Below are 65,396 nucleotides of genomic sequence, written 5' to 3'. Positions count from 1 at the left end.
CAGCCCCCCGGGGCTCCCATGGCGCATCCCCCCCCCCTCGATCCCTATGACCTGCCAGGACCCAGCTACTCCACGCCAGGCATGGGCAGCTTCAGCGCAGCACCGGCACCACCGGCACGGCCCAGCCGCGTGCGGCCCCGGCGCAGCCGCGAGGAGACGGTGAGTGTGGCATGGGACGGGATTGGGGGGGGAGGATGGGGACAGATGGGTCACCAGGCTCATGGTGCTGTCCCTTTGGCAGTTGACGCCAGAGGAGGAGGAGAAGCGCCGGGTGCGCCGGGAGAGGAACAAGTTGGCGGCAGCCAAGTGCCGGAACCGGCGCCGGGAGCTGACAGATCGGCTTCAGGCGGTGAGTGAGAGGGATGGGTGGGGTGGGTTGGAAGGGGGTGGTTGAGTTTGGTTGAATGGGGATGGGTTGAGTTTAGGTAGAAAGAGATGGGCTGGGTTGAGTTGGAAAGGGATGGGTTGAGCTGAGGCCATTGGAAGGGGATGGGTTGAGTTGAGGCCATTGGAAGGGGATGGGTTGAGTTGAGGCCATTGAAACATAATGGGTTGGGTTGAGGCCATTGGAAGAGGACACGTTGAGTTGAGGCCATTGGAAGAGGACACGTTGAGTTGAGGCCATTGGAAGAGGACACGTTGAGTTGAGGCCATTGGAAGAGGACACGTTGAGTTGAGGCCATTGGAAGAGGACACATGGAGTTGAGGCCATTGGAAGAGGACACATGGAGTTGAGGCCATTGGAAGAGGACACATGGAGTTGAGGCCATTGGAAGAGGACACATGGAGTTGAGGCCATTGGAAGAGGACACATGGAGTTGAGGCCATTGGAAGATAATGGGTTAGGTTGAGGCCTTTGGAAGAGGACGGGTTGAGTTGAGGCCTTTGGAAGAGGACGGGTTGAGTTGAGGCCATTGGAAGGAGACAGGTTGATGGCCGTTGGGACCATGGTGTCCCCAGGGAATTGGAAGAGGAAAGGTGAGTCAGGTTCGTTGGAAGAGGACAGGTCAATGGGGACTGATGAGCGCAGGAGCTGCTGTGTTGGAGGGGGACAAGGGTGTCCCCTGGGCAAGGGACGATGGAAGCAGGACAGCAATGTCCCTTGGAGCTGGGGATATCGGAGGGAGGCGGATCCAGGGATGCAGGCATGCGCAGGGGACATCAGAGGGGGCCAGAAGGACACCACCCATGGGTGCAGGTCCCTCAGAGCAGGACAGACGGACACCCATGGGTGCAGGAACAGAGGATGAGCACAGAGGGATTCACAGGGGTTCAGGTCCATCAGAGGGGGACAGAGGGACACCCATGGGTGCACGGACAGGATGAGCACTGATGGGTGCAGGGACAGGGGATGTGCACAGCGGGACACCTGGGGATGTGCACAGAGGGACACCTAGGGATGCAGGAACATGGGATGAGCACCCATGTGTACAGGGATGCAGGATGAGCACCCATGGGCACAGGGACAGGGGATGCACACAGAGGGATGCAGGGACATGGGATGAACACAGGTGGATGCCTAGGGATGCTGGATGAGTGTCCCATAGGTGCAAGGACACGGGGTGTGCACAGGTGGACACCTAGGGATGCAGGGACATGGGATGAGCACCTATGGGTACAGGGACACAGGATGAGCACAGATGGACACCTAGGGTTGCAGGGATGGGGGAAGAGCACCCATAGCTGCAGGGACACGGGATGAACACAGAGGGGTGCAGGGACATGGGATGAGCACAGAGGGTTACCCAGGGATGCAGGATGGAGACCCATGGGTGCAGGGACATGGGATGAGCACAGAGGGTTACCCAGGGGCGCAGGATGGAGACCCATGGGTGCAGGGACAAGGGATGAGCACAGAGGGATACCCAGGGGTGCAGAATGGACACCCATGGATGCAGGGACCCAGGATAAGCACCGAGGGATGCAGGGACATGGGATGGATGCAGGGTCCCAGGATGAGCACAGAGGGGTACCCATGGCTGCAGGGACATGGGATGGCTGCAGGGATACAGGATGAGCACAGAGGGATGCAGGGACCTGGGATGAGCACAGAGGGATACCCAGGGATGCAGGATGGGCACCCATGGATGCAGAAACACGGGATGGGTGCAGAGACAGGGGATGAGCACAGAGGGGTACCCATGGATGCAGAACGGAGCCCCACGGATGAAGGGACCTGGGATGAGCACAGAGGGGTACCCAGGGGTGCAGGATGAGCACAGAGGGATGCAGGGACCCGGAATGAGCACAGAGGGCTACACAGGGATGCAGGATGGACACCCATGGCTGCAGGGACCCGGGATGGATGCAGGGACCCGGGATGAGCACAGAGGGATGCAGGGACCCGGGATGAGCACAGAGGGCTACCCAGGGATGCAGGATGGACACCCATGGCTGCAGGGACCCGGGATGAGCACAGAGGGGTACTCATGGATGCAGGACGGAGCCCCACGGATTCAGGGACCCGGGATGAACACCGAGGGGTCCCCGGGGCGGCAGGGATGGAGCCGCAGGGCTCCCGCTCCCAGAGCTGCCTCCTCTGACGGCCCCCCCCGGCCCCCCGCAGGAGACGGACCAGCTGGAGGAGGAGAAGGCGGAGCTGGAGTCGGAGATCGCGGAGCTGCGCAAGGAGAAGGAGCGGCTGGAGCTGGTGCTGGCCGCGCACGCTCCCGCCTGCAAGCTGCCCTTCGGGGCCGCCGAGGTGAGCGCCCCCCGCAAGGAGGAGCCGGCGCCCGGCGCCCGGGGGGGCCCCTTCCCCGCCTGCTGCTGCTTCGCGCCGCCCCCGCCGCTTAACCCCAACCCCGCGTCTCCGTTTGTGTTCACCCACCCAGAGGGAGCCTCCTGCGGAGCCTCGCATCAGCGGAGCAGCGGCAGCGACCAATCCTCGGACTCCCTGAGCTCCCCCTCGCTCCTCGCGTTGTGAACCCCCCCCACATCCCCCCCCAACCAACTCCTCCTTCTCCCTGTACATCCATCTCCCCCCCCGATCTTGGGCTCGTCGAATGGGGGGGGGGAGGAAGATGGAGGGGTGCAAGGGTTTGGGATGGGTGCGGGATGGGTCCTGGATGCTTCTGGATGGATCCTGGATGAAATCTGAATGGGTCCTGGATGGATTCTGGATGGGTCCCGGACGGGTCCTGAATGGATTCTGGATGCTTTTGGATGGGTCCTGGATGGATTCTGGATGGGTCCTGGATGGTTATGGATGGGTTCCTTGATGGTTATGGATGGGTTCCTTGATGATGGCTCCTTGATGATGGTTCCTTGATGATGGTTCCTTGATGATGGTTCCTTGATGATGGTTCCTTGATGATGGTTCCTTGATGATGGTTCCTTGATGATGGTTCCTTGATGATGGTTCCTTGATGATGGTTCCTTGATGATGGTTCCTTGATGATGGTTCCTTGATGGCTTTGGGGTGGAGCCTTCAGGTTCCTGGATGCTTTTTTTAGGATGGCTTGGAACGGTTCTATGAGTTTTAGTTTTTCTTTTGGGGGATTGATGTTTTTTTGATGGTTTTTTGATTTTTTTTATGGTTTTTTGATTCTTTTTTGATGGTTTTTGATGGTTTTTTGATTCTTTTTTGATGGTTTCTGATGGGTTTTGATTTTTTTTGATGGCTTCTGATTTTCATCTTTTTGATGGGTTCTGAAATTTTTATTTGAGGGTTTTAAATTTTTTTTATATTTATTTTGGGTTTTTTAATGGTTTTTGGTGGTTTTGATTTTTTTGGGCAGTTTATGATGGGTTTGGACAGGTTTTGATTTCTTTTGGATGGTTTTTGGATGATGGTTTGCTTTTTTCCCCATTTTCTTTTTAATTTCCTTTTTGCCTTTTTGGATGGTTTTGGATGGTGTTTTGGATGGTTTTGGACGGTTTTGAGATGGTTTTGGATGGGTTTTGACACATTTTGGGTGCTCCCCCCCATTTCACTCCATTTCTCGGACGGGCTGGGCTCCCGGCGAGGTTCAAGGGCAGTTTTGCCCAGCCCTGGATGTGCTGGAGGTGCCCATCGGGTGCTTTGGGGGTGCCCAACCCCATCCCCCCCCATCCCAAGGGGTTCCTGCATCCTCTCTATTCCGTTAGGGATGGCTCCTGCCCCGTTTCCACCACTCTCAAGGTTCCCCATCACCTCCGAGGTGCCCCCCCAGCACCCCATGGGGGTCCCTGCAGCATCTCCATCCCTTTGGGGAAGTTCCCCCCTGCCCCACGAAGGTCCCTGCATCATTTCTGTTGCCATGGAGATGTAGGGGGTGTCCGTGGGGCATCTCCTTCCCCCTGCAGGTACCCACATCGCATCTCCCCCCGCTCTTTGGAGAGCCCCTGTGGCTCCTTCCTCACCCCAGAGCTCTTTGTGCTGCATCCCCACCGCCCCGTGGGGCTTCCTTGCGGCATCCCCAGCACCCCAGAGGTGCCCATGCTCCGTCCCCACCATTCCATGGGGTCACTGAAGGATCCCCATCACTTTGGGGGTACCCACCCCAACCTCCATCACCTTTAAAGGGGGGGGGGGGTGTCCATGGTATCCCCATCCCCTCTCTTGGGGGTCCCCAGCCCCATTGCTGCTGCTGGGCCCTCCCCTTTGCCCTCTCCAGGACCCCCAGCACTTGGGGGGGGGGGCTCCCGTCCTGCTTGTGTGTGTGTGTGTGTGTGTGTGTGTGCGTGTCCCCCCAACTGTGAAGCCTCTGCCCCATTGTCCCCTATGGCGTCCCCTGTGGTGACCGAGCTTCGCCGCTGCCTCTGTCCTTGTCCCCCCCCAAACTTGGGTCGCGTCGCACCGCGGGAGATGTTTAGTTTTTTATGGACGATGGGTTTATGGATCATTATGGATCATTATTATGGATCATTGTGGATCATTGTGGATCATTGTGGCTGTGCCTGGTCCTGGGGCCACCAACCCCAACCCCCCGCACCCCGGCCCCACCGCGTCCGCGCTTCACCCATCCCAACGTGGCCAATAAAGCAGCTTCGGATCGGCCCCACGGCTCCTGTGTGCCTTGGGCAGGGAGGGCAGGATGGGAGAGGGATGCTGGGGATTGGGGACGGGGACCGTCGGGGTACGGGGCATTGGGGACGTGGGGCTGTGGGGCAGAGGACCTGCGGACACGGCTCTCTCCCCATTGGCCCGCTCGCCTGCCAATCACCTGCGTGGGTGGGCGGGACCTTGGCCGTACAAGCTCCGCCCCCTGCTGAGCTGCGGGCGGCCGCGAGGGGGCGCGAACTGGGGGGCGCATTACCAGTTTAGGGGTCTCTATTCCCAGTCTAGGAGTGCCTATTCCCAATTGGAAGTGTCTCTTCCCACTTAGGGGTGTCTATTCCCAGTTTAGGGGTCCCTATTCCCACTTGAGCGTGTCTATTCCCAGTTTAGGGATGCCTATTCCCAGTTGGAAATGTCTATTCCCACTTCAGGGTGTCTATTCCCACTTAAGGGTGTCTATTCCAAGTTTAGGGGCCCCTATTCTCACTTGGGGGTGTCTATTCCCAGTTGGAAGTGTCTCTTCCCATTTTAGGGGTCCCTATTCCCAGTTTAGGGGTCTCTATTCCAAGTTTAGGGGTCCCTATTCCCCATTTAGGGTGCCTATTCCCAGGTGGAAGTGTCTATTCCCACTTAGGGATCCCTATTCCCATTTTAGGGGTCTCTATTCCCGGCTTATGGATGTCTATTCCTAGTTTAAGGGTGTCTATTCCCAGTTTAGGGGTGCTTATTCCCACTTGGGAGCATCTATTCCCACTTTAGGGCTCTCTATTCCCAGTTTAGGAGTCCCTATTCTCACTTTAGGGGTCTCTATTCCCAGTTTAGGGGTGCCCATTCCCACCCCCTGCCCTCAGGCCCGCCATGATTTGCACCCCTGCGTGTGTCCCCCCCCAAGGTCCCCCCATCCCTTCCCGACATTCCCGCCCGGCGCGTCCGCTTCCGTCCCCACGACCCTGACCCGTTATTTATAGCCCTCGCTGCTTCCTGGCGGGAGCCGGATCCGGCACAAGCCTATTTTGGGAATGGAAGAGGCTGGAAAACTGCCCCCCCCCACCCCATCCAGGACCGGGCTGAGACCTGGCACCAGCTCATGGCACCGATGGCGGCCAAGGGATGCGGTGGTGGAGCCGTGGGGTCCCTGCGCCGGTTGGGGTCGGGATCTGGGTCCGGGTCCATGTTCCCCCCCCTACCCCCCCGGGATGCCGGGAAGTGGGAGCGGGTGGATTCCCGGTCCAGCGTTGGCGCGCGGCCGCTTCCTTCCTTGTGCGAGGAGCCGCATCCTGCGTGGTGCTGGGGGTGCGGAGGGAGCCGGGTGGGGATGGGATGGGTGGGATGGGGATGGGATGGGGATGGGATGGATGGGATGGGGATGCGGCGGTGCCGGCAGCTGTCGATGCGCACCCATCGGAGCTGCCTCAGAGGCGCGGGCGCCGTCGGCGCAGCCGGGCCATGGGCGCGAGGCGCGGGAGCTGGAAGGGCAAACAGCGCCCGGCGCCGGGCACCGGCAGCTCGGCGAAGAACGCGCGGTGCCGCGATGGCGACGCCGGTGCCATCAGGGCCGGGGCCACAGCCCCCCCCCGCTCCAGGTCCCGCAGCACCCCCAGGATCTCGTGTCGGGCTGAGGGGCTCCGCAGCCCCCGCGCGTCCAGCACCGCCGCCACGTGCTCCCGCCTGTGGGTCACCAGGGGGGTCAATGGGCATCAATGGCAACCAATGGGTAACAATGGGCACCAAATGCACCCATGAGTCCCAATGGGCATCAGTAGCAACCAATGGCACCAGTGGGAACCAATGGGTACCAATGGGTATCAATGGGCACCCATGGGTACCAATGGCACCAATGGATACCAGTGGGCACCAATGGCATCAATGGGTACCAATGGCACCAATGGGCACCAGCAGGTACCAGTGGGTGCCAATGAGTACTGATGGCACCAACCCCACACCAATGGAGATGAGGATGTCCCAATGGGCTCCATCACTCACCGGACATCAGGGAAGTCTCTTGCCAGGACCCCGACCTCCATCTGCAGTGCGGCCGTGTCCTCCAGCACCAGCAGCTCCCGCAGCCGCGGCACCACCGAGTCCAGCCACGGTGACGCCGAGTCCTGCCGGCGGCCAGGGCTTGGTGATGGGCTCCTCTGATGGGAGCACCCAAAGGGGCACCCACAGAGCACCCATAGGGGCATCCGAAGGAGCACCCAAAGGGCAACCAAATAGCACACAAAAGGCAGCCAAAAGAGCACCCAAACAGCACCCAAAGGAGCACCCAAAGGGCATTCAAAGGGGCTTTCTGGGCCTTACCAGGCGGGTGAAGAGCTCACGGAGCTGCCTGGCCTCGTCGCTGAGGCGTGCGGCCACGCGGGCACGGGCCTTGGCCGAGGTGCAGACCACGCGCCCCGACAGCAGTGGCCGCACGTACGCCAGCAGCACCCGGCGGTGCAGGTCGCTCACCAACACCTGCAGCAGCACCCATGGGTGTCACCAGCGTCACCAGTGGATGGGCATCATGAGCGTGGCACCCATGAGCGTCATTCGAACCAGCACCCAATGACTGGTCACCATGAGTGCGGCACCCATGGATGTCATCCAAACCAGCACCCAATGGATGGGCACCGTGAGCATGGCACCCATGGGCATCGTCCCAGCCAGCGCCCAATGATTGGAAAACATGAGTGCGGCACCCATGGGTGTCACCCGAAGACCCAGCACTCACCTGGTAGGGCTCAGGGTGGAGCAGGCGAAGCTTCTGAGAGAAGCTGGTGATGAGCATCACGATGGAGTCGAAGGCGTCCGAGCTCGTCAGCCACTTGCGCTTCATCAGCTTGTTGAAGTAGGGCTGGGGAGGGGAGAGGGGCTGGCACCCAAGGGTGGCACCCAGGGAGCACCCAATGGGTGGGTGCCATGATGGGCACCAACAAATGGGCACCATGAGCACTGCACCGATGGGGATCACCCAACTCAACACCCATCAATGGGCACCATAAGCATTGTACTCATGGGCATCACCCAGCTCAACACCCATCAATGTGCACCATGAGCATCGCACCCATGGGCATCACCCAACTCAACACCCATCAAGGGGTACCATGAGCATTGCACCCATGGGCATCACCCAGCTCAACACCCATCGCTGGGCACCCATTGCTCTCCACCTCCCACCCATCCCCTCCCAGCACCTTGAGGTCCTCGAAGAGGCGCTGGGTGAGGACGTGGTTGCAGCTCCGGGTCACCTTGTCCAGGGCGCCCTGGGCCTGGCGCCGCAGCTCCTCGCCCTCAGGGTGCCCGAACTGTGCCAGGCGCTCGGCGAAGCTCCTGGGGGGGGGGTCAATGGGTGCTGTGGGACGTTGACCCCCCACCCCCCAGCACCCCCATGGCCATGGGGCGGCCTCACCTGAACGTGGGGCAGCAGTTGACCAAGGCGATGGCGCGGCCGGCGGTGCCGTCGGGTGGGCACGGGTCATTGGGTGCCTCCAGGAACCGCTCCACCTTCCGCTGGAAGCTGAAGCACCCGCATGGGTCACCCATGGGTGCTATGGGACCCAATGCAATGGGCACCCAATGCAATGGGGACCCTGTCCCCATGTCCCACCTATGCAGGAAGGTCACCAGCACGCCCAGCAGACTCTGCGCCATCTCCCTGCCGAACTCGGGGGTGATCTGGGGGGCTCGATCCACATGCGCCCGCAGCAGCTGTGGGGACACGGCGACCACATCCCCATGGGGTCCCAACCACCCATCACCATCACCATAGGGTCCCTATTGGGCCCCCATCCACCCATCACCATAGGGTCCTCACCACCCACCACCATGGGCTCCCCCTGGGGTCCCCAACCACCCATCACCATCACCATAGGGTCCTCACCACCCACCACCATGAGGTCCCTATGGGGTCCCCAACCACCCATCACCACCATGCGGTGCAGTGGGGCCCATGGGTGCCCCATGGGTGCCCATACCCCGGTGACGCGCGTGGCCAGCCCTTCCTGCAGCTCCTGGCTAGTGACCTCCTCGGCCCACGAGTCCTCGCTGAGCTGCAGCTCCTGGGCCAGCGCTGCCTCCACCTTCGCCTGCCCATGGACACCAGCAATGGGGCAATGGCAATGGGGCAATGGCAATGGGGCACCAGCAATGGGGGACCGGCAATGGGGATACCAGCAATGGGAATAACTGGCAATGGGGACACTGACAATGGGGCACTGGCAAAGGGGACATCGGCAATGAGGATACTGGCAATGGGGCACCGGCAATGCGGCACCATCAATGGGGCACCATCAATGGGGACACTGGCAATGGGACACTGGCAATGGGGCACTGGCAATGGGGCACCGGCAATGGGGATACCGGCAATGGGGCACCGGCAATGGGGACACTGCAGCTGCCCCGGTGCCTGCCCCGGTGCCACCGGAGCTGGGTCCCACCTTGACGGCGCTGATGCAGCTGCTCTCGAGGCTGCGCTGGGTCTCAGGGGGCAGAGGGGGCCCCAGTCCCTGTAGCAGAGGCCCCACCTCAGGATTCCCCAGCACCTCCCTATGGAAGGGGGGGATATGGGGGGTCATTGGGGGGGTCATGGGGGGGTCATTGGGGTTCTATTGGGGTTCTATTGGGGTGACATCTGGGTGCCATTGGAGTGACATCTGGGTGCCATTGGAGTGGTCATTAGGGTCCTACTGTGGTCCTGTTGGGGTCCTATTGGGGTCCCATTAGGGTGACATTAGTCATTGAGGTCCTATTGGGGTGGTCATTAGGGTCCTATTGGGGTGCCATTGGGGCAGTCATTAGGGTCCTATGGGAGTCTCAGTGCTATGGAGGCTCTCACCAGGGGTAGAGGCCACTATAGGGGTCTCAGTGCTATGGGGGTCTCTGTGCTATAGGTGTGTCTGCTATGGGGTCTCTATAGGGGACACTGGTATGGGATCCCTATAGGGATCAGTGTTATGGGCTCCCTATAGGGGTCAGTGTTATGGGGTCCCTATAGGGGTCAGTGCTCTGGGTTTTCTATAGGGGTCAGTGTTATGGGGTCTCTATGGGGTCCCTTGTGCTATGGGGTCCCTATGGGGTCAGTGCTATGGGGTCCCTCACCGGGGGTAGGCGCCGCTGTTCCACTCCAGGAGCACGTAGAGCTCCGTGACTCCGAGCGCCCGCTGAGCCGCGGCCCCGAGCCGCTGCGCCAGGGCCCGGTGGTACCCGCGCGCGTACACGGCGGCGGCCTCGTAGGCTGCCGGGAACGCGGGGGCCACGTGAGCGCGCACGGAGCTCAGGTCCCGCAGCACCCGCTCCGCCAGCGCCGCCAGCTCCGCTCCGAGCGCGGTCCCGGTCCCGGTCCCGGTCCCAGCCCCGGGCGGCGCCGCCTGCGCCAGGCGCTCCCCGGCCGCCCTCGCTGCCGCCTCCTGCCAGCGCTGCCGCAGCCGCCGGGGCCGCCCCGCTCCGCCGGGTCCCAGGCGCTGATCCGCGGCTTCCTCCTGCTGCAGGACCCGGATAACGGAGCGCAGCAACGGCAAAGGGCGAGCGGCGGCCACGGCCTCGGCCAGCACGGCCCAGAGCTGCGCCAGCAGCGCCCGGTACAGCAGGGCCACGTCCCGCGCCTGGCGGCCCGGGGGCGGTGCGGATGGGGATGGGGATGAGGGTGGGGATGAGGATGAGGATGGGGCCGCGCACTCGGCCTCCAGGGCGATGATTTGCTCATCAGCCGCCACCAGCTCCCGCCGCTGGATCAGCTCCAGGATCTCCAGCACTGGGGAACAGGACGGGACGCAGCGGTGCTGGACCCGAGCTGTGCCCCACACCGTGGCCCCATGGCCCCGCATCCCGGCGTCCTTGCGCCACCAGCCCCGTGTCTCATGGCCCCAGCCCCATGGCCCTGTGGTGTTCACACATCCCCATCCCGTTGTCCCTATACCCAAGTCCCCATCTCCACGTCCCCATCCCCATGTCCCATTCCCACCTCCCCATGTCCCATACCCACATTGCTTGTGTCCTCATGCCCAAACATCCCCATTCCCATTTCCCCATGTCCCTGTGATGTCCCCACATCCCCATCCCTTTGTCCCCATTCTCAAGTCCCGTATCCCCATGTCCCATCCCCATCTCCATCTCCACTCCCATGTCCCATCCTCACACTTCCCCATCCTCATGTCTCCATTCCCATATCCCATATCCCACATCCCATCCCCATGTTCCATTCCCACTTCCCCATGCGCCCATGTCCCATTTCCCCATCCCAACATCCCTCATGTCCTCATGTCCACACGTTCCCATTCCCATGTCCCTGTAATGTCCCCACATCCCCATCCCTTTGTCCCCATTCCCAAGTCCCATCCCCATCTCCATATCCCCATCCCCACATCCCTCCTGTCCTCCTGCCCACCCACCCCCATCCCCGTGCCTCCATCCCCATGTCCCACATCCCCTCCCCTTGTCCCCATCCCCACATCCCCCCTGCCCACCCGTCCCCATCCCCATCCCCACATCTCCTCCCCTCTTCCCCATCCCCATCCCCTTCCCTCACCCGACAGCGGCTCCTTCTCCTTTTCCTTCTCCTTGTCCTTGCCTCTCCCGTCCGTTCCCTGCCCGGCTCCGTCCCCATCTCCTGCTCCCGCCCCGTCCACGCCGGCCCCTCGCTGGCCCCACGGGGTGGGCACCGGGAGCCGCAGCCAGGACCCCCGCTTGGTGCCGCTGGGCTCCTCCTTGCGGCGCCGCCGGCCCAGGTCCTCGGAGCGGCGCCGGGCTCGGGCATCGCCGACGGGCCCCGGCCCCGGCCCCGGTCCAGGTCCCGGTCCCGGGGGGGGTCCGCGCCGGGAGCGCCCGAAGGGGCCGAGCCCCACGAGCAGCTCGAGCGTGGCGCGGCGTCGGAACCGGCTCTCGGGGCTGGCCGCGAACGGGTCTCCGGGCTCGGGGTCGTCCTCCCGGGGAGGCTTCCTCAGCAGCGGCATCGCCTTGGGAGGGGAATGGGACCGGGCTGGTACCGGGAGGCAACCGGGGGGAGTGGAACCGGGACCCCAGAGCGGGGCAGTAGCGCCCCTTGCCCGCCCCATGGGTGCAAAGCCCCGCGGCCCCTGCACACGTACCCCGGTGCTGGTGCTGTGCTGGTGATACCGGTTCAGTGGTGCTGGTGACACCGGTTCAGTGGTGCTGGTGATACCGGTTCAATGGTGCTGGTGATACCGGTCCTGGTGATACCGGTGCTGGTGCAATGGTGCTGCTGACAGTGGTTCAATGGTGCTGGTGACACCGATGTGATGGTGCTGGTGACCCCGGTGCGATGGTGCTGGTGACCCCGGTGCGATGGTGCTGGTGACCCCGGTGCGATGGTGCTGGTGATACTGGTTCAATGGTGCTGGTGACACAGCTGCTGCTGCGATGGTGTTGGTGACACTGGTGTGATGGTGCTGATGATACCAGTGCGATGGTACTGGTGACGCCGGTGCTGGTGACACCAATGCAATGGTGCTGGTGATACTGGTGCGATGGTGCTGGTGACACTGGTGCCGCGCTGGTGACACTGGTGCCGCGCTGGTGACCCCGGTGACGGTGGCCAGGGGTTTCCTGAGGAAGCGGCCGCCCATGGCCGGGGCAGGGTCAGTCCCGGTTCCGCTGGGTCACCGGGGACGGGGGGGACACGAGGGGGGGACACACGGGGGGGCGGATGGCACCGGGGGCACAGAGGGGACCTGGGGGACAGGGGCGCGGGGGGACCCCAAATGCCGCAGGGAGCAGACAATGGGGGCGCAGGGGACCCCGTTCCACGCCGTGTCTTGGGGGGGCCACCGGTGCCTCTGGGATGGGACCTTGGTGGCACCGGGGACCCCATGAGCCCCGCAGATGGGGCCCTAGGAGCGCTGTGGACCCCATGGATCAGGGCGAGGGGACCCCAGTGACACAGGGGGGACCCCCTCCGGTGTTATCCATAGGGGCACAAGGGACGCGCCGCGCCCCGGGGCGGGACGGAACCCCCGGGGACCCCTCACGTTGAATGGAAGGAGCCGGGGGCAAAAGGGGACCCCCCGCGCCCAAGGGCGGGACCCGACCGGCGGCACTAGGACCCGGGGGACCTCGGCCCCGGCCTCTCGGGGGTTAAGTCCCGCCTCCTTCTCTCCTCCCGCCTCCGATTAGCCAGCGCATCAACCAATGGAAAAGACGCTTTGCCACTGACCCCGCCCCCTAGTGGAGGGGCGGGACGGGCTGTCTCCATGCTTGGGCTCATCCAATAGGAAGCGTCGGCTTTGCGTTGTGATTGGCTCTCAGCGCCTGGTGGGCGGGGCGAGCACGCCTATGAAAGCGCTGCTGCTTTAAGGGGCGTGGCCAGCGCGCCGTTAGGCCCCGCCCACCACCGGTTCCGGTTCCGGTGCGGCCCATGGCCGCCGCCGCCCGCTGAGGGCCCGGCCCGGCCCGGCCCGGCCCCGCCGGTCACGATGTCCTCGCGGTCGGCGCTGGCGGCGGGGAACGAGCGGAACCCGGACGCGGTGAGGGCAGGGCCGGCACCGGAGGGGGGCACCGGGAGGGGCCCGGTCGGTACCGAGCCGGGGGGGGGCGGTTGGTACCGGAACGATGAACCGGGGGCACGGGGAGGGCTCGGTTTATACCGGGGAAAGGGGGGGCACCGGGAGGGGCTCGGTCGGTACCGGAAGGGTTCGGTTTATTCTGGGGTGGGTACTGGGAGGGAGCGGTTTACAGCGGGGGTACCGGGAGGGGTGGGTCCGTACCGGGGGGGGGCGTTGGTTTATTCCAGGGGAGGGCCTTGATCGGTACCGGGAGGGGCTGGGGGCACTGGGGGGGGGGGGGGGGGGGATCGGTTTATAACGGGGTGGGCACCGGGAGGGGTTGGTTTATAAAGGGGGGGCCACCGGGAGGCGTCCGGAGGTACTGGGAGGGGTCGGGACCGGCTCTTTGTGGGGGGGAGTCCCCGGGTATCCGGATACCCTTGGGAGGGGTCGAGACCGGCTCTTTGGGCGGGGGGGTGGTCCCGGGTATCCGGATACCCTCGGGCTCTGCCGGGACGCGGCTCCGGAGCCGGTTGGACCGGATGGATCCCAAACCGCGGGTCAGTTGAGGGGGGGTGTGTGTGTGTGTGATCCGGGTCACTGAGAGGTGGTGGTGATGGTGATGGGGAGGGGGGGGTTTGGACGGTTCCATTCGGGCTCCCCCCCCCCCCCCCCCCCCTTCCCCTTAGCTCGGCAGCAGCCGCTCGGAGAAGGGCTCGGGCTGGTCCAGCCGCTCGCTCGGCGCCCGCTGCCGCAATTCCATCGCGGCGTGCCCGGAGGAGCAGCCCCACGTCGGGAATTACCGGCTCCTCCGCACCATCGGCAAGGGCAACTTCGCCAAAGTGAAGCTGGCGCGGCACATCCTGACCGGCAGGGAGGTGGGAATGGAGCCATGGGGGGGGCGGGTGTTGGGGGTCATCCTCCCCTCATCATTTCCCCCCCCCTTTCTCCACAGGTGGCCATTAAAATCATCGACAAGACCCAGCTGAACCCCACCAGCCTGCAGAAGGTGGGGGGGGGCACCCATGGTGGGGGGGCTTGGTGTCCCCCCCTCAGTAACACATTTAACCCCACCCCCCCACCCCATTATAGCTCTTTCGGGAAGTTCGTATCATGAAGGGGCTGAACCACCCCAACATTGGTGAGTTGGGGTTGGGGGGGCACCCATGGGTGGGGGGCACCCATGGGTGCTGATGGTTTTCCCCCCCTCCACCCCATAGTGAAGCTGTTTGAGGTCATTGAGACAGAGAAGACGCTGTACCTGGTGATGGAATATGCCAGCGCTGGTGAGAAACCCCCCCCAGTGGGTGCTGGTCCCCCCTTCAGTGGGTGCCGGACCCTCTACTATGGGTCTGGACCCCCTTCAATGGGTGCTGGACCCCCTTCTATGCGTGCTGGCCCCCCCGCATTGGTCCCTGGGGGCACCCTAGGGTGCTGGGGGGGAGCTGGAGGGGGGTCTAATGAGGGGCAATGGCCACCTTTGCTGGGGGCACCCAGCACCCATGGGGGGTCAGGAGGGCCGCAGCACCCATGGGTGTCCCTGCAGGTGAAGTGTTTGACTACCTCGTGTCCCATGGGAGGATGAAGGAGAAGGAGGCGAGAGCCAAGTTCAGACAGGTCGGGGGGGCACCATGGGGACACGATGGTGGGGACATGGGTGCCACCTCCCCACTGACACCCCCTTGTCCCCCCCAGATCGTCTCAGCCGTGCACTACTGCCACCAGAAGAACATTGTCCACAGGGACCTGAAGGTGGGAGCCCGGACCTTTCCTGGTGTCCCTGTCCCCATCTCCATCCCATTCTCTCCCCACTGTGTCCCCATCCCATTGTCCTCACTGTGGTGTCCTTGTCTCCATCATAGAATCATAGAGCTCATCCTCATCCCCTTCACCATCCCCATCCCCTTCACCATTCCCATCCCCTTCACCACCCCCTTCACCATCCCCATCCTCCTGTCCTCATCCCCATCATAGAACCCATCCGCATGGCCTTCACCATCTTCATCCCTGTCTTCCTGTCCCCATCCCCATCATCCCCATCCCCATTGTCCCCATCCTTATCTTCCTGTCCCCATCATCCTCATCCCTATCTTCCTGTCCTCATCCCCATCATGCCCATCCCCATTCTCCTGTCCCCATCATCCCCATCCCTATCTTCCTGTCCTCATCCCCATCACCCCCATCATCCCCATCCCCTCACCCCCATCCCGATGTCCCTGTCCCCCCTCCCATTGTGTCCCCGCCCCACCCCTGCTGTGCCCCCAGGCTGAGAACCTGCTGCTGGACGCCGAGGCCAACATCAAGATCGCGGACTTTGGCTTCAGCAACGAGTTCCGGCTGGGCTCCAAGCTGGACACGTTCTGTGGCTCCCCCCCGTACGCGGCCCCCGAGCTCTTCCAGGGCAAGAAGTACGACGGCCCCGAGGTGGACATCTGGAGCCTGGGCGTCATCCTCTACACCCTGGTCAGCGGGTCCCTTCCCTTCGACGGCCACAACCTCAAGGTGGGCGCTGGGATGCGGCTGGGCCGCGGCCATGTGGGCATTGGATGGGGTGGGTACCATGAGCCATCCCCATAGAGCCGTGGGAATGTGACCGCATCCCACACAGCTGTGTCTGTGGTGGATGGGGTGGGTACCATGGGGGTGGGACCGCATCCGACACAGCCATGTCTATGGTGGATGGGGTGGGTACCATGGGGATGGGACCGCATCCGACACAGCCATGTCCATGGAGGAGGTGGTGGTGATGCTGTTGCTATGGGTCCAGGGGAGGTGGTGGCCACCCCATATCCACCCATGGCCGTGGTGGATGTCGGTCCATCCCTGTGTCCATGGAGGGGTGATGGTAGCCACCCCATATCCACCCGGGGCCACGTTGCACGTGGTGCCCATCCCAAATGTCACTTTATGGGTGCCCCCCCACCCCATGTCACCCATGGGTGCCCCCCAGGAGTTGCGGGAGCGGGTGCTGCGGGGCAAGTACCGCGTCCCCTTCTACATGTCCACGGACTGCGAGAACATCCTGCGCCGGTTCCTGGTGCTGAACCCCGCCAAGCGCTGCACCCTCGAGGTGGGGGCATAGCGGGGGGGGCTATGGGGTCCTGGGGGGGGAGGGGTTGGGGGGTCCCAATGGGTCCTGGGTGGGGAGCTTGGGGGGTTCCAATGGGTCCTGGGTGGGGGGGTATGTTTGGAGGTTTCCAATGGGTCCTGGAGGGGGAAGGGGGTTGCAGAGTTCCAATGGGTCCAGGGGGATCTCAGGGGGGGTCTTCCCATGGGGCCATGGGGGACTCTGACCCAGAGCATCCCCATGTGTCCCCCCCCCAGCAAATCATGAAGGACAAATGGATCAACATCGGCTATGAGGGGGACGAGCTGAAGCCCTACAAGGAGCCCGAGGAGGACTTCGGGGACACCAAGCGCATCGGTGAGACCCCCATGCCCCCCCTGTTGTGGGTCCTGTGGTGTCCCCATCGCCCCCCATTACCCCCCCCTTTGTGGGTCCTGGGGTGTCCCCATTGCCCCCCATTGCCCACAGAGGTTATGGTGGGCATGGGCTACACGCGGGAGGAGATCAAGGACTCCCTCAGCACCCAGAAGTACAACGAGGTGACGGGCCACCTACCTCCTGCTGGGCAGGAAAAGCGAGGTGAGCACCCAATGGCACCCATTGGCACCCAGTGGCACCCATTGGCACCCATGGGGACCCATTGTGTCCCTGCCGCAGGTGGAGGCGGGGGACACCCGCACCGGCAGCACCTTGTCCTTAGCCCGGGTGCGGGCACCCAACGACGTGGCCAATGGCAAGAGCGGGGCCGGGCACGGCAAGAGCCAGCGCGGCGCCGGCACCTACCACCGGCAGCGGCGGCACAGCGACTTCTGTGGGTGCTCCTATGGGTGCTCCTATGGGTGTATGGGTGCTCCTGCAGGTCCTATGGATGTCCCTATGGCCCAGGGAGGGGTACTTTGGTGTACCTGTGGGGGGTGCTATTGGGGAGGGTGTCCCTGTGGGGGCTATTGGGTGCCACAGGGGCGTGCTGGGGTGTCCCTATGGGTGCTATGGATTTGGCACCGTTGCTATTGCTATGGTGCTTCACTGTGGGTGCTGGGGGGGCGCCATGCGGGACGCTATGGTGTGTTCTATGGGGTGCTCCTATGGGTGCTATGGGGCACCCATGGATTCTGACCCCTCATCCCTGCCATAGGTGGCCCCTCACCAGTGCCGCTGCCCCCCAAGCGCAGCCCCCCTGGCGCAGCGGAGCCAGAGCTGCGGGACGAGCGGGGGGGGCGCAAGGCCAGCAGTGGGGCCATGGGTGGGGGGGGGCGCGGGGTCACCCCCCACCCCTCCAGCCCCATGGTCAGCAGCGCCCACAACCCCAATAAGGCCGAGATCCCCGAACGGCACAAGGACGGCACTAGCAACGCCGTGGGTGCTGCGGGCACCTATGGGTGCTGGGGGGTACCTATGGGTGATGGGGGGAAGCTTATTGGTGATGGAGGGAAGCCTATTGGTGATGGAGGGGTCCTGGGGGGTACCTATGGGTGCTGGGGGGGGAACCTATGGGGGCTGGGGGGGAGCCTTTTGGTGATGGGGGAGTGATGGAGGGCAGTCTATTGGTGATGGGAGGGGATCTGTGGGTGACAGTGGGGGTCCTGGGGGTCACCTGTGGGTGATGGGGGGGAACCTATGGGTGCTGGGATGGTCCTGGGGGTTACCTATTGGTGCTGGGGGGCTCCTGTGGGTGATAGAGGGGACCCTATGGGTGATGGGGGGAACCTATTGGTGCTGGGATGGTCCTGGGGGTTACCTATTGGTACTGGGGGCTCCTGTGGGTGATAGAGGGGACCCTATTGGTGATGTGGGGCACCTGTGAGTGCTGGTGGGGGATCTATGGGTGATGGGGCTCCTGGAGGGTACCTGTGGGTGATGGGGGGGAACCTGTGGGTGATGGGGTGATCTATGAGTGCTGGGGGAGCTCCTGTGGCTGCTGGGGGGTCTCTGTGTGTGGGGTGACACCTTGGCGCCCCCCCCCCCCCCCCCGCAGCCCAACGTGCCCTCGAGCGTGATGGGGCGGCGCAACACCTACGTGTGCACAGAGCGCCCGGAGCGGGGCCCGCTGCTGCCCAACGGCAAAGAGAACAGGTATGGCCCCCCCGTGTGACCCCCCTGTGACCCTCCTTGTGCCCCCCCCCCCCCCCCCCGTGTGACCCCCCCATGTAACCCCCCGCCCCGGGAGCCCCCCCTGTGACCCTCCTTGTGACCACCCCCACCGTGTGACCCCCCATGTAACCCCCCCCCGAGAGCCCCCCTGTGACCCCCCCATGTAACCCCCGCCCCGGGAGCCCCCCTGTGACCCTCCTTGTGACCCCCCCATGTAACCCCCCCGGGAGCCCCCTTGTGACCACTCCCTTGTGACCCCCCATGTAACCCCCACCCCGGGAGCCCCCTGTGACCCTCCTTGTGACCCCCGCCATGTAACCCCCCCCGGGAGCCCCCTTGTGACCCCTCCCTTGTGACCCCCCATGTAACCCCCCCCCGGGAGCCCCCTTGTGACCCCCCCCCGGGACCCCCCTTATGACCCCCCCCTTGTGACCCCCATGTAACCCCCCCGGGAGCCCCCCTTGTGACCCCTCCCGTGTGACCCCCCCTGTAACCCCCCCTGTGACCCCCCTTGTGACCCCCCATGTAACCCCCCGGGGACCCCCCTTATGACCCCCCCCCCGTGTAACCCCCCCCTTGTGACCCCCCATGTAACCCCCCCCGAGAGCCCCCCTGTGACCCTCCTTGTGACCCCCCCCGGGAGCCCCCTTGTGACCCCCCCCGTGTAACCCCCCCGGGACCCCCCTTATGACCCCCTCCTTGTGACCCCCCCATGTAACCCCCCCCCGGGAGCCCCCCTGTGACCCTCCTTGTGACCCCCCCCGTGTAACCCCCCCGGGACCCCCCTTGGGACCCCCCCTTGTGCCCCCCCATGTAACCCCCCCGGGAGCCCCCCTGTGAACCCCCTTGTGCCCCTCCCGTGTGCCCCCCCCTCCCCCCCAAGGCCGTATTTAACCCCCCCCCTCCCCCCCCCCCCCCCCTCTCCTTTAGCTCCGCCCCCGGGCGGGGGCCGCCTCCGTCGCCTTCGAGCCAGAGCCTGGCGGGGGGGGGGGGGCGCGGGGGGGGGCTCGCGCCTGGCGCGGGGCTCCGCCGCCCGCAGCACGTTCCACGGCGGTCACGTGCGGGACCGGCGCGCGCCCGCGGCGCCCCCCCCCGCCGAGCCCGCGCCGCTGCCCCCCCCCCCCGCCCCCGGCCGCGCCCGCGCCCCCGGAAGCCTCCTCAGCAAGATCACGTCCAAGCTGAGCCGGAGGTCAGTGGCGCCCCCCCGCGGCAGCACCCCTCAACAGCGCCCGTAGACGCCGCACCCATAGAATAGCACCCATGGATAGCACCCATGGGCAGCACCCATAGAGATAGCACCCATAGACAGCACCCATAGAGATAGCGCCCATAGAGGTAGCACCCATGGACACACAGCACCCATAGAGACAGCACCCATAGAGATAGCACCCATGGACACACAGCACCCATAGAGGACAGCACCTATAGATAGCACCCATGGACAGCACCCATAGAGATAGCACCCATAGACAGCACCCATAGAGATAGCGCCCATAGAGGTAGCACCCATGGACACACAGCACCCATAGAGACAGCACCTATAGATAGCACCCATGGACAGCACCCATAGAGATAGCACCCATAGACAGCACCCATAGAGATAGCGCCCATAGAGGTAGCACCCATGGACACACAGCACCCATAGAGACAGCACCCATAGAGATAGCACCCATGGACACACAGCACCCATAGATAGCACCCATGGATAGCACCCATGGATAGCACCCATAGACAGCACCCATAGAGATAGCGCCCATAGAGGTAGCACCCATGGACACACAGCACCCATAGAGACAGCACCCATAGAGATAGCACCCATGGACACACAGCACCCATAGAGACAGCACCTATGGACAGCACCCATAGAGATAGCACCCATAGACAGCACCCATAGATAGCACCCATGGACAGCACCCATAGAGACAGCACCCGTGGACAGCACCCATAGAGACAGCACCCATGAACAGCACTCATAGGGATAGCACCCATAGAGATAGCACCCATGGACACACAGCACCCATGGACAGCAGCACCCATAGAGACACAGCACCCATAGAGACAGCGCCTATAGACAGCACCCGTAGCGCCCATAGAGACAGCGCCCATAGAGAAAGCACCCATAGAGACACAGCACCTACAGACACACAGTGCCCATAGAGACAGCACCCATAGGCACACAGCACCTATGGACACAACACCCACAGACACAGTACCCACAGACACGACAGCACCCATCGATACAGCATCATTGGACACAGCACCCATGAACACAGCGCCCAGAGCACCACCAGCAGCATCTCCATCCTCATCTCCTCCTCCTCCTCACCTCCCTGTCCTCCTCCTCCTTGTAATTCCCATCTCCATCTCCTCTGCTTCTTCCTCCTCCTCCTCCTCTCCTGCTCCTCCTCTTCTCTTCCAGGGTCACTCTTGACCCCTCCAAGCGCCAGAGCTCCAACCGCTGCGTCTCGGGGCCCCCCTCGACGCCAGGAGCCAAGATCAGTAAGTGCCAGGTGCTGCCAATGGCACCACTGACACTGGTGCCACCAGTGGCACCAATGCCACCAATGGCACCGGTGCCACCAATGACACCAATGGCACCATTGGCACCAGTGCCACCAATGGCACCGGTGCCCCCAGTGCTACCAATGGCACGAGCGCCCATCCCAATGACACTGGTATCACCAATGGCACCCGTGCCCATCCCAGTGCCACAATGGCACCAATGGCACCAGTGCCATCAATAGCACCCGTGCCCATCCCAGTGCCACAGTGGCACCAATGGCACCAGTGACAGCGGTACCCCCGATGCCACCAATGGCACCCATGCACCTCCCAGTGTCCCCCTCCCAGTGCCCCCTTGCTTGGCTACTCCCCCTTCTCTCTTTCTTCCTTCCACCCTTTGCTGGTCTCGGGGGGGGGGGGGGATTTGGGGTCCCACTCGTGCCCCCCCCCAAATGTCCTCCCCCTCCCAACACGTGTGTTCCCCCCCAGGGTCGCAGACGAACCTGAGAGAATCGGGGGACCTGCGCTCACAAGGTGGGTGCTGCCCCCCACCATGGGGTCGCTGGTCCCACCCCTGGGTGCCCGCCCCATGGGTCCTGTGTCCCACCCCTGGGTGCCCGCCCCAGTGGGTCCCATATCCCACCCCTGCCCCCCCGTATGAGTGCTCATTCCCCTTCTATGGGTACCCCGTGGGTCCCATATTTTGCCCCCGCGTGCCCCCCCCATGGGAGCTCATTGCCCCCTATGGGTGCACCCCCATGGGTCCTGTATCCCACCCCTGGGCGCCCCCCTGTATGGTGTATGGGTGCTCATTCCCCCCTATGGGTACCCCCATGGGTCCCATATCCCACCCCCAGCTGCCCCCGCATGGGTCCCATATCCCACCCCTGGGTGCCCCCCCATGGGTCCCATATCCCATTCCTGGGTGCCCACTCCAATATGGGTGCCCCCCATGGGTGCCCCCTCCCATACCCCTTCTCTTGCCGCCCCCCCCAGTTGCCATCTACCTTGGGATCAAGCGGAAGCCCCCCCCCGGCTGCCCCGAGGCCCCCGCGCTGTGACCGGGCCGGGCCGGCGCCTCCCGGCCCCGGGGCCGCTGCTGCTGCTGCCGAGCGCCCGGCGCCTGCCCCTGCCCGGCCTCCAGCTCTAGGGACCCCCCGTGGGGCCGGGACCCCCCGTGGGGCTGCGGCTCTGGGCCCCCCCGTGGTGCAATGGGGCCATGATGGAGCTGGGACCACCCCCCCCCAGTGGGGCTGCACCCGGATGTGGGACCCCCCGTCACGGTTGCTCTGGGGCCATAATGGAGCTGGGACCCCCCCAGTTGGATGCTGCATCCCAATGGGGGAATGAGGTGGGACCCTGCCCCCATAGGTGCTCTGGGGCCATAACGGAGCTGGGACCCCCCCCACCCATGGGTGTCCTGGCTCCATCCCAGGGGATGCCGCAGCTTTGGGGTCCCCCCTGCTGCCGCAGGCCTGGGGGGCCCTTGGGGACTTCGGGGGGGTCCCAGCTCCAGCCCCCCCCCCCCCCCCCAGGGACCAGCAGCTCCAGCCCTTTGGGGGCCCCCCAGCACCCACCTTTGGGGGCCCCCCCTGTGCCCCCCTCCCTGTACATCTGTAAATAGGGGCCCTGGGACCGCCCCGTGTCCCCCCTGTGTCCCCTCCCCCGTGTCCTCCCCATTTTTAAGTTATTCCTGCCCTGGTCTGGATCCCGAATCCCCCAAATAAACATAGGAACCCTGGTGTCTGCAGCACCCATTGGTACCCATCAGCATCCATTGGTACCCATCAGCACCTATCAGTACCCACAGGTACCCGTCAGCACCCACTACCAGTATCCACTGGTACCCATCAGCACCCACTGGTACCCATCAGCATTCATCAGCATCAGGACCCCCCACGGGTGCCCCACCTTGGGGTCACCCCCCTCTTTCTATACCCCAGCACCAGCACCCCCAAAGTGGGTCCCTGCCCTTTGGGTGCCCCTCTACACCCCAGTATTTGGATGCTGGACACTGGGTCACGGTGGGGACCAGCAGCGTTTATTGAGGCTGGGCCTTGCTGGGTGCTTATGGGTGGGTTCAGGGTGTCCATAGATGGTTCTGGGGCACCTATGGATGGGTTTGGGGCACCCATGGGTGGGTTTGGGGTGCCCGTAGGTTGGTTTGGTGCACCCATAGGTGGCGTTGAGCACCCATAGGTGGCGCTGGAGCCCCATAGGTGAGCCTGGGACACCCATAGCTGGCGTTGAGCACCCATGGGCGCTGTTGGAGCCCCATAGGCGGGCGCGGGTGCCCTCACTTCTGGGCAGGGATCATGGAGTCGATCGACTGCTTCTGCTCCAGCTTCTTCTCCATCTCCACCATGAGCTTGACGCCGTCCACCACCATCTGCACCTGCTCCACCTCCGAGAAGCCCAAGCGGTCGGCGTTGGAGATGTCGAACACGGCGCCCACGGCCGCGGTGTCCACCCCGCCTGTGCACGGCACCGCACGCGTGTTAATGTGTGTCAGTGTGTGTTAATGCGTGTCAGGGCATGTTAACGCATGTTAGCCCAGGGCACAGAGCCAGGGGCTCATGGAAGGGTTTGGACCAGTTTCAGCCAGGGGCCAGCGGCACCTTCTGCTAGAGCACGTGTACCCATATCTCTCATCCCATATCCTACATCCCATATCCCCATATCCAATATCCTATATCCCATACCCCATATCCCCATATCCAATACCCGTATCCCACATCCCATACCCCATATCCCACACCCTATATCCCACATCCCATATTCCCTATCCCATATGCCATATCCTGCATCCCAAATCCCATATCCCCACATCCTATATCCCATGCCCCATATTCCCATATCCAATATCCCACATCCCATACCCCATATCCCACATCCCAAATTCCCTATCTCATATCCCATACCCTACATCCCATATCCCAAATCCCATACCCCATATCCCACATCCCATACCCTACATCCATATTCATACCCCATATCCCATACCCCATATCCCTGTATCCAATATCCCCACATCCCAAATCCCATACCCTACATCCCATATTCATACCCCATATCCCATACCCCATATCCCTGTATCCAATATCCCCACATCCCACATCCCATACCCCATATCCCACAATCCCATACCCCCTACCCCACATCCCATATTCATACCCCATATCCCGTACCCCATATCCCTGTATCCAATATCCCCACATCCCACATCCCATACCCCATATCCCGTACCCCATATCCCTGTATCCAATATCCCCACATCCCATACCCCATATCCCATACCCCATATCCTTGCATCCCACATCCCATTCCCCACATCCCACTCCCATCCCTCCCACGCTGATGCCCCCCAACCTGTGCCACGCTTCTGGAGGCGCAGGCGCGTGAGGATCTCCTCGAACTTTGGGTGCTGGCTGAGGTTGGGCAGGCGCACATGGACGCCGCCGCGCAGCCCCGTGCCCAGGTTGGACGGGCACGTCAGGATGTAGCCCAGGTGCTCGTTCCACATGAACGGATGCCCGGCAGCCTTGAAGATCTCCTCGATCTGCGGGCACACAAAGGGATGCATCGGCACCAATGGCACCCAATGGGGCACCCATGGAGCACCCAGTGGAGCAGTCAATGGAGCACCCAATGGGGAACCCAATGGAGACGCTCAACATGGGACACCCCGCAAGGAACACTAAACAATGGAACCCCAAACCCCCCAAACCCCATATCCCACACCCCATACCCCATATCCCATACCCCACATCCCACACCCCATACCCCATATCCCATACCCCACATCCCACACCCCATACCCCATATCCCATACCCCATATCCCATACCCCACATCCCACACCCCATACCCCATATCCCATACCCCATACCCCACATCCCATACCCCATATCCCATATCCCATACCCCATATCCCATACCCCACATCCCACACCCCATACCCCACATCCCATACCCCATACCCCACACCCCATAACCATTCCCTATATCCCACCCCCTCGTCCCATCCCACCTTCTTGAGGCCGACACAGAAGCGCCGGAACACCTCCTTCATGTTGCCCCCCTTCTCCATGGAGATGACACGCAGGTGATCCTCCTCGTTCACCCACACCAGGAAGGTCTTGTTGTCATTGTGCCTATGGGGCACAGCACCCACCTCAGCCCCAGCGCATGGGTGCCAATGGAGACCATTGAACACAATCCATGGGTGCCACCCTCCGGGTCCCTGCCCTATGGGGATGCCCATTGTACCCAATCCATGGGTGCCCATTAAACCCCACCCATGGGTGCCCACTGAACCCAACCCATGGGTGCCCATTGAACCCCACCCATGGGGACCCATTGATCCCCACCCATGGGTGCCCCCCCAAACCCGGTCCCTCCGCACCAGATGCCACGTGCATCGGGCCAGTCGCGGGCCATGCCCGAGGCGAGCAGCAGCGGGGACACGGGTTTGTCGAAGAGGAAGTGGTCGTCGATGAGCTGCTGCTGCTCCTGCTCCGTCATGGCGCGCAGGGGGTAGTACCGCCCCCGGAACTCCCCCTCCAGGCTGTTGAGCGCTGCGGGACACCGAAGCGGGAGGTCACGGGCGGAGGGGGCAAGCCACGCCCACTTCAAGGCAAGCCACGCCCACGTTGAATCGAGGCACGTGCACACCGAGGCAAGCCGCCCCCATATGGAGCCGAACCGCGCCCACAAAGCGTCAAGCCACGCCCACAACCGGAGAAGCCCCTCCCACAAAGGGGCAAGCCACGCGCACGTGGAGCCCAGCCACGCCCCCCACTGAGTCAAAACACGCCCCCAATCAGCAGCATCGCCTGGCTCGACAGGCACAAGCCACGCCCCTTACACGTAATCCACGCCCCTTTTGTACAGAAGCCACGCCCCCCATAGCGTTAAGCTGAGCTCCTTATCCGTAATGCACCCCCATACGCACAAGGCACGATCCCTTATCAATAAACCACAGCCCTTATCAATAAACTACGCCCCTCAAAAATAAGCCACGCCCCCGGTTCAGGCCCCGCCCCTCACCGTTGACAGACAGCTTCTCGATGGCGCGGCGCTCCCCGCGGCTGCAGTGGGGGGGCAGCGAGTACCCGCGGATGCTGCGGCCGGTCCGCACGCGGCTGCTGAGCACGTACTTGGGGTCCAGGTCCTCCCCGCCCTGCCCCACAGCTCCCGTCAGACCCACATCGGGGCGGCCCCATAGCCCCCCATAGAGACACCCCCTTAGACCCACACATATCCCCTATAACTTCCCCAAAGCCCCTAACCTCCCACCCCAGCCCCAAATATCCCCGCGATCCCATGGAAACCCCCATCCCTAACGGGACCCCAAATGATTCTTAGCCCCACAGCCCCCCAATTCCCCCCCCCCCCATTGCTCCCATTGGCACCCCCATCCCCGGTGACCCCGCCCCCCCACCTTGAGGTTCTCGTGGTTGAGGTCGGTGCGATGCTTGTCGGTGGGTTTGTAGCCGCCGTGGCGGTCCTGGATCACCGGATCAAAGAGCTCCTTGAACACCTCGTACGACTCCTCGTCCCCCGCCACGCAGCCCACGGTCATGATGAACGGGTGGCCTGCGGGCAACGGAGCAGTGAGGGAGCGGGTTGGGCACTAGGGCAGTGGGGCACCTGGACGGGGCACTAAGACCCAGTGCTGCCCGGAACGGGACACCAGGACCCAGGTGCGGCACGAGGATGGGCACTAGGACCCAGTGTGGACCGGAACGGGGCACTAGGACACAGTGCGGCACCAGGATGGGGCCCTAGGACCCAGTGTGGCACAGGGACGGGGCACCAGGACCCAGTGCGGCACCTGGATGGGGCATTAGGACCCAGTGTGGCACAGAGACGGGGCACCAGGACCCAGTGCGGCACCAGGATGGGGCATTAGGACCCAGTGTGGCACAGAGACGGGGCACCAAGGGTCAGTGCGGCACGAGGATGGGCACTAGGACCCAGTGCGGCATCAGGGTGGGCACCAGGACCCAGTGCGGCAGCGGGATGGGGCACCAGGGCCCAGGGTAGCACCGGAATGGGCACTAGGACCCAGTGCGGCACCAGGACGTGGCACCAAGGCCCAGTGCGGCACCGGGATGGGCACCAGGACCCAGTGCGGCACCAGGACGGGGCACTAGGACCCAGTGCAGCACCGGGACGGGCATCAGGACCCAGTGCGGCACCAGGATGGGGCATTAGGACTCAGTGTGGCACAGAGACGGGGCACCAAGGGTCAGTGCGGCACGAGGATGGGCACTAGGACCCAGTGCGGCATCAGGGTGGGCACCAGGACCCAGTGCGGCCACGGGATGGGCACTAGGACCCAGTGCGGCACCAGGACGGGCACTAAGACCCAATGCGGCCACGGGATGGGCATTAGGACCCAGTGCGCCAGCGGGATAGGCACTAAGACCCAGCATGGCACCTTGATGCGGCGCTAGGACCCAGTGTGGCACCGGGATGCGGCGCCAGGACCCAGTGCGGGCGGGCAGTGCTGCTCCCACAAGCACTGGGAGCCCAGCGGTGTCACCCACCGGGGTTGTCGACGCCGGTCTGGATGGCATCGTCCAGAGTGAAGCCGCTGGGGGTCTCCTTCTCCCGCAGGCGCTGGTAGAGCGCCGGGGTGAGCACCTTGGCCATGTGGTTGTTGTGCTTGGAGAGGTCGGGGAACTCCTCCTCGGCCGAGAACTTGAGCTTGTACTTGTTGTGGGTGTTGCTGAACGGCATCGCGGCGGCTGCGGGGCGAGGCGGCGGCCATGGGGCAAGCGGGGCCAACGCCTCCGCATCATGGGGCGCAGTGGGGCAGCGCGTCCCGGCACTAGGACCCAGGGAGCTCCCCCGAACCCACTCACTGGGAGGGGCTTAGCGCGGTGGGCGGGGCCACACTGGGAAGGGGCGGGGCTTGCCCAAATAAGCGTGGTCTCCGTGGGGGGCGTGGCCGGGGTTATTTATGGAGGGGCGGGGGGGCACCGGGGACCGATCCTGGTTCAGGGAGTCCCGGTTCGGGGGGGGTCCCGGTGGTACCGGAGGGGCTCCGGTCCCCGTTGGTGTCAATGGAGGGGTCCATAGCGGGGTGCCGGTGGGGTGGGGGGTGTCCATGGGGGGGGGGGGATGTCTGTCCCCGTGTGTCCGGGGTTACCTTGAGTGGCGCGGATCGGGTCGGGTCGGGCCGGTACCGGGGGGGCGCAGGCGGCGGCAGCGGCTCCGGGCCCGGCTCTTATGGGCGCCCCCGGCTCCTCCCAGCGCAGGGGGTCCCGGGGGGGGCTCCGGACCGGGCGCTGCCGCCGCTGTCCAGGGGCACCGCGAGACCCCCCCCCACCGGGCCCCCCACCCTCCCCACCCGGAGCCGCCCCCTCCGGTGTCCGGTGTCCGGTGGGCGCCGGGCCCGGCACCTGCCACAGGGATAACCCCCCCCCGGTGACCCCCATGAATGGGGGGGCACCCATTATAGGGGGTGGGGGCAACCACATGGGGACCCCAATATAGGGTGATGGGGGGGTCACCCAGCTATGGGGGTGTCAGGAAAGGGGGACCCAGATATGGGGGGTTGCACCCACATATGGGGTGCTGGGGAGATGCATATAGGGGAGGGCATCCAGATTGCATCCAGATTGCACCCAGCTATGGGGGGGGGAGATGCATATAGGGGAGGGCATCCAGATATGGGGGTGCTGGGGGGTACAGAACCCCCCCTATGGGGCACTGGGGGGACGGGCAGAACCTGGTTATGGGGCACTGCGTGTGCAGGACCCCCCTATGGGGCACTGAGGGAGGGGGCAGAACCTGCTTATGGAGCACTGGGGGGGGTTAGGACCCCCCTATGGGGCACTGGGGAGGGGGGCAGAACCTGGTTATGGGGCACTGGGGTGTGCAGGACACCCCTATGGGGTGGGGGGCAGAACCTGCTTATGGGGCACTGGGGGGTGCAGGATCCCCCGATGGGGCACTGGGAGGGTGAGGCAGAACCTGGTTATGGGGCACTAGGGGGGGTTTAGGACCCCCCTATGGGGCGCTGTGGGTTGGGGGCACTGGGGGGGTCACAGATCCGCTGGCTCAGGGCAATTCAAGAGCCCCCCCCCCCAGGTATTTTTAGGCCCGATCCGGTTACAGTCAGATCCAATGTCGGGGGCGGGGCAGGTGGGGTGTGGGTCCGGTGGGGGGGCCTGGGATGGGCGACAAGCAAGGGGCCCCCATGGGTGGAGGAAGCACCCATAGAGACCCCCCTGAAGCCTCCCAGCACCCATTGGAGCTAGCCTAAAGTGGGACGGGAGCACCCCAAATGTGTGGGGCAGGGGTGACCTTGGCATTTGGGGGGGGGTCCCGGCAGTGACTTGGGGGGGTGCAGCCATGGGGGGGGTCCTGGTTTATTAGGGGTTGTACAAAAATGGGTGGGGAGGGTCCCAGATCCCACCTTGAGCACAGGGAGAGATCTGGACGCCCCCTCCGCAGTGCCTTGGGGGGCTCCAGGTCCCCCCCATAGCACGTCAAGGGGGGGTCCAGGCCCCTCCTGGGTGCTGGGGGTGCAGGGGAGGGTCAGAGCTGCTGCACCCCCTGCTCGAGGCGCTGCAGAACCTCCCGGGACTGGAGCTGCTCCACGGTGAGCAGGGACAGACCCAGCTGGTCCTCCTGGGGGGGCACAGACACGTGTGTGACACGTGTGTGACACGTATATGACATGTATGTGACATGTACGTGACATGTGGGATGTATGTGACATGATTGTGACACGTGTGATGTATGTGACATGTGCGAGTGACACGTGTTTGTCATGTGCAGTACATTAGCGGTACCATAGGGGTGCCGGGGGGATACCATGTGGGTACCATGGGGGGTCCTGGGCTGTACCATGTTGCCCGGGGGGGTGGTACGGTACCTGCAGGAGGAGCTGGGCCAAGGTACCATAGCGGTACCATGGGGGTGCTGGGCTGTACCATAGCGGTACCATGGGGGTGCCGGGCTGTACCATAGCGGTACCATGGGGGTGCTGGGCTGTACCATAGCGGTACCATGGGGGTGCCGGGCTGTACCATAGCGGTACCATGGGTGTGCCGGGCTGTACCATACCGGTACCATGGGGGTGCCGGGCTGTACCATAGCGGTACCATGGGTGTGCCGGGCTGTACCATAGAGGTACCATGGGTGTGCCGGGCTGTACCATAGCGGTACCATGGGGGTGCCGGGCTGTACCATAGCGGTACCATGGGTGTGCCGGGCTGTACCATAGCGGTACCATAGGGGTGCCAGACTGTACCATAGCGGTACCAGGCTGTACCATGCTCCCAGGGAGTACCTGGCGGAAGGGCTGGGCCATGGCACGCAGGAACCCCTTTGCCACCTGCACGGCCTCGTCCACCGTGAGGTTGAGGCTGGAATCCGGGATCCGCTCCTGGATCCAGCGCGGGAGCTTCCCGCGGCGGTCGGGGCGTGCATAGCGCTGCAGGGGGGGCACAGCACAGCTGAGCCACAGAGACCCATAGGGACCCATAGAGACCCATAGCAACCCATAGAGACCCATAGCAACCCACAGAAACGCACAGAGACCCACAGCGACCCACAGTGCCCCCACAGTGCTCCACAGTGACCCATAGAGACCCATAGTGACACATAGCGACCCATAGTGAGCCACAGTGACGCACAGTGACCCATAGCAACCCATAGTGACCCACAGCAACCCACAGTGATCCACAGTAACCCACAGTGACTCATAGCGCCCCACAGTGACCCACAGCAACCCATAGCACCCACCCAGCCCCACCTTGTCGGCGAACACCATGATGCCGTAGTCGCTCTTGCCCCGCAGCGCCCGCCCCACACATTGGGCTGCGTGGCGCATGGCGTCAAAGGCCAGGAACTCGTTCTCCCGCAGCTGGAACCGATCCCGCAGGAACTCCAGGCGTGCCTGGCGGGGGGCAGGGCACTTGTGGGACTGCCCCATAGTGGGACCCACAGCACCCCTCCCCCTCTGCCCACACTCACTTTGAGGATGCGGCTCTGGGTGTACACGTAGGGCACCCCGAACATGATCACGGCGCGGCCGTAGTGATGCACTTGGGGGGTAGGAGATGCACGGGGCGTGGTGGTGGGGCTTCAGCACCCCCCACCCCATGGTGCCCCACATCTGCCCCACATCTGCCCCACATCTCCCCCCATTTCCCCACATCTGCCCCCATCCCCTCTCACCAAAGTCGACCCCTTCGGACACCTTCCCTCGCGCCACTGAGAGCAGAACAGCCCCACGGCCGCACTCACAGGCCTGCGGAGCCGTGGGTCAATGAGAGGCAATGGGGGTCAATGGGAGGCAATGAGGGGCAATGGGGACATTGGGGCAATGGGAGCAATGGGGAGCAATGAGATCAATATGGGTTAAAGGGGGGCAATGGGGGTCAATGGGGAGCAATGGGGGCAATTGGGTCAATGGGGATGAAGGGGGTCAATGGGGGCAATGGGATCAGTGGGGGGCAATGGGGTTAATGGGGTCAATGGGGCAATGGGGGGTCAATGGGGTAAATGGGGAGTTAATGGGGTCAATGGGGAGCAATGGGGTCAAGGGGAACCCCCTGCTCCCCCCCGCACCTCCTGGTACTTCTCCAGGGCCATGCTGGTCTCGGCCCCATCCTGGGTCTCGATGAAGATGAGTTTGTTCCGTTGGATGTTCTCCAGGATGCCCTGAGTGGGGCGGGGGGACAATGGGGACATCATGGGGTCAGTGAGGTCAATGGGGACACAATGAGGACACCATGGGGGCGCAATGGGAGCACAATGGGGACCCAATGGAGGTCAGTGGTGACCCAGTGGGGGTCAACATGGACCGAAAGGGGTTCAATGGGGCCCAATGGGGTCCTTGGGGTCCCTCTCACCTGCTCGTACCAGGCAGCCACGGTGCTCTCCAGGTACTGGTAACTGGTGAAGAAGGCCACGATGCCGTCAGGGACCACAGCCGAGAGCTCCAGGAGGAGGTTGCCCAGGTTCCGGATCACCGCTGGGGGCGATGTGGGGCAGGGGGAGCTGTGGGGCAGCCCCAGCCCCAGAACCTGACCCCGTTCCTCACAGCCCCATAGCTCGGAGCACAGCAGCCCCAGAACTGTGCCCATGGGCTCCCCAGCCCCAGAACCTTGTCCCCAGACCCCTATCCCCAGCCCCATAACCATGCCCCCAGCCCCAGAACCATGTCCGTGGGCTCCCCAGCCCCAGAACCATGCCCCCAGCCCCAGAACCTTGGCCCCATCCCCCATAACCATGCCCATGGGCTCCCCAGCCCCACAACCATGCCACCCCGCCCCACAGCTGGCCCATACCGATATCTTCCCGTGTCTCAAACTTGGAGGTGATGGCAACCTGGTCATTGCCGCGCCCCACGATCTATGGGGGAGGACACACACACACACACACACTGCTGACACTGGGACAATGGGATCCCCCCCTCCACCCCAGCCCCACAAGAGCCCCCCCCCCCCCCCGCCCATCTCACCATGGGGCAGAGGCAAGTCCGGGCCAGCGTCATGCTGAATGTCGCCATGGTAACGGGGCGGAAATCCAGGATTTTGGGATACATGTCCAGTGGGGAGAGAGTCTGGGGGCGGGATGGGGTTATGGGGCTGGGCTATAGGGCAGTGCTGTGGGGCAGTGCTATGGAGCTGGGCTCACCCCTGAGGTGATGATGACGGACTGGAAGCGCTCAAAGATGGGTTTGATGGCGATGGAGGCGTCGAGACAGCTGGGGGGGGGCAGGAGAACAATGAACCCCCATACACAATACCCCATACCCCATATCCCATACCCCATATCCTATATCCCATACCTCACACCCCATATCCCATACCCACATCCCATATCCCATACCCCACACCCCATATCCCATACCCACACCCCCTATCCCATACCCCACATCCCATACCCCATACCCCACATCCCATATCCCACGTGTCCCAGGTCCCACCTGAAGTGCAGGACGGGGTTGCTGATGGTTGGGGTTCGGTCATCAAAGGGCTCGATGATGATGGTGAAGCCTGGGGGTGGGTCACAGCACCCATGGGTGCTCTGCAGCATATCCCAAATCCAATATCCATATCCATACCACATATCCCATAATACCCCATATATCCCCTAATATTGCGTATCCCATACCCCATATTATCCCATAAGACTCTACATATCCCATAATATCCCATAATACCCCATACTATCCCATAAATCCCACAACACCCCATATATCCCATACTATCCCATAATAGGCGCTATCCCAGGCGCCCACCTTTGGAGTAGGTGCTCACGAGGGAGCCGAAGTTGGCCACGAGCGAGATGGGGCTGAACTCGGACACATCCAGGACCTCCAGGGTGCGGAGCAGGGAGCGGAGCCGCTCCGAGCAGAACCTGCCACGGACACGGGGATACGGGGTATGGGACAGGGATATGGGACATGGAGACAGGGATATGGGATATGGGATAGGGGACATGGATACAGGGATATGGGATAGGGATATGGGATATGGATACAGGGATATGGGATAGGGATATGGGACATGGAGACAGGGATATGGGATAGGGATATGGGATATGGATACAGGGATATGGGATAGGGATATGGGACATGGATACAGGGATATGGGATAGGGATATGGGATATGGGATAGGGATATGGGATATGGGACAGGGATACAGGGATAGGGGATAGGGATATAGGACATGGATACAGGGATATGGGACATGGATACAGGGATATGGGACAGGGATATGGGATATGGGATAGGGATATGAGATATGGATACAGGGATATGGGATAGGGATATGGGATATGGATACAGGGATATGGGATAGGGATATGGGACATGGATACAGGGATATGGGATAGGGATACGGGACATGGATACAGGGATATGGGATAGGGATATGGGACACGGAGACAGGGATATGGGATATGGGACATGGATACAGGGATATGGGATAGGGATATGGGACATGGATACAGGGATATGAGATATGGGATAGGGATATGGGACATGGAGACAGGGATATGGGATAGGGATATGGGACAGGGATACAGGGATATGGGATAGGGATATGGGACATGGGATAGGGATATGGGATAGGGATATGGGATATGGGACATGGATACAGGATAGGGACATGCGTACATGGATATGGGATAGGGACATAGATACAGAATATGGGACATGGATACAGGACATGGACACAGGGATAAGGGACATGGATACGGGACAGGAACATGGATACAGGATAGGGACACATCGACACAGGGCATGGATATGGGACAGGGGATAGGGACACATGGCTACGGGACATGGATAGAGGACATGCATATAGGATATGGACATGGGATATGGACACATGGATATGGGACAAGGCTATGGGACAGGGACACATGGCTACGGGACATGGATATAGAACATGAATATAGGATATGGACACATGGATATGGGACATGGATACGGAATATGAACACAGAAATATGGGACAGGATATGAAATATGGACACATGGATATGGGACAGGGGACATGAGATATGGACATGGGATATAGGAACACATAGGATTTGGACATGACATATGGAATACATGGGACACATGGGAACACATAGGATACAGATGGGATACATAGTATACAGCAGGATACAAATGGGATACATGGCAAACATGGGGATACATGGGACACATGGGGAGACATGGGACACATGGGGACACATGAGACACGTGGGGACACACAAGACACATGGGATACATGGGACACATGGGGACACATGGGACACATGGGGACACACAGGATACATGGGATACACATGGGATACCCATGGGACACACATGGGACAAACACAGGGCACAAACGTGGCACATGCACGTGGCACACGCACGTGGCACACGCACGGCACACACGTGGCACACACGTGACACACACGTGACACACACATGGCACACACGTGACACACACGACACACATGTGACACACACGTGACACACACGTGACACATGTGGCACACACGTGGCACACACGTGACACACACACGGCACACACGTGGCATCCACGTGACACACACACGACACACATGTGACACCCACACACGACACACACGTGACACCCACACGGCACACACATGACACACACGTGGCACACACGTGACCCCCCTACGTGACACCCCCGTGGCAGCCAGGGGCTCGGCGCTCACCGGAGGGGCCGTGCCTCGATGCAGGCGAGCTGGCGCAGCTCCCGCAGGAATTCCGGGGCGCTCTCCTGGCGCAGGGCCCCCCCCCCCCGCAGCCGCGTCCGCAGGAAGGCCACGAAGCGGCGCAGGAAGCCCAGGAAGTGGCGGGCGGAGCGGATGGAGCCCGGGAGAGCCTCTGCCGGGGGCACCGGGAATGGGGCCGGGGGCACCGGGAATACCAGAAATGGGGGGGGGAATGGGATGAGGGGCACGGATCAGGGAGCACCAGGATGGAGCCCGGAAAAAACACTGGAATATATGGGAATACTGGGATCGGGGGTGATGGGCGCGCCTCTGGAATAAATCGGAGTACTAGGTGCCTGTGGGGTGCTATGGGTCACTATGGGTGTTTCGGGGAGTGTTTATGGGGACCTATGGGTGTTACGTACTGATATGGGTGCTATGGGGGTGTCTATGGGGTGCTATGGGTCACTATGGGTGGGTGTCTATGGGTGCTATAGGTCACTGTGGGTGCTATGGGGGATGTCTATGGGTACTATAGGGTGCTATGGGGCTGTGGTACCTGTGGGCATGTCCTCGGGCAGAAGAGGTCCCCCCTGGCTGAGCTCGGGGTCCCGCAGCCCCTGCACGAGGCGCCTGTATTCCTGTGCCAGACGGGCTTCATCTACCTGCTGCAGCCTGGGGGGCACCCATAGGCGTGAGGGGGGCACCCATGGGTGGGGGTGGCACCCATAGGGGTGAGGGGAGCACCCATGGGGGGGGCACCCATAGGGGTGAGGGGGGCACCCATGGGTGGGGGTGGCACCCATAGGCATGAGGGGGGCACCCATGGGTGGGGGTAGCACCCATAGGAGTGAGGGGAGCACCCATGGGGGGGGCACCCATAGCGGTGAGGGGGGCACCCATGGGTGGGGGGGGGCACCCATGGCAGAGGGGGTGCACCCATGTGGGGGAGAGGGCACCCATAGGGGTGAGGGGGGCACCCATAAGGGTGAGGGGGGCACCCATGGGTGGGGGGAGTGGGCACCCATGGGTGGGGGGAGTGGGCAACCAGATGGGCTGGGGAGGGGAAATGGGGTGACCCAAAGGGGATGAAGATGGGGGGACCCAAGTGTGGGGGCACCCACTTATGGCTGGGTGGGAGCCCCCCATGGAGCCGGGCGCACCCATGGGTGCCGGGGTGGGGGGGGTCAATGAGGGTGCCCCCACCTCTGCACCCCGTCCTGCAGTGCCGCCAGGTTGCTCTGGCACCGGTCGAGTGTGCGGCGCGTGATGGTGACCCCCATGGCGTCGATGCAGACGTTGTCTATGGGGGGGGGGAGACGAGACACTGTCACCCATGGGTGGGGCGAGGGAGACCTGGGGGCACCCAAGGGACCCCCCCTCACCGATGTTGTGGGCCTCATCGAACACCACCACTGCCCTGCGGGCCAGCTCCTTGGAGACGGCATCGGCCACCTTGGGGTCCAGCAGGTAGTGGTAGCTGTAAACCACTGCGTTGGCGTGCAGGATCTGTGGGGCAGACCATGGGGACACCTGGGAGGCACCCAGCGCGTCCCCCCAGTCCTGACACCCCCCATAGCTCCCATAGTGCCCCAAAGCGCCCCATAGCACCCCACAGCGCCCCACAGTACCCCACATACCGAGTAGCGGGCGAGGAAATAGGGGCACCAGCCACGGCGGCGGCCCAGGGCGCGCAGCTCGTCCAGGTTGTAGATGCCGTGGGGCAAGGGCACGGAGCGCCCGTGGGTGTCCCAGTCCTGGAGGGGGTACCGAGGGGTGGTTGGGGGGCACCCATGGGTGCTGGGGATGGACCCCTGGGTGCTGCTCCCCCCACCTCATAGAAGCTGCAGAGGGGCCGGGAGCCATCGCTCTGGGCCCGCACGTGCGGTGCCGTCAGGGCCATGCAGCGGCTGTCGACGTCCTTCCCATAGCGCAGCGCCGAGACCTGCAGAGCCCCACGGATCCCACTGGAAACCCATTGGATCCCGATGGATCCCAACAGGTTCCAGTGGATCCCAACGGGAACCCATTGGGTCACGATGGATCCCAGCAGGTTCCAGTGGATCCCAACAGGAACCCATTGGGTCACGATGGATCCCAGCAGATCCCATTAGATCCTGATGGAAAACCATTGGATCTGGACGGACCCCCAGCAGATCCCATTGGGTCACGATGGATCACAGTGAATCCCAAATGGATCCCTGCAGATCCAGCTGCATTCCCAATGGAAACCCGATGGATCCCGTGGGATCCCGGCACTCACCTCCGGGTGGATGCACAGGTTCTTCCTGGAGCTCAGCGCTAGCCCCAGGAACGGCAGCTTCTCCCCCAGCTCCTTCTCGTAGCAATCCAGCAGCTTCCGCAGCTCCTCCACCACCTGGCCCGGAGCCATCCCATGGGATCCCCGCGGCATTCCCGATGGTATCTGCCCCCCCCCACACCCCCAATCCCACCTTCTCGATCTCCGGCACCGTGCGGGAGCAGTAAATCAGTTTGGTGATGTCCGATGGCCGCGCCTGCGGGAGGAGATTGGGGGCTGGGACCCACTGGGGTCCATTGGGAGTCACTGGGGTCTATTGGGAATGGCTGGGATTCATTGGGAACCACTGCAATCCATTGGAATCACTGGGATCCGTTAGGATCCATTGGGAATCACTGAGGTCCACTGGGAATGGTTGGGATTCATTGGGAACCACTGCAACCCACTGGGATCATTGGGATCCGTTGGGATCCATTTAGAATCACTGGGATCCACTGGGAATCACTGGGGCCCACTGGGAATTGCTAGGATTCATTGGGAACCACTGCAATCCATTGGAATCACTGGGATCCATTGGGAATCACTGGGGTCCACTGGGAATTGCTAGGATTCATTGGGAACCACCGCAATCCATTGGAATCACTGGGATCCATTGGGAATTGCTGGGACCCACTGGGATCACGGGTACTCATTGGGAATCGCTGGGATCAATTGGAATCACTGGGACCCACCGGGATCCATGGGGAACCGTTGGGATCCGTTGCTCACCCGTTGGTAGGCGACGATGAGGGCTAGCAGCGACACCGTCTTCCCGGTCCCCGACGGCATCTCCAGCACCCCGTGACCCTGCCGGATCGCACCGGATGGCACCGGATCGCACGGATCCCACCGGATCCCCCCCCCCCCCCCCCCCCATCCCCCCCACCTTGGCGTCCAGCGTCCGCTTGAGCTCCAGCATGTAGGAGAACTGCTCGGGGTAGATGTAGTCATAGGGGAAGGGCACCAGGAGCCCGTCCACGTTGAGCCTGCGGAGCCGCCGGTACCGGGGGAGGCCCCGGATCCATTGGGATCCATTGGGATCTACCGGGATCCATCGGGATCCGCCCCCCCACCCCGGCTCCGCTCCGCCCCCCCCAACCCCGGCCCCGCCACTCACTTCATGGCTCCCGCCGCTCCGCCGGCACCGAGGCCCCGCCCATCGCGGTCCCCACCTCGGTCCGCACCGCCGCCCATTGGATAGCTCGCTCCACCCTCCTTCTCTGATTCGCTGCGCTCTCTGTCCATCAAGCGCCCAAGGCCGGGTGTGAGTCTCAAGCAATCGAGCGCCGAACGGACGAGCGCAGCTCCGCCCCCCCCTCCGCGCCCCCCCCCCCCCCCCCCCGTGACCCCCGCACGCAGGGAGCGGCTCGGACGCGTCTCAAAGAGCTTTTATTGGGGGGGATCCATTATGGGGGGGATCCATTGGGGGGCTCCTGAGTGGGTCCAGCGGCGCCCGATCACACCTGGGGGGGAACAGGGAGGTGAGAGCAGGAATGGGGGTGCGGGGGGGGGAATGGGGGTGCAGGGGGAGGAATGGGATTGCGGGGGGGATGGGGCCGTGGAGGGGTCGCTGCGCTCACCCGCGTGGCCGAGGGCCGGGGCAGGATCCGCTGCTCCCTGCCCGGGGGGCTCAGCGCAGGGGCTCCCCCCGGCCGTGGGGTGCGCTGGCTGCAAAGGGCACTGTGAGCACCCATAGACCCCCCCGAGAACCCTGGAGACCCCATAGAGACCCACAGACCCAACAGACAACCCATAGCCACCCCACAGCCACCCATAGACAAACACCCATAGACACGCCATAAACACCCCATAGCACCCATAGGTACCCCACAGACACCCCATAGAGACCCCTAGAGACCCCCTAGAGACGCACAGACCCAAGAGACATCCCATAGCACCCATAGCCACCCCATAAACACCCCACAGCACCTATAGGTACCCCACAGACACCCCATAGAGACCCCTAGAGACCCCATAGAGACCCACAGACCCAATAGACATCCCATAGCCACCCCACAGGCACCCACAGACACGCCATAAACACCCCATAGCACCCATAGGTCCCCCACAGACACCCCATAGAGACCCACAGACCCAACAGACATCCCATAGCCACCCAGAGACAAACACCCCATAGCACCCACAGGTCCCCCACAGACACCCCCCAGAGACCCCTAGACCCCCATAGGCAGCCACTGACCCCCCCACAGACCCTCTCCGTAGATACCCACCAAGAGCCCCCATAAACCCCTACCCCCTCACCTCACCTCTACCCCCCATAAACCCCTACAGTCGCGTCCCCCCCCTCACCTCTCTCCCCTGCTCCTCCTCCTCCCGCACGCCGCCAGCCCCAGCGCCGCCCCCAGCGCGGCCGCGGGCAGCGCGCACCCGAGCGCGAGCGCGAGCGCGAGCACGAGGGGGGGTGGGGGTGGGGGCGGGGGCGGCACCCGCGGCCCGCGCGCCCCCGGCACCGGCTCCTCGCAGAGCGCGCCCATGTAGCCGTGCGCGCAGGCGCAGACGTGCCCGGAGATGTGCGTGTAGCACGTGGCGCCGTGGCGGCACGGCCCCGAGGCGCAGGCGTCGGCGCGCTCCTGGCAGCGGCGGCCGCCGTAGCCCAGCGTGCATGCGCAGTGGAAGGCGTTGGCGCCGTCCTGGCACGTGCCGCCGTTGGCGCACGGGTTCGGGCTGCACTCGTCCACGTTGCGCTCGCAGCGGCGGCCGCGGAACCCCGGGCGGCAGCGGCACAGGGGGGCGCCGGAGGGAGCGGGGCGGCACTGCCCGCCTGGCGGGTGGGGGGGGAGGGAAGGGAAACGGGGCGTGAACGGGGGAAGAAGAAGAACGGGGGAGAAGGGGGACGGGGACGGGAACGGGGACGGGGACGGGAACGGAGGAGAACGGGAACGGAGCGGCATTGCCCGCCTGGCGGGTGGGGGGAAGGGGACGTGAACGGGGGAACGGGAGAGGGAACGGGAACGGAGCGGCACTGCCCGCCTGGCGGGTGGGGGGAAGGGGACGTGAACGGGGGAACGGGAGAGGGAACGGGAACGGAGCGGCACTGCCCGCCTGGCGGGTGGGGGGGGGAGGGAAGGGAAACGGGGCGTGAACGGGGGAAGAAGAAGAACGGGGGAGAAGGGGGACGGGGACGGGAACGGGGGAAGAACAAGAACGGAGGAGAACGGGAACGGAGCGGCATTGCCCGCCTGGCGGGTGGGGGGAAGGGGACGTGAACGGGGGAACGGGAGAGGGAACGGGAACGGAGCGGCACTGCCCGCCTGGGGGCGGGGGGTGGGAAGGGAACGGGAAAGGAGAACAGGGACGGGAACGGAGCGGTATTGCCAGCCTGGGGGGGAACCTGAATGGGGGGGGACAGCGGAGGGTGAATGGGGTCAAAGAGGGGTGAGCCCGGGGGGGGGGGGTGGGGGGTGTTGAATGGGCAGAACTGGGGTGACCGGGGAGGATCAGGAGTGAACGGGGCAGAAAAGGGGGGAATGGGGGTGAACGGGGCTGGGGGAGGGGGCAGAACAGGGCCAAATGGCACTAAAGTGGCAGCAAATAGAGCCAAAGAGATGCCAGATGGTGCTGGACTGAACACAAGGGCACCCATGTACATACATTTAAGACACATGAGCATACATGTACACCCATGTAACACATGTTTCACATGTACACCCATGTATCACACGTACATCCATGTACTCACCATGCATGCACGGCTGCAGGGTGCAGCCGCCAGACACGCATGTACACCCATGTAACGACCATGTATCACATGTATGTGTATGTACCATGCATGCAGGGTTGCAGGGCGCAGCCATCACACACATAACATGCCTGTACCAACCATATATCACATGTACACCCATGTAACACACACATATCACATGTACATGCATGTACTCACTGTGCATGCCGGGCTTCAGGGCGCAGCTGTCACATAACACACATGTACCACCCATGTATGTGTACATACCATGCAGACACGGCTGCAGGGCGCAGCCGTCACAGAACACACATGTACCACCCATGTACCACCCATGTATGTGTACACACCATGCAGACACGGCTGCAGGGCGCAGCCGTCACATAACACACATGTACCACCCATGTACCACCCATGTATGTGTACACACCATGCAGACACGGCTGCAGGGCGCAGCCGTCACATAACACACATGTACCACCCATGTACCACCCATGTATGTGTACATACCATGCAGACACGGCTGCAGGGCGCAGCCGTCACATAACACACATGTACCACCCATGTACCACCCATGTATGTGTACATACCATGCAGACACGGCTGCAGGGCGCAGCCGTCACATAACACACATGTACCACCCATGTACCACCCATGTATGTGTACATACCATGCAGACACGGCTGCAGGGCGCAGCCGTCACATAACACACATGTACCACCCATGTACCACCCATGTATGTGTACATACCATGCAGACACGGCTGCAGGGCGCAGCCGTCACATAACACACATGTACCACCCATGTACCACCCATGTATGTGTACATACCATGCAGACACGGCTGCAGGGCGCAGCCGTCACATAACACACATGTACCACCCATGTACCACCCATGTATGTGTACATACCATGCAGACACGGCTGCAGGGCGCAGCCGTCACATAACACACATGTACCACCCATGTACCACCCATGTATGTGTACATACCATGCAGACACGGCTGCAGGGCGCAGCCGTCACATAACACACATGTACCACCCATGTACCACCCATGTATGTGTACATACCATGCAGACACGGCTGCAGGGCGCAGCCGTCACATAACACACATGTACCACCCATGTACCACCCATGTATGTGTACATACCATGCAGACACGGCTGCAGGGCGCAGCCGTCGCTGCGCCGCTCGCAGTTGGCGCCGCGGAAGCCGGGGGGGCAGCGGCAGGAGAAGCCGCGGCCGCGGGGGGCGCAGGCGCCGCCGTTGAAGCAGGGCCCGAGGGCGCACGGGGATGGCTCCAGGGGGACCGGGGCCGGCGAGGGCGATCCCGGAGCCGCCGGAGCCGTTCCCGGTGATCCCAGTGCTCCTGGATCCATCACTGGGGCTCCTGGTGCCACTCCCGGTGCTCCCGGTACTCCTGGATCCATCCCAATGGCTTCCGGTGCTCCTGGTGCCATTCCCAGTAATGCTGGAGCCATTCCCAATGCTCCCGGTGCTCCTGGATCCATCAGTGGTGCTCCTGGATCCATCACTGGGGCTCCCAGTGCCATTCCCGGTGCTCCCGGAGCCATTCCCGGTGCTTCTGGAGCCATTCCCAGTGTTCCCGGTGCACCTGGATCCATCACTGCTGCTCCCAGTGCCACTCCCTGTGCTGTTCCCAATGTTGCTGGTGCTCCTGGATCCATCACTGCTGCTCCCGGTACCAGTCCCGGTGCTCCCGGTGTCATTCCCAATGTCCCCAGTGCTCCCAGTACCATCACTGGTGACAGCGCTGGTGCCTGCAGGGCCACCGTTGGTGCTCCCGGTGCCATTCCCGGTGCTCCTGGTGCCTCTCCCGGTGCTCCCAGTATCTCTTCCAGTGCTGCCGATGCCGGTGCCACTGGGGCCACTGGGGCCATCTCCAGCGCTTCCAGTGCCACCGTTGGTGCTCCCGGTGTCATTCCCGGTGTCCCTGGTGCCATTCCCGATGCTCCCGGTGCCATTCCCGGTGCTCCCGGTGCCATTCCCTGTGCGCGGGCCGGGCTGGGGCCATCGCAGCGGGGCCCTGCGGAGTTGCTGGCGTGACCCTGCAGGGGGAATGTGGGGCACGGGGGAGGCGTTGCATCAGTGGGGTCCCTGTGGTGTCAATGGGGTCCCTGTGGGGTCAATGGGGCCAAGGGGGTCAATGGGGTCCCGGGGAGGGTCAATGGGGGTTGGGGGGGGTCAATGGAGGCTTGGGGGGGTCAATGGGGCCCGGGGGGTTCAATGAGGTCCCAGTGATGTCAATGGGAGCTTGGGGGGGTGTCAGTGGGGGCCGAGGGGGTCAATGGGGTCCCAGTGGTGTCAATGGGTCCGAGGGGGGTCAATGGGGGGGTCCCTGTTGCCGGGGGTCCCCCACTCACCATGCAGAGCCCCCCCTTGCTGCAGGCGCTGCCTTTGGGGGGTGCGCAGGGATCCCGACACCCACCTGGGGGATAGAGGGGGGGGTCAAGGCCTCTCCCAGACCCAGGGGACCCCAATGGGGGGGGGTCCCCAGTGGAGGGGTGCCGGGGGGGGGGGGGAGGACTCACGGCGGGGGGGGCTCCAGCAGCGGCGGGGAGAGGGGCCTCGGCAGGCGGGGGGGAGGGCGGGGCGGCAGCGGCGGGCGCAGGGGGGGGGGCGGCAGCGCAGGCGGGTCCCGAAGCGGAGCCCCCCCCCCACCCCCCCCCGCCAGGGCCCCCCAGGGGAGAGGTGCTGCCGGGTCACGGCGCGGCCAAGGAGGCGGCCCCGGGGGGCTGGAGGGGGCAGAGCACGGTGACCCCCCCATAGCACCCATAGGTACCCCCCTAGCACCCATAGATACCCCATAGACATCCATAGACACCCCATAGATACCCCCATAGCACCCCTAGATACCCCATAGACACCCCTAGACCCTCCCATAGATACCCCCATAGCCCCCCTAGATACCCCATAGACACCCCTAGACCCTCCCATAGACACCCCATAGACACCCCGTAGACACCCATAGCACACATAGATACCCCTGTAGCACCCATAGACACCCCCAAACCCCCTCAGGTCCCCCATGTAGCTCCCCCCCATTTGACCCCCCCTCACCCCCGGAGCCTTCAGCCTCCTCCAGCCGCCAGGACTCGATGATGAGGGACACAGTGCCCTGGGGGGGGGGCAATGGGGGGGTCACAATGGGGGGGGGGGTCACAATTGGGGGTTACAATGGGGGTCTCAGTGGGGGTCACAATGGGGGGGTCACAATGGGGGGTCACAGTGGGGTTCACAATGGGGGGATCACAATGGGGATCTCAATGGGGTCACAATGGGGAACTCAATGGGGGTCACAATGGGGGGTTCTCACCGGCCAGGGGTAGGCGAGGGGCAGGCGCAGGGTCCGGGGGGCTCCGGGGCGCGGGGGTGGCCCGGGGGGGCTGTGGGTGACCCCCAGGGAGCAGCCGCCCCCCCCGGGGGGGCGCAGGCAGAGGCGGAAAACGAGGGGGCCCCCCGCCCCCCCCCGCGCCGACAGCACCCGCAGCTCCAGCACCCCCCAGGGGCGGACCTGAGGGAGAACCCCCCGGAGACCCCCCCTCAGCACCCAGAGATCACCCCAGAGACACCCCTCAGCACCCATTGACCCCCCCCATAGCACCCACACACGCCCCCCCATAGAACCCCCCCAGCACCCAGAGACTCCCCAGGACCCCCCCCATAGCACCCAGAGACCCCCCCCCATAGCTCCCAAATACCCCCAGAGACCCCCCCTCAGCACCGAGACCCCCAGAGACCCCCCCTCATAGCACTCAGATACCCCCCACCCCCCCCCAGCAGCCAGGGCCCCCCCCCATAGCCCTCCCTTGTGTCCCGTCCCCCCCCCCGCTCACCGCTGGGAGGAAGAGGAGGGTGAGGAAGGCGCACACGAGCCCCGCAGCCATGGCCGGCACCGGGGGTCTGAGCCCACCCCATCCCCCCAACACCCCCTTTCTAGCGCCAAGTCCCGCTGCCCCCGCCCATAAGCTCCGCCCCAGGCCCATTGGCCCCCCACAAAGTCATGACCAGGCACAGCGGGTTCCACATCTCCTTTATTCACCCCCACCGGGGGCCAAACCCCCCCAAAACCGCACACCCCCCCCCCCCCCCAACGCCTCATCCCCTCCCATCCCCAGGTCCATGCCCGGTTCTCCATCCCCATTCAGATGCCATCAATGATGGTAGGGGGGTGGGAGCAGTGAGGCAGTGCCCCCTCCCCCCGGCGGGTGCTGCTCCTCTCTGACGTCACGCTGACATCACTCTGACGCCATCACTGCTGCTTGGAGCGCCCCCAGAGGCGCCCGGCCCAGGAGCCCAGGAACAGCCCCGGGGGGGGCTTCTTGCCCTGGGCCAGCTCCTCCCGGCGCTGCTGCTCCTCCTGGGGGGGGCACAGGGCCCCAGTGGGCAACGGGCTCCGGTACCTCCCCCTCCCGCACCTCTCCTTTGGGGACCCCCCCTCCTGCACCCCTGCTTTGGGGGTCCCCCCCTAACATCCCTGCTTTGGGGTTTCCCCCCCACCCCAACATCCCCCTCCCACCTCCTCCAGCTGTGTCCGACGCCGTTTGAAGGCTGCCAAGGGATCCTCCTCCAGCGCGTAGTGCTCCAGCACCGGGCGCACGTCCGGCACGCCGCTGAGCGCAATGGCTGCGGGGACACCGTGGGGACACCATGGACACAGCACAGGCACCACAGGGACACCACGGGGACACCACGGGGGACTCACTCTTGAGGAAGGCAGCCAGGTCGTAGAGCTGCCGGTCCTCGGAGCTGCCGTCCCAGCGCGGCAGGGCCAGGCCGTTGTGGGGCTGGAGGCAGAAGGCCTCGCGCCGGCAATCCACCACCACCACCCGCGCCGGGTCCCGGTTCAGGCACGAGATGTCCTGCAATGGGGGGGGGCACGGACCCAGCAATGGGTGCTCAGGGCAGGTTTGGGGGTGGCCGCCCCCCCGTCAGGTCCCTGCCGTGCCCCCACCTTCACGTGCTGCCCGTCCATGTAGCGCGTGGCATCACGGAACAGGCGGTAGGAGACGAAGCCATGCGGGTCCACGCTGTCGATGAGCGGGAATGCGGTCTGAAACGGGGGGGGGGGGGTGGGGGTGAGAGCCTGCAGGGGGTGGGGGGCACTCATCGGGGCCCATTCACCCCCATTGGGACCCATTCACTCCAGTGGGGTCCATTCACCCCCATGGGGCCCATTCACTCCCACTGGGGCCCATTCACCGCTGTTGGGACCCATTCACTCAATTGGGGTCCATTTACCCCCGCTGGGACCCATTCACTCCACTGGGGCCCATTCAACCCCATCATGGTCCATTCATTCCATTAGGGCTCATTCACCCCCGTTGGGACCCATTCACCCCCGTTGGGACCCATTCACCCCCATCGGGACCCATTCACCCCCATCAGGGCCCATCCACCCCATTGGCCTCATTCACCCCATGGCACCCATCCACCCCATAGGCCCCATTCACCCCATGGCGCCCATCCACCCCATAGGCCCCATTCACCCCATGGCCCCCATTCACCCCACGGTGCCCACCATGCCGGTCTCGGAGGTGAACACCACAATCTCATAGAGCGGCGCCAGCTGCTGCAGGAAGCTCTCGATGCCCGGGCGCTTCTTGAAGCGCCACCCGGTGACGAGCTGGGGTTTGGGGGGGGTACAAAGGGGGTGTCAATGGGGGGGGCACTGGGTGCCACGGGGGGCGGCGCGGGGGGCACTCACCGACCATTCGGGGTGCAGCAGCACATCTGTGAGCTCGATGACCAGCGTGTAGGGGGGCTGGTAATAGGGCTCCTGCAGGGGGTCCGGCAGCAGCTTGGGGCTGGTGGGCTCGATGATCATCTGGGGGGGGGCAAAGAGGCTCCAATGGGGGCAAATAGGGCACAATGGAGACAAACAGGGTGCAATGGGGACAAACAGGTTCCAGCGGGGGCAAGCAGGGTGCAGTGGGGCAAAGAGGCTCCAATAGGGGTAAACAGGGTCCAATGGGGGCAAACAGGGTGCAATGGGGGCAAAGAGGCTCCAACAGGGGTAAACAGGGTGCAATGGAGGCAAACAGGTTCCAATGGGGGCAAACAGGCTCCAATGGGGGCAAACAGGCTGCAGCCACCAACCTGCCTGTAGTCCTTGAAGTACTTGTAGGTCCTACGGAGCTGCTGGATGCCCACGGGGTCTATGGGGACAGGCCGGAGATGGGGGGGGGCCCATGTCCCCACCACCCCCCCACAGAGCAGAGCACCCCCAAACCCCCCTGGTTCGGGGTCAAACCAGAGCCTTAAAGCAACATCAAAGCCTTTGGTTGTGACACCAAGGAGAGAAATGGCCCTGGGGGTGCCCCCCCCCAACTCACCTCCATCAAACTCATCTGGGATCTGTGGGGAGAGGAGGGAACAGGGGGTAAGAGGGGGGCACTTGGGGGGTGCTGGTGCCACCGGGGGGGGGGCTCATCCCGGGGTGGGAAGGGAGGCAGGAGGTGACAGGGACACTTAACAAGTAGTTGCCACAGTTTCCTTCCGCCCCATTGATGTCCCCATAGCCCCATTGACATCCCCATGGCCCCATTGATGTCCCCATTGATGTCCCCATGGCCTCACTGATGGCCCCATCCCCCCCTTTGATGTCCAACCCTGCAGCCAATTGTCACCTCTCCCATTGCCACACAACGGCCCTTTGGGGGACAACACCCCACCCCCCCCCCCCCCCAGGGGCCGATGATGAAGGACAAGGGGGGGGGCACAAGGCTACACCCCCCCCCCCCCATGTCCCCAGTGGGGGCCTCACCTTTGCTCCGTGCTCATCCACTGCATTGCTGCCTGGGGGGAAGACATGGGGGGGTCAGGGGGTGCTGGGGGCAATGGGGGGGGACACTAGGAGGACATAGGGGGGATACATTGGGGGCAATGGGGGGTACATTGGGATGCAATGGGGGGTACATGGGGATGCAATAGGGGTTACATTGGGATGCAATGGGGGGTACATTGGGGACAATGGGGGTTACATTGGGGCACATTGGGGCACTGGCGTTACACTGGTGTGCACTGGGGGCAATGGGGGTTACATTGGGGCACATTGGGGTGCATTGGGGGTTACACTCGGGGCAATGGGGTTTACATTGGGGTCAATGGGGGCAATGGGGGTTACACTGGGGCACATTGGGGTGCATTGGGGGCAATGGGGGTTACATTGGGGTGCACTGGGGGTTACATTGGGGGCAATGGGGGTTACATTTGGGTCGATGGGGGCAATGGGGGTTACATGGGGCACATTGGGGTGCACTGGGGGTTACATTGGGAGCAATGGGGGTTACATTTGGGTCGATGGGGGCAATGGGGGTTACATGGGGCACATTGGGGTGCACTGGGGGTTACACTGGGAGCAATGGGGGTTACATTTGGGTCGATGGGGGCAATGGGGGTTACATGGGGCACATTGGGGTGCATTGGGGGTTACATTGGGGGCAATGGGGGTTACATTTGAGTCGATGTGGGTTACACTGGGGCACATTGGGGTGCACTGGGGGTTACATTGGGGGCAATGGGGGTTCCATTTGGGTCGATGGGGGCAATGGGGGTTACACTGGGGCACACTGGGGTCAATGGGGGCGCGCCGCTGGGGGGCGCTGTCGGTACCCACCGAAAATGCAGACGATGGCGACGCCGCCGCCGGCCCCGAGCAGCCCCGCCAGGCGCAGGGCCAAGCGCCGCGCCCCGCCCCGCGCCCAGCGCCGCTGCTCCTCCGCGTCCCCCGCGGCTCCGGCGCCCCCTGCTGCCTGGGAGGGGAACCGGCACAGGGCTATAGGGGACGGTACGGGCTATGGGATAGCTACAGGCTATAGGATACAGGCTATAGGGCAGAGACTATAGGGTACAGGCTATAGGGGACGGTACAGGCTATAGAGTACAGGCTGTAGGGCACAGGCTATAGGGGACGGTACAGACTATAGAGTACAGGCCATAGGGTACAGACTATAGGGTACAGGCTATAGGGGACGGTACAGACTATAGGAGATGGTACAGGCTATAGAGTACAGGCCATAGGGTACAGGCTATAGGGTACAGACTATAGGGTACAGGCTGTAGGGGATGGTACAGGCTATAGGGTGCAGACCATAGGGTACAGACTATAGGGTACAGGCTGTAGGGCACAGGCTATAGGGGACGGTACAGGCTATAGAGTACAGGCCATAGGGTACAGACTATAGGGTACAGGCTATAGGGGACGGTACAGGCTATAAGGTACAGGCCATAAGGTACAGACTGTAGCGTACAGGCTGTAGGGCACAGGCTATAGGGGACGGTACAGGCTATAGGGTGCAGAACATAGGGTACAGGCTATAGGGGACGGTACAGACTATAGGGTACAGGCTATAGGGGACGGTACCGACTATAGGGCACAGGCTATAGGGGACGGTACAGGCTATAGGGCACAGGCTATAGGGGACGGTACAAGCTATAGGGTACAGGGTACGGGGTATAGGGTACAGGGTACCGGATATAGAGTATAGGGTACGGGATATGGGACACGGGCCGTGGGACGCGCACGGGGATGGGGACAGGCCCGGCTAAGGGCGGACCCCGGGACCCCCGCACGGCCCCGGTGAGCTCCAGGCCCCGCCGGTGCCCCCGCGCCCCCCCCGCACCTGGTCCCGCCGCAGCCGCTCCCGCAGCACGGCCCCGGTTCCGGCGCTGCCGCTGCAGGCCCGGGCCCAGGCCCGGGCCCAGCCCCGGCCCCGCCGGGCCCCGCAGGCCGCAACCGCCCGCCCCAGCAGCGCCGCCGCCGCCGCCGCCATCGCACCGCACCGCGCAGGCGCGGAAACTTCAGCCAATCGCCTCCCCGCGCTGCCACGCAGTAGGCGGGGGGCAAGGCGAGGGAAGACCAATGGTGGCGAAGAGGAGGCGGGATTAAGAGCCGGGAAAGCCAATGAGAAGCGGCGGGAGGGAGGAGGGAGCGGAACGCGTGTGTTGGGTCCTAGCTCCCGCCGTCCCGCGCCTATGGGGCAGCGGATGGGGGGGACCCGGTTTAACGCCCACCCCATAGGGCCCTGCCCCCCAACCCACCGCACAATGGGGCCGGTTTAACCCCTCATTCCCCTTCCCCGTGGGGTACAGAGGCCTTGTTCACCCCTGGGGGGGGGTCCCAATTTCATCCCCAACCCCCGCCCTATGGGGCCCGCCCCATAGAGGAGAGCATGGAAAATGGGGTGCCGCAGCCACAGGCGTTTATTTGACATCTAAACCTTGCTACAACCGGCAGGGATGGGAAGAGGGGGGGAAATAGGGGGGAAATGGAAGAGAAATGGGGGGAAATGGGGGGCACAAGACCACGGGGTCGCGGGGTGGGGCTCAGGCCTCCAGCAGCTTCCCGAGGAAGCGCAGGTTGAGGATCTTGAGCTGCTCCTCCAGGTCCATGCGGACGATCCCGTCCTCCCCATCGATGCTGAGCAGGATCCCAGTGGCTTCCCGGTCCTCGCCCAGGATCACCTTCACCTGAGGGGCAGCAGTGGGGTCGGGGGGAGGGGTGCAATGGGGGGGAAAGGGGACTTTGGGGGTGCAGAGGGGTTGGGTGTGTGGTTCTAGGAGGTCTATGAGGGGCCATGGGGTGAGGGCCATGGAGGGGGGAAACCTATGGGGTTGGGGGCTGCCCTGTGGGGCTGTGAGAGTCCCATGTGTCTGGGGGTGCCCCATGGTGTTGGGGATCCCCACTGGGTCCTGGAGGTCTCATGGAATTCCTATGGGGCTCTGGGGCACCCTATGGGGCTCTGGGGTATCCTATGCGGCTCTGGTGTACCCTATGGGGCTCTGGGGCATCCCATGGGGTTCTGGGGTAACCGACGGGGCTCTGGGGTATCCTATGGGGTGCGCCACGGCCATACCTTGTTGCTCTTGGTGGGGGTGACGGGCTCCAGGTGCTCGCTGGAGATGCTCACCACCTTCTCGCTGTCCTTGAGGTACACAGAGCACATCCCCCCCTGTGGGGCGGGGGTGTCAGCACCCCCATATACACCCCTATACACCCTCATACACCCCCATACACCTATGCACCCCATATAAACCCCATATACACCCCTATACACCCCAATTCACCCCATATACACCCTTATGCACTCCCATACATCCCATGTACACCCCCATACACCCCTACACACCCCATATACACCCTTATACATGCCTATACACCCCCATAGACCCCCCCATGCCCCCCCCCCCCCCCCCAGTGGGGCTCACCGTGACGCTGCGGATGACGCCGGTCTGCCCCACACTGGGGCTGTCGAGCGCCGTGTCCCGCACCTTCACCTGGATGTCAGTGGTGACCCAGTCGCTGGAGCTCTGCTCGATGCCCGAGCCCGGGGTGTGCGGGTTGTACCCCCCTGGCGACGGTGCCCCAGGGGTCATGGGGCTGTACCCCACAGGGCTGGGGCTGGGGCTGGCCTGGGGGGGGGGGCACAAAGGGGGTTAAAGGGATGGGAGGTGGCTATGGGGCGCTATAGGGCTCTGTAGGGCTCTACAGGGCTCCACAGGGCTCTATGGGTACCTGATAAGCCATGGGGGATGGCGTCGGGTGGTAGCTGGCCGGTGAGTGGCTGTTCTGGTAGCCCACGGGGCTGGGCGCTACCTGGTGGTAGCTCTGGGGACTGGGGCTGGGTTGGTACGAGCCCTGCGGCGACGGCACCGCGTAGGGGGAGAACTGCTCCGTGTTGTACCTGGGGGAGGGGACAGGACCGGAGCCCCCCATGGGAGCCATCAGCACCGCGCCCCCCAGCCCCGTGTTTGGGGTCCCCATAGACCCATGATTGGGGTCCCCACAGACCCATATGCGGGGTCCCCCCATCAGCATTCCCCCCTCAGTCCATTGTTTGGGGTCTCCACAGACCCATGGTTGGGGTACCCCCATCACCATTCCCCTCCCAGCCCCATGTTTGGGGTCCCCCCTCCTGGCTGTGGGGTGCCCACACTCACATGGCCGGCGTGCCAGGGGTCTGGGGGTTGTAGGGCTGGTTGACCTGTGGGGATGAGGGGTCGGGGTACCCGGGGGTTTGGGGGTTTGGGGTCCCCCCATATCCCTGCGGGGACGGGGTGGGCTCGTCGTCGAAGCCGTACTCGAAGTCCTCATCCGCCCTATGGGGGGGGATAAAGGGGAGGGGATCATGGTGAGGGAAGGGGGACGACCCCCCAAAGTGGGGCTGCCCCATAGCAGGGGTTCCCCCCACACCTACCTGGAGGGGGTGTTGGGGTTGTTGGGGTCCCAGGCCCCGCTCTGGGCTGGGGTGCGGCTCCCGTCATGCAGTGGGGTCTGGGATCCATAGTGTGGGGTGCGGCTGCCTGTGCCCCACCAAACAGACCCACAGTGAGGGGGGGGCCCCAAACCCAGTTGGGCCCCCCCATCCCATCCCCGTGCCCCCCCTCACTCACCATCGTGCAGGGGGGTCTGGGAGCCGTACATGGGGGTGCGAGACCCAGAGCCGTACATGGGGGTCTGGGAGCCATACATGGGGGTGCGCCCATAGGCAGAGGTCATCCCCCCCGGCCGCCGTGAGCCCCTGTGGGACACAGAGACACTGAGCCCTGGGGGGGCCAAGGGGGCACCTATTGGGTGCTACCCTGCCCCACAGGGTCCCCCATTGGGTGCTGCCCTGCCTCATGGGGTCCCCATTGGATGCTGCCCAGCCATGGGGTCCCCCGTTGGGTGCTGCCCTGCCCCATGGAGACCCCCGCTGGGTGCTGCCCAGCCCCATGGGTCCCCTGCTGGGTGCTGCCCACCCCACGGGCCCCACTCACACGGTGGTGAGGCGCTGCCGGTCCACGGAGATGGTCTGGCAGGTCGAGTGCAGCTCCACGCGCGCCGTGGACTCGGTGGCATCCTTCACCACCCCGATGTACCCTGGAGGGCAACAGGGGGGGCAATGGGGGGGGCACCCGGGGAAATCCTCCCTGCCCTGGGGGGGGGGGCGGGTCAGGGGGGCACCCACCTTTGTAGGGCCCCTGAGAGATGCGCACGGTCTGGCCAATGAGGTCGTTGTCCCGGCGCCCGCGGCCACGGCTCATCCCACCGGAGCCGAAGCCTCCGCGCTGGCCTGAGGGATGGAGCCGGGATGGGGATGGAAATGGGATCAGGATGGGATAGGGACAGGATGGAGCCGGGATGGGATGCAATTGGGATGGAGATGGAGATGGGATGGGGATGGGATGGGGATGAAGACAGGACGGGGATGGAAATGGGATTGGAACGGGATGGGGATGGAGCCAGCATGGGGACGGGATAGGGATGGAGATAGGATTGGGATGGAGTCAGGACATGGATGGAGACGGGAGTGGGGATGGAAATGGGATGGAGACAGGATGGGGACGGAATGGGGATGGAGCCGGGTTGGGGATGGGATGGGGATGGAGCCGGGATTGGGATGGAGCCGGGATGGGGATGGAGCCGGGATCAGGGATGGGAACTCACCCCCCCCCCCCCCCAGGAACTCACCAGCACCACTGGGGTGCATGGGGCTGCTGATGCGGGGGCTCATGGGCGCGAAGCCGCCGATGGTGAAGTTGGTGACGTCCCGGGGCTGCGCGAGGAAAAGCTTCGGAATGGGGGGGATACGGGATAAAGGAGGGGTGGGATTCGGGATAAAGGGGGGGATCCCACCTTGGAGCCCCCAGCCAGCACCAGGTGCCTGGTCTTGCACACGAACATGCCCCCATTCTCCACCAGCTTCTTGCAGTGCAGGAAGGCGAAGCCGCGGAAGAGGTGCCGGATCTCCCCTTCCCGGCCCTATCACAGGAACACAAGGGGTGAACAGCAGGAAAAAGGGGGCGGGGGGGGGCTGAGCCCCCGGGATGAGGCTGGGTCCATCCTGCTGTGACGGGATGGATTCGACAGCCCCGTGGGGCTGGAGGGACCCCAAGGACCATTCCCAAGGTGCCAGGAGGAACCCCAAGGACCATCCCCAAGGTGCCAGGAGGAACCCCAAGGACCATCCCCAGGGTGTCAGGAGGGGCACCAAGGACCACCCCCAAGGTGCCAGGAGGGGCACCAACGGCCTGGATCCCCCTGGCCCACCCCAGCACCCACCGAATGGGGCCCATCAATGACTTTGACGATGTCCTTGACGTGGATGTTGTTCTGCTCCGAGTCCAGCGCCACAGCGAAGCGATTGTCCTTCTTCCTGGTGACCGCCTGGTGCCGCACTGTCACCACCTTCCCGTACATATTCAGCACCTGGGGGGGGGCACAGCATGGCGAGGAGGGGGGCACAGCAAGGGGGACCCCCCCATGGGGATGAGGAACCCCTATGGTAGGAGGCTGAGGGGGGAGATACCCGTGGGATGTAGTTATGGTAGCACCAAGAAATGGTTGGTGTCCTTGGCGGGTGTTGGTGTCCATGAGGGGATTATGGGTATCTATGGGGGGGTTACGGGTGTCTATGCATTATGGGTGTCCATGGGGGAGGTTATGGGTGTCCATGGGGTGGTTATGGGTGTCCATGAGGGAGGTTATGGGTGTCCATGGGGGGGTTATGGGTATCCATGGAGGGGGGGGGGGGTTATGGGTGCCCATGGGGGTACCTGGAACGTCTCCCGCTCCAGGCGCACGATGACCCCCACGCTCTGGGGGTCGAGCTGCACCAGCTCCCCCCACTCGTGCTGCCCCCCAACATCCACCCCGGAGGCCGTCTCCGAGCAGAGCTGCAGGTCTCGGGGCAGCACCTTCAGCTGTTGGGGGGGAAGAGTCAGGATTGAGCCCAGACCCACCCCGCCACCCCCCCCTTCCCCCCATTCCCTCCCTGGCACCTCGTGCATGGTGAGGTCAGAGAAGAGGATGACGAAGTTCTCCTCCACGCGCACGATGAGGCCAGTGTCGCCCTCGAAGCGCCCCGCGATCACCTTCACGTGGTCGCCCATCTTGAAGTACTTGCGCAGCTCCTGGGCTGGGAACTCCAGCATGTCCTGGGACAGAGCAGGATGAGGGCCATGGATGCAGGGACACAGGACATGGGGAGGGGTGCAGGGGGCTCCCGGGGCGATGCTGACCTTGAGGTCCTCGTGCTTGGGCATGATGGTGATCTTGTTGCCATCCACGCTGAGGATCTTGCCCTGCAGGTTGATGAGCTCCCCCTCGCACACCTCCACGTTGTCTCCCGGCTGGAAGTTGTGCTCCCGCTCCTTCCCTAGGGAGCGGAGGGGATGGCACCGGCGCACCGGGGATGGTGACTGGGGATGGGAGCCGGCGGCGGCACCGGGTACCTGTGCTCTCTGTCACCACCTCCAGGTCGATGCCTTCGGGCTGGTCCTCAAACTTCTCCAGCTCTGACAGCGTCGGCTTCACCCCCTCCGTGATCTATGGCAAGGGGATGGAGTGACCCCAAGCCGGGGCGCAAAGGGGGGGTCTGGATGTTAGTGATGGGGCTGGTCCAAGCCCGGGGCTCACCACGGCCGACATCGCAAAGCTCTTGAACAGGAACCCCTTCCGGCTGTAGCGGTTCCCTTCGAAGATGAGGAAATCCCCATCGGAGGCCACGTCCCCTCCCAGCGACCTGGGACAGACCCGAACCCCCCAGGGTGGGCAGGAGGCTCCTCCCCAGGGGGGCGTTTCCTCAGGGGGGGGCAATTGGTGTCCCCAAGTGGGGTCTTACCGGATCTTCTCGGCATCAAAAAGGCGCTGGGGGGGTCTCTTGAACTTCTTCCTCTTGGCGAACCAGTCCTTCTGCAGGGGCCAGGGAAGGGGTGAGGGGGGGGAAGGCAGGGGGACAAGCAGCACTGGGACGGCCCAGGAAAGGCCCTGGCTGCTCTCACCAGGCTCATGCGGGCTTTGATGCGGTCGAAGTCGATGCGAGGAATCATCTTGAGGGAGATCTGGTTCTGGCTGGGCTCCACGTAATCCACCTGGGGGGCACCACGGGGGGCTAAGCCCTCCCCATCCCTTGCTCTGTGTGTGTGTGCCCCCCCGCCCCATTGCTGCCCCCCATGCCCCCATTACTTGGGCGATGTCATCCTTGTAGATGCCTCTCTTGAGGCGCACCCAGGACTTCGGCTTGAGGTTGGTGACCTCCTTGACCACCTTGAGCACGTCGGTCATCTCCTTGATAGGGACCATCTGCTGGTTCCAGTAGCCCAGGCGCAGGTTGCCCACGCCCTCGATTGCCTGCTTCACGTGCGTCTGTTTGTAGGCCTCCACGTAGATGTAGCCCTTGACGTGCTCCGGTGCCACCACCGACTTGATCTGCAGCGGCTGCAGGGCAGGGGGGGTGGATAAGGTGAGGATATGGTGGGGATATGGTGGAGATAGGGTGAGGATACGGTGGGGACAGGGTGGGGATAGGGTGGGGACATGGTGGAGATAGGGTGGGGGTACGGTGAGGATAGGGTGAGTGTAAGGTGGGGATACGGCGGGGATGGGGGGGGATAGGGTGGGGATGGCACCAGGATGGCACCGGGCTGGGCCTCACCGTGTCAGTGAACTGGTAAGCGATGAACTTGCGCATGAGGGCGATGGCGGTGGAGCGTTCCTCCCCGATCTGGGGGGGGTAAAGGGGTTATGGGGGTGGAAAAGAGGGGTTTGGGGGGGCACACGTGGACCCCCATTTGTCCCCCACCCCAGCACCCACCTTGCACTTTACGGTCCAGAGGTTGGGGTCCCTGCAGAAGCACAGAGGGAGCCGTGGCTCCAGTTCCTTCTGTTTGCATCCAAACCCCCTTAGGCCCCGAGCCCCCCCCCCCCCCCCCCCGCCATTTCCCACTTGATTCATCCCAAATGCCCCCAGCTCCTACAAATCCATCCCAAATCCACCCCATTCCCGATGGGACTCACTTGACCCCCGGCAGCAGCTGCTGTTGGGTGATGTCATCTGAGAGCTCATCGGAGCCGCCATAAACACTGCGGAAAGGGGAAATACCGGAAGGGATGAGATGGGGTCGGGATGGGATGGGAATGGGATGAGATGGGGTCAGATGGGATGGGAATAGGATGGGAATGGGATGAGATAGGGTCAGGATGCGATGCAATGGGATGAGAATGTGATGAGATGGGATCGGGATGGGATGCAATGGGATGGGAATGCGATGAGATGGGATCGGGATGAGATGCCAATGGGATGGGAATGGGATGAGATGTGATTGGGATGGGATGCAATAAAATGGGAATAGGATGAGATGGGATCGGGATGAGATGCAATGGGACGGGAATGGGATGAGATCAGGATGGGATGCAATGGGATGGGAATGGGATGCAATGGGATGGGAATGGGATGAGATGCGGTCAGGATGGGATGCAATGAGATGGGAATGAGATGAGATAGGATTGGGATGGGATGCAATGGGATGGGATGTGAATGGGATGAGATGCAATGGGATGGGAATGGGATGAGATGCGATCAGGATAGGATGCAATGGGATGGGAATGGGATGAGATGGGGTTGGGATGGGATGCGATCAGGATGCAATGCAATGGGATGGGAATGGGATGTGCGTTGGGACTCACGTCTCTCCCACTGAGGACTTGGCATATTTCTTCATGTAATACTCGCCCAGCTCTTCCTCCCGCTGATCCCTGAGGAAGAGCAAGAGGAAAAGGGGCTCAATGGAGACCCCCCCAGACCCAGGGAATGCCGGGTGCCGGGAATGCCACCCCGTGTCACCTCCAGAGGTTCTGCAGGCGCCGCGCTCCAGAGCGATCCTCATCCAGCACCACGTTGTCAATGTTGGAAGCTGCAAGGAAGAGGAAGGTGAGGGCTGGGGGTGAAGGGGGATCCCAATGGGAACGGGGGGATCGGGGGGGGCTTACCTTCGATCTCCTCTTCCCGGGACAAGGAATGACGGTGGAGATGGAGCGAATGAGCGGCACGAGAACCCCCCGCGGGACAAAGGGGAGGCAGCGTTAGGAGCGGGGGCAGGGAGCAGGGAAGAGGGAGGGAAAGTGGCTAGGAGGAGGGGAAAAGGAGGAAAACCAGACTAGGAAGAAGAAAAAGGGGATTGGGAAGAGAGAAAAGGGATGAGGAGCAGGGAAAAGGGGTCGGGAAGAGGGAAAAGGGATCAGGAGCAGGGAAAGGGGATTGGGAAAAGGGAAAAAGGGGTTGGGAACAAGGAAAGGGGGTCAGGAGAAGCCCCGAAAGCCCGCAGGGAGCGCGGATGAGATGGGCTGACACAGACGTGGGGGGGATCGGGGGGGCCCCCCTGCTGTGGGGCTGCACCACCGGTGTCTGCCCCTGCTCTGCAGGGGGACACACACCCCTAAACGGGGGATGGCCCTCCTCACCTTTCTCCAGGATGTCCTCGGCTCCATCCTCCCATTGATCCTCGTCCTCGTACTCATCATCCACATCTGGGGGGGCCGGGGGGGGTGAGTGGGGCTGGGGTGTACCAGTGACCCCAAACCCCCCCATCACCCCCCGCCTGCCCCCCAGGACCCACCGGCCTCATCCAGGATGAAGCCCCCGTGCCGGGGCTTCTTGGCAGGGCGGTCATCGTCTTCCTCCTCCTCTTCCTCATCGTATTCCTCTTCCTCCTCCTCCTCCTCCTCCTCGGCCTCCTCTTTCTCGCTGCCTGCGGCGCTGGCGCGCTCCTCCTCGGCCTATGGGGCATGATGGATGGGGGGGTGAAGGAGGGCACCTGCTCCCCACATCCCCCCCCAGACACATAACGGAGTGGGGGCAGCTTCGGCCTCACCTCGGCCTCCTCAGCCTCACTGCTGCGCTCACTCTCGTCCTCAGAGAAGTTGCTGTCGTCACTGTCCGACATCGTGGGGCCGGGTGGGGCACCTATGGGGGTCCTATGGGGCCTGGGGGGTCCTATGGGGCCTGAGGGGTCCTATGGGGCTGTTCTATGGGGCCTGAGGGGTCCTATGGGGGTGTTCTATGGGGCCTGAGGGGTCCTATGGGGGTGTTCTATGGGGCCTGAGGGGTCCTATGGGGGTGTTCTATGGGGCCTGAGGGGTCCTATGGGGGTGTTCCATGGGGCCTCGGGGGCCCTATGGGGGTGTTCTGTGGGTCCTGGGGGGTCTTATGGGGGTGTTCTATGGGGCCTGAGGGGTTCTATGGGGGCCCAGCGGGGCCTAAGGGGGTTCCAATGGGCCAGCCGGGGGTCCCTCGCTCAGCTGGGCTCGATCGCTCCGCTCTAGGCCCCGGCCCGGCCGCTCTCCAGGCGCGGGCCCCGCTGCGCTCCCGCTGAGGCCGGACCCGGCTCTTGGGCCTGGCCCGGTCCCGTCCCGGTCCCGGTCTTGGCCTCGGCCCCCGTCAGGGCCCCGGTCCCGCCTCCTCTCGCGAGAGCTGCGGCAACATCACGTGACGGGGCTGGGCCGAAAGCACCGCCCGAGCTCACGTTCAGAGCGCGACCGCGGCGACGGCGGCGCGGGAGGGTCAAAAGAGGTGGCAGCGGACGGAGACGGAGACAGCGCCATCCCCGTGCCCCTGCAGTGTCCCCAATGCTATCCCAGTGTCCCCAATGCTATCCCAGTGCTATCCCAGTGTCCCCAATGCTACCCCAGTGCTATCCCAGTGTCCCCAGTGCTATCCCAGTGCCCCCAGTGCTATCCCAGTGCATCCAATGCTATCCCCGTGTCCCCCAGCCACATCCCCGTCCACCACACATCTGATACCAAAAAAAACCCCACACTTTATTTACCCCAAACCAGGCAATTTTCCCCCAAAGCTGGGGGGAGAGGGGGGAGCACCCCACGACACCCCCTCCTCGAGACCCAAAACCCAGCACAGGGACTCCAAAACAGGGCACCCCCCACCCCCAAATCCCTTTATCCCCCCATGGGAGTATTGGACAGGTCCATCACTCATGGGGGATCCATCACCCCATGGATGGGTTCATCACCTCATGGACAGGTCCATTACCCACAGAGGGGTCCATCACCCCATGGATGGGTCCATCACCCATGGATGAGTCCATCAACCATTGGGATCCATCACCCATGGATGAGTCCATCAACCATGGGGATCCATCACTCTATGGACGGGTCCATTACCCATGGACGGGTCCATCACCCATGGGAGGTCCATCACCCCATGGATGGGTCCATCTCCCATGGATGGGTCCATCATCCATGAGGGAATCCATCACCCATGGGGATCCATCACCCCCTGGTGGGGATCCACCCCCATCGCTCAGGGCCCCCCTGGGGGGGGCAGCTTCCCAGTGATCTTGTTGGCCCCCTCCAGCAGTGCGTTGTGGATGTCCTTGGCACCCGCAATCTGGGCCTTGATGAGGGGCAGGTACTGGGTGTAGGGCAGCGGCTCCCCGGGGCCCCCCTCCCCCTTGGGTGCTGCTGGCACCAGCCCCGGTGCGTGCTTGGCGCTGTCGAAGCTCTGCGAGAGGCACTCGTGGGCCAGGCGCTGTGGGGGAGGGGCACAGAGAGTGGTTGGGGGGATTATGGGATGCCATGGGGGTTTATGAGAGGCTATGGGGTGGTTATGGGGGGTATAGAGGGGTCCCTCACCAGGCACAGCTCCAGTTGGTCGCACAGGGCATAGAACTCCTCCAGGCTCTTGTCAAAGCGCTGCAGCGGCCCCTCGGCGCTCTTCCTGGGGGGGGGACAGGGTGTATGGGGGTTACTGGGGGTCACTGGGGGTTACTGGGGGGATCCGGGGAGACACTGGGAGGGTCCAGGAGGGTCACTGGGGGTCACTGGGGGCACAGTGGGGTGCGGGGGGGCACTGATGGGGTCCGGGGTGCCACTGAGGGGTCACTGGGGGGGTCACTGGGGGCACTGGGAGGCACTGGGGGGTCCGGGGGGGGTCACTGGGGGTGCAGGGGGGTCACTGGGGGGTCCGGGGGGGGGTCCCTGGGGGTGCAGGGGGGCCCGTGGGGGTGTCCCTGGGGGTGCAGGGGGGTCACTGGGGGGTCCGGGGGTGTCCCTGGGGGTGCAGGGGGGTCACTGGGGGCACTGGGGGGTCCGGGGGGGGTCACTGGGGGTGCAGAGGGGTCACTGGGGGGTCCAGGGGGGATCCCTGGGGGTGCAGGGGGGTCCCTGGGGTGCAGGGGGGTCACTCACTGCCCATTGTCGATGCTGGAGTTCTGCACCAGGTTCTGCGCCGCCACCTTCATCAGGGTCTGGGGGGCGGGGTCAGGAGGTTTCACACGAGGTCACAGCCCCTCCATAGCGCTACATTGGGGTCACACGGGGACGCCCCAAGCCACGCTCTCTCCCAAGTGCCCACGCCCATTCACTCAAAGCCCCGCCCACACTTAACCCGTCCGCCCCCATTGGCTCCCTCCACCCGTCAGCCCCGCCCACCCCCCGAGGCCCCGCCCACCGCGAGGCTCTCCTTGAGCTGCGGCAGCAGCACCCGCAGCCGCTGCCCCGGGTCCACGTCCTGCGCCTGCGCCGCGGCCTGCGCAGGGAGCGGCGGCCCCTGCGGCGGAGCGGGGCCCGCGCCCGGCCCCGGGGCGTTGGGGGGGGCGGCCGGGGCGGCGGCGGCGGCGGCGGCGGCGGCGGTGGGGGGAGGGGGCGGCCCCGGGCCAGGCCCCGGCCCCGGCCCCGGCCCCGGTTGTTGCTGCTGCTGCTGCGTGGGCGCCGCCATCTTGCCTCCGCTTCCGGCGCGGCGGGAAGTGACGTCACGGGGAAGGGGTCCTGCCCCCTAGCGGCTGCCGGAAGCGGTGCGGGCCGCGCCCCGCCATGGCTCCCACCATCCAGACGCAGGCGCAGCGCGAGGAGCCCGGGCACAGGTGCGGCCGCGGGGAGGGGGAAGGGGGCGTGATGTCACCGGCGTGACGTCACACTCGGGGGGGCTCTGAGGTCGGGCATGCTTCTGACGTCATAGCGCGCGTGGAGGGGGCGCGACCCCAGCGCGGCCTCCTGACGTCGTAGGGCGTGTCGAGAACGGGGGGGGGGAGGGGGCGGTGCGTGACGTCATAGCGCAAGCGTGAGGCGGGTGGGGCCCTTCATGACGTCACAGAGCGTGGGGGGAGGGGAGCCCTTTACGTCGTGGGAATTTTTGTGACATCATGGGGGGGTTGCTCATGATGTCGTGTAGAGTGATGACATCACAGGGTCGCTACGGCATGGGAGTCGATGACATCACTGGGGCTGGTGACGTCACACGGTGTCCCTGATGACATCACAGCTCCCGTGTTCCCCCCTCCCCCCAGGCCCAGCTCCCACCGGACGCTGCCTGAGCGGTGAGTTGGGGGGGGTGGGCCTTCCCTCCCCTATTGACCCCTGACCCTTGACCCCCCACTGACCCCTGACCTTTGCCTCCAGGTCAGGGGTTGTGTGCCGGGTCAAGTACTGCAACAGCCTCCCTGACATCCCCTTTGACCCCAAGTTCATCACCTACCCCTTCGACCAGAGCCGGTAACCACGCCCCACTGAGACCCACTGCGCCCTATAGAAATCCATAGAGACCCACAGAAATCCCATAGTGACCCACAGAGACCAAGACCTATAGCGACCCATAGAGACCCATAGAGACACCATAGTGACCCATAGCAACCCGTAGAGACCCATAGCAACCCCATAGAGACCCATAGACCCTTACAGCACCCTATAGCTCACTAAATAGCCCTTCGATGAGTGCCAGTACCAGCACCCAGAAACCCTATGGCACCCCACATCCACCCTACAGTGATCTACCTGCATGCTGTAGCACCCTATTGTGCTCCACATCCGCCCATAGTGCCCCAGGGTGAGCCATAGCGCCCTAGGGTGACCCATAGCGCCCCAAGGTGACCCATAGTGCCCCAGGGTGAGCCATAGTGCCCCAAGGTGACCCATAGTGCCCCAGGGTGACCCATAGCGCCCCAGGGTGAGCCATAGTGCCCCAAGGTGACCCATAGCGCCCCAGGGTGAGCCATAGTGCCCCAAGGTGACCCATAGCGCCCCAGGGTGAGCCATAGTGCCCCAAGGTGACCCATAGCCCCCCAGGGTGAGCCATAGTGCCCCAAGGTGACCCATAGCCCCCCAGGGTGAGCCATAGCGCCCCATGGCTCCCCGCCCAGGTTCGTGCAGTACAAGGCCACGTCGCTGGAGAAGCAGCACAAGCACGACCTACTCACAGAGCCTGACCTGGGCGTCACCATCGACCTCATCAACCCCGACACGTACCGCGTGGAGCCCAGCGGTGAGCGGGGGGGGCACAGGGGGGTATGGGGGGTGGCCCAAAGCCTCCTTCTGAACCACGCCCCCCCCCCGCCCCCCAAAGTGCTTCTGGACCCCGCAGATGAGAAGCTGCTGGAGGAGGAGATCCAGGCACCCACCAGCTCCAAGAGGTGACAGGGGAGCTCAGGGACCCCATAACCCCCTTTGTGCCCACCATAACCCCCTATGGGGACCCCTAAACCCTCTCTGGGGAACACAAGAGACCCCATAACCCCCTCTGTGCCTCCCAGAACCCCCAATGGGGACCCCATAACCACCTGTGTGCCCCCCATAACTCTCATTTGGGACCCCTAAACCCCCTCTGGTGGTCACAGGGAGCCCATAACCCCCTCTGTGCCCCCCATAACCTGCTATGGCCCCACAGGTCTCAACAGCATGCCAAGGTGGTGCCATGGATGCGCAAGACTGAGTATATCTCCACTGAGTTCAACCGCTATGGGGTGTCCAATGAGAAACCCGAGGTCAAGTGAGTCTGGAGGGGGGGGTCCAAGGTGGGGGGGAGTTTTGGGGTCCCCACTGTGCCCCCCTCCCCCCATGATGCCTGTGCCCCCCCCCAGGATTGGGGTCTCGGTGAAGCAGCAGTTCACAGAGGAGGAGATCTACAAGGACCGCGAGAGCCAAATCGCGGCCATCGAGAAGACCTTTGAGGATGCTCAGAAGGGGGTGAGGGATTTGGGGTGGGGGGGGGGGGGGTGGGGGGGGTTCTTTTGGGGGTGACCCCTCCTGCCCCCCCCCCCCCCCCCCCAGATCACGCAGCACTACAGCAAACCCCGTGTGACCCCGTGGAGGTGATGCCCGTGTTCCCTGACTTCAAGGTAAGGGGGGGATGCCCCAAACCCCTGCTCCAGGGTCCTATCGGGGAAGCTGAGGCATGGTGCTACAGAACTGAGGGTGCCATGGGGTGCTATGGGGTGCCACGGGGTGCTGTGGGGTGCCATAGGGTGCTATGGGGAGCCATAGAGTGCTGTGGGGTGCCACAGGGTACTATGGGGTGCCAGAGTGCTATGGGTTGCCATAGGGCGCTATGGGGAGCCATGTGGTGCTATGGGGAGCCACGGGGTCCTGTTGGTCCCCTGCTGCCCCCCAATCTCCCCCACTGCCCCCCAGATGTGGATCAACCCCTGTGCCCAAGTGATCTTCGACTCGGACCCCGCACCCAAAGACACGAGTGGCGCGGCTGCACTGGAGATGATGTCCCAGGCCATGATCCGGTACTGGGACCGGGGGGGGGACCCCGACATTGGGAGGGAACTGGGGGGAGGGGCATTCAACCCCATTGACCCCCCTTTGTGCCCCCTCCCACAGGGGGATGATGGACGAGGAGGGGAACCAGTTCGTGGCCTATTTCCTGCCCGTGGAGGAGACGCTGCGCAAGAGGAAGCGGGACCTGGAGGAGGAGATGGACTATGCCCCCGAGGACGTGTAGGGGGTCCTATAGCTTAGGGGGGTGCTCTATAGCTTGGGGGGGGTCTATAGCTTAGGGGGGAACTCTATAGCTTGTGGGGGCCCTATAGCTTGGGGGCAGCCCTATAGCTTGGGAGTGTCCTGTAGCTTAGGGGTGCTCTATAGCTTGGGGGGTTCCCTATAGCTTGGGGGGCCCTATAGCTTGGGGGGAGACCTAAAGCTTCTTAGTGTCCTGTAGCTTGGGGTGGCCCTATAGCTTGGGGGGGGTGCCTATAGCTTAGGAGTTGGGGCTATAGGTAGGGGGTACTGTACAACTTAGTGGGGGGGGCCTATAGGTTGTGGGTGCTCTATAGCCCTGGGACGAGGAGCTCTGTAGCCTCATGGACCTCAATGGATCCCCAGCACTGATGGACCCCGCAGCCCATTTTGGGCCCGGAAAAATGGAAATTGGGGAGCAGGACACCCCCAAGCCTCCCCCCGTGTCCCCCCCAGGTACGACTACAAGATCGCCCGGGAATACAACTGGAATGTGAAGAACAAGGCGAGCATAAGGCTATGAGAGAGAATTACTTCTTCCATCTCCGCGAGG

General features: G+C 63.6%; 10 protein-coding genes across 20 annotated transcripts in view; 3 read left to right on the top strand and 7 right to left on the bottom strand.

Annotated features, from left to right (window-relative positions):
• Window positions 1–2,923, top strand: part of LOC133264274 (protein FosB-like) — a 4,844-nt gene extending 1,921 nt beyond the window's left edge. The window contains 3 exon segments of the mRNA XM_061444223.1: window positions 1–159; window positions 242–349; window positions 2,567–2,923. The exon segment at window positions 1–159 is cut by the window's left edge and continues 120 nt beyond it. Of these exon segments, the coding sequence (XP_061300207.1) occupies window positions 1–159; window positions 242–349; window positions 2,567–2,923 (624 nt within the window).
• A 3,418-nt stretch (window positions 2,924–6,341) lies between these two features.
• Window positions 6,342–11,907, bottom strand: EXOC3L2 (exocyst complex component 3 like 2). Its single transcript, XM_061444228.1, has 11 exons — window positions 11,484–11,907; window positions 10,058–10,709; window positions 9,397–9,505; window positions 8,935–9,045; window positions 8,568–8,668; window positions 8,370–8,477; window positions 8,155–8,290; window positions 7,692–7,814; window positions 7,280–7,435; window positions 6,962–7,083; window positions 6,342–6,646 (listed from the first exon to the last, which is right to left on the bottom strand). Exons 1-11 carry the CDS (start codon window positions 11,905–11,907, stop codon window positions 6,391–6,393), a joined length of 2,298 nt encoding a protein of 765 aa, XP_061300212.1. The 3' UTR covers window positions 6,342–6,390.
• A 1,411-nt stretch (window positions 11,908–13,318) lies between these two features.
• On the top strand, window positions 13,319–22,313 carry MARK4 (microtubule affinity regulating kinase 4). Its single transcript, XM_061444221.1, is given in 20 exon segments — window positions 13,319–13,437; window positions 14,145–14,333; window positions 14,411–14,464; window positions 14,548–14,596; window positions 14,676–14,741; window positions 15,002–15,072; window positions 15,151–15,207; window positions 15,721–15,957; window positions 16,406–16,525; window positions 16,780–16,879; window positions 16,991–17,067; window positions 17,069–17,101; window positions 17,180–17,333; window positions 17,658–17,878; window positions 18,498–18,595; window positions 19,544–19,616; window positions 19,618–19,802; window positions 21,033–21,112; window positions 21,605–21,649; window positions 22,112–22,313. Coding segments are annotated over 20 exon segments (2,025 nt in total). The 5' UTR covers window positions 13,319–13,386; the 3' UTR covers window positions 22,177–22,313.
• Window positions 22,314–23,134: 821 nt separating this feature from the next.
• Window positions 23,135–28,324, bottom strand: CKM (creatine kinase, M-type). The gene is made up of 8 exons (XM_061444222.1): window positions 28,274–28,324; window positions 27,669–27,869; window positions 26,558–26,712; window positions 26,164–26,296; window positions 25,520–25,691; window positions 25,145–25,268; window positions 24,485–24,674; window positions 23,135–23,590 (listed from the first exon to the last, which is right to left on the bottom strand). Exons 2-8 carry the CDS (start codon window positions 27,859–27,861, stop codon window positions 23,412–23,414), a joined length of 1,146 nt encoding a protein of 381 aa, XP_061300206.1. The 5' UTR covers window positions 27,862–27,869; window positions 28,274–28,324; the 3' UTR covers window positions 23,135–23,411.
• A 1,333-nt stretch (window positions 28,325–29,657) lies between these two features.
• On the bottom strand, window positions 29,658–38,816 carry ERCC2 (ERCC excision repair 2, TFIIH core complex helicase subunit). Of its 10 annotated transcripts, none has more exons than XM_061444215.1 (23): window positions 38,728–38,815; window positions 38,497–38,596; window positions 38,340–38,417; window positions 37,765–37,827; window positions 37,575–37,688; window positions 37,146–37,256; window positions 36,952–37,068; window positions 36,697–36,766; window positions 36,518–36,614; window positions 35,871–35,986; window positions 35,312–35,483; window positions 33,386–33,504; window positions 33,071–33,140; window positions 32,779–32,848; window positions 32,603–32,704; window positions 32,430–32,493; window positions 31,992–32,113; window positions 31,708–31,800; window positions 31,315–31,387; window positions 31,111–31,181; window positions 30,890–31,033; window positions 30,425–30,568; window positions 29,658–29,760 (listed from the first exon to the last, which is right to left on the bottom strand). In XM_061444215.1, the coding sequence occupies exons 1-23, from the start codon at window positions 38,802–38,804 to the stop codon at window positions 29,668–29,670; spliced, it is 2,280 nt and encodes a 759-aa protein (XP_061300199.1). In that variant the 5' UTR covers window positions 38,805–38,815; the 3' UTR covers window positions 29,658–29,667. The 10 variants fall into 10 exon arrangements, 6 of the variants coding, with proteins under 6 accessions (XP_061300199.1, XP_061300198.1, XP_061300200.1 ...); XM_061444214.1 differs by having other exon boundaries at window positions 36,697–36,820; window positions 38,728–38,813; XM_061444216.1 differs by lacking the exon at window positions 37,146–37,256 and having other exon boundaries at window positions 36,697–36,820.
• A 251-nt stretch (window positions 38,817–39,067) lies between these two features.
• On the bottom strand, window positions 39,068–45,234 carry DLL3 (delta like canonical Notch ligand 3). The gene is made up of 10 exons (XM_061444227.1): window positions 45,168–45,234; window positions 44,648–44,845; window positions 44,392–44,449; window positions 43,863–44,066; window positions 43,017–43,379; window positions 42,461–42,760; window positions 40,811–40,882; window positions 39,921–40,392; window positions 39,191–39,278; window positions 39,068–39,073 (listed from the first exon to the last, which is right to left on the bottom strand). The coding sequence occupies exons 1-10, from the start codon at window positions 45,216–45,218 to the stop codon at window positions 39,068–39,070; spliced, it is 1,812 nt and encodes a 603-aa protein (XP_061300211.1). The 5' UTR covers window positions 45,219–45,234.
• A 301-nt stretch (window positions 45,235–45,535) lies between these two features.
• On the bottom strand, window positions 45,536–50,105 carry TIMM50 (translocase of inner mitochondrial membrane 50). Its single transcript, XM_061444225.1, has 11 exons — window positions 49,956–50,105; window positions 48,950–49,085; window positions 48,098–48,129; window positions 47,667–47,688; window positions 47,431–47,489; window positions 47,039–47,158; window positions 46,853–46,957; window positions 46,286–46,384; window positions 46,037–46,193; window positions 45,851–45,957; window positions 45,536–45,691 (listed from the first exon to the last, which is right to left on the bottom strand). The coding sequence occupies exons 1-11, from the start codon at window positions 50,103–50,105 to the stop codon at window positions 45,584–45,586; spliced, it is 1,095 nt and encodes a 364-aa protein (XP_061300209.1). The 3' UTR covers window positions 45,536–45,583.
• A 509-nt stretch (window positions 50,106–50,614) lies between these two features.
• SUPT5H (SPT5 homolog, DSIF elongation factor subunit) lies at window positions 50,615–59,062 on the bottom strand. Of its 2 annotated transcripts, XM_061444211.1 has the most exons (29): window positions 58,966–59,062; window positions 58,711–58,870; window positions 58,556–58,621; window positions 58,085–58,096; window positions 57,939–58,008; window positions 57,782–57,850; window positions 57,113–57,178; window positions 56,910–56,940; window positions 56,751–56,819; window positions 56,282–56,533; window positions 56,098–56,187; window positions 55,938–56,008; window positions 55,733–55,838; window positions 55,549–55,642; window positions 55,336–55,472; window positions 55,096–55,251; window positions 54,871–55,017; window positions 54,377–54,523; window positions 53,951–54,076; window positions 53,786–53,870; window positions 53,283–53,387; window positions 53,092–53,194; window positions 52,726–52,853; window positions 52,530–52,635; window positions 52,273–52,431; window positions 51,848–52,016; window positions 51,541–51,744; window positions 51,189–51,284; window positions 50,615–50,802 (listed from the first exon to the last, which is right to left on the bottom strand). In XM_061444211.1, the coding sequence occupies exons 1-29, from the start codon at window positions 59,035–59,037 to the stop codon at window positions 50,659–50,661; spliced, it is 3,240 nt and encodes a 1,079-aa protein (XP_061300195.1). In that variant the 5' UTR covers window positions 59,038–59,062; the 3' UTR covers window positions 50,615–50,658. The 2 variants fall into 2 exon arrangements, with proteins under 2 accessions (XP_061300195.1, XP_061300196.1); XM_061444212.1 differs by lacking the exon at window positions 58,085–58,096.
• A 1,327-nt stretch (window positions 59,063–60,389) lies between these two features.
• MED29 (mediator complex subunit 29) lies at window positions 60,390–61,733 on the bottom strand (the record flags this gene model as incomplete). Its single annotated transcript, XM_061444213.1, has 4 exons — window positions 60,390–60,638; window positions 60,743–60,827; window positions 61,298–61,356; window positions 61,560–61,733. Coding segments are annotated over 4 exons (546 nt in total), but the record flags the coding sequence as incomplete, so codon positions are not given.
• A 182-nt stretch (window positions 61,734–61,915) lies between these two features.
• PAF1 (PAF1 homolog, Paf1/RNA polymerase II complex component) lies at window positions 61,916–65,390 on the top strand (the record flags this gene model as incomplete). The annotated part of the gene is given in 13 exon segments (XM_061444224.1): window positions 61,916–61,971; window positions 62,395–62,424; window positions 62,507–62,599; window positions 63,244–63,365; window positions 63,447–63,513; window positions 63,768–63,869; window positions 63,961–64,066; window positions 64,151–64,184; window positions 64,187–64,218; window positions 64,511–64,614; window positions 64,709–64,825; window positions 65,300–65,354; window positions 65,357–65,390. Coding segments are annotated over 13 exon segments (946 nt in total), but the record flags the coding sequence as incomplete, so codon positions are not given.
• Between the last annotated feature and the right edge of the window lie 6 nt (window positions 65,391–65,396).

The sequence above is a fragment of the Pezoporus flaviventris genome, unplaced genomic scaffold, assembly GCF_033815535.1.
Source record: "Pezoporus flaviventris isolate CSIRO_AGI_PZ_B2104156 unplaced genomic scaffold, CSIRO_AGI_Pfla_v1 ptg000732l, whole genome shotgun sequence".
NCBI classification, from domain to species: Eukaryota; Metazoa; Chordata; class Aves; order Psittaciformes; family Psittacidae; genus Pezoporus; species Pezoporus flaviventris.
The sequence above is the reverse complement of the archived record's forward strand: the minus strand, read 5'-3'. Positions and strand labels throughout refer to the sequence as shown.

What these genes read in the sequence shown, in the direction of transcription:
- DLL3 (XM_061444227.1), bottom strand. Translation starts at nt 45,218, where the DNA reads ATGGCTGCGGGGCTCGTGTGCGCCTTCCTCACCCTCCTCTTCCTCCCA. An exon ending in CCCTCGCCTACCCCTGGCCG is followed by an intron (nt 44,450 to 44,647) that starts GTGAGAACCCCC and finishes CCCCCCCCCCAG; the next exon opens with GGCACTGTGTCCCTCATCAT. An exon ending in CCTGCAGCCGTGTCTGCATG is followed by an intron (nt 40,883 to 42,460) that starts GTATGTACACAT and finishes CCCCGCCCCCAG; the next exon opens with GCGGGCAGTGCCGCTCCGTT.
- CKM (XM_061444222.1), bottom strand. Translation starts at nt 27,861, where the DNA reads ATGCCGTTCAGCAACACCCACAACAAGTACAAGCTCAAGTTCTCGGCC. An exon ending in GACCGGCGTCGACAACCCCG is followed by an intron (nt 26,713 to 27,668) that starts GTGGGTGACACC and finishes CGTTGCCCGCAG; the next exon opens with GCCACCCGTTCATCATGACC. An exon ending in TCTGTGTCGGCCTCAAGAAG is followed by an intron (nt 24,675 to 25,144) that starts GTGGGATGGGAC and finishes GTGTGCCCGCAG; the next exon opens with ATCGAGGAGATCTTCAAGGC.
- EXOC3L2 (XM_061444228.1), bottom strand. Translation starts at nt 11,907, where the DNA reads ATGCCGCTGCTGAGGAAGCCTCCCCGGGAGGACGACCCCGAGCCCGGA. An exon ending in AACTGCTGCCCCACGTTCAG is followed by an intron (nt 8,291 to 8,369) that starts GTGAGGCCGCCC and finishes CCCCCCCCCCAG; the next exon opens with GAGCTTCGCCGAGCGCCTGG. An exon ending in TCCACCCTGAGCCCTACCAG is followed by an intron (nt 7,436 to 7,691) that starts GTGAGTGCTGGG and finishes GTGCTGCTGCAG; the next exon opens with GTGTTGGTGAGCGACCTGCA.
- SUPT5H (XM_061444211.1), bottom strand. Translation starts at nt 59,037, where the DNA reads ATGTCGGACAGTGACGACAGCAACTTCTCTGAGGACGAGAGTGAGCGC. An exon ending in ACAAGGATGACATCGCCCAA is followed by an intron (nt 56,188 to 56,281) that starts GTAATGGGGGCA and finishes GGTGCCCCCCAG; the next exon opens with GTGGATTACGTGGAGCCCAG. An exon ending in GCGTCATCCGCAGCGTCACG is followed by an intron (nt 51,285 to 51,540) that starts GTGAGCCCCACT and finishes CCCGCCCCACAG; the next exon opens with GGGGGGATGTGCTCTGTGTA.
- ERCC2 (XM_061444214.1), bottom strand. Translation starts at nt 38,804, where the DNA reads ATGGGCGGCGGTGCGGACCGAGGTGGGGACCGCGATGGGCGGGGCCTC. An exon ending in GGAGCGGCGGGAGCCATGAA is followed by an intron (nt 38,597 to 38,727) that starts GTGAGTGGCGGG and finishes GCGGCTCCGCAG; the next exon opens with GCTCAACGTGGACGGGCTCC. An exon ending in CGTGAGCACCTACTCCAAAG is followed by an intron (nt 33,141 to 33,385) that starts GTGGGCGCCTGG and finishes ACCCACCCCCAG; the next exon opens with GCTTCACCATCATCATCGAG.
- TIMM50 (XM_061444225.1), bottom strand. Translation starts at nt 50,105, where the DNA reads ATGGCGGCGGCGGCGGCGGCGCTGCTGGGGCGGGCGGTTGCGGCCTGC. An exon ending in AGCGGCTGCGGCGGGACCAG is followed by an intron (nt 49,086 to 49,955) that starts GTGCGGGGGGGG and finishes TTCCCCTCCCAG; the next exon opens with GCAGCAGGGGGCGCCGGAGC. An exon ending in TGGATGAGCACGGAGCAAAG is followed by an intron (nt 47,689 to 48,097) that starts GTGAGGCCCCCA and finishes CTCTCCCCACAG; the next exon opens with ATCCCAGATGAGTTTGATGG.